This window comes from the organism of the source record quoted next, unplaced genomic scaffold, assembly GCF_019419815.1.
Source record: "Pyrus x bretschneideri cultivar Hongxiangsu unplaced genomic scaffold, Pyrus_bretschneideri_v1 Contig200, whole genome shotgun sequence".
Classification (NCBI taxonomy): domain Eukaryota; kingdom Viridiplantae; phylum Streptophyta; class Magnoliopsida; order Rosales; family Rosaceae; genus Pyrus; species Pyrus x bretschneideri.
The window spans coordinates 350,706-422,794 of NW_025999503.1; the positions used below are offsets into that span (position 1 = coordinate 350,706).

At 36.9% G+C, this 72,089-nt stretch overlaps 1 protein-coding gene, 3 long non-coding RNA genes and 2 pseudogenes across 4 annotated transcripts; 2 read left to right on the top strand and 4 right to left on the bottom strand.

Moving 5' to 3' along the window:
- Positions 1-301: 301 nt before the first annotated feature.
- On the bottom strand, positions 302-34,822 carry LOC125477214 (annotated as a pseudogene).
- On the top strand, positions 8,077-9,941 carry LOC125477188. Its single transcript, XR_007258364.1, has 2 exons — positions 8,077-8,298; positions 8,899-9,941. It is a non-coding gene; the product is annotated as an uncharacterized LOC125477188 (long non-coding RNA).
- LOC125477189 lies at positions 23,601-24,729 on the bottom strand. Its single transcript, XR_007258365.1, has 2 exons — positions 24,494-24,729; positions 23,601-23,804 (listed from the first exon to the last, which is right to left on the bottom strand). It is a non-coding gene; the product is annotated as an uncharacterized LOC125477189 (long non-coding RNA).
- A 12,431-nt stretch (positions 34,823-47,253) lies between the features above and the next one.
- On the top strand, positions 47,254-50,639 carry LOC125477215 (probable LRR receptor-like serine/threonine-protein kinase At3g47570). The gene is made up of 3 exons (XM_048584171.1): positions 47,254-48,233; positions 48,345-50,120; positions 50,263-50,639. The coding sequence occupies exons 1-3, from the start codon at positions 47,426-47,428 to the stop codon at positions 50,637-50,639; spliced, it is 2,961 nt and encodes a 986-aa protein (XP_048440128.1). The 5' UTR covers positions 47,254-47,425.
- A 901-nt stretch (positions 50,640-51,540) lies between these two features.
- On the bottom strand, positions 51,541-55,783 carry LOC125477192 (annotated as a pseudogene).
- Positions 55,784-67,692: 11,909 nt separating this feature from the next.
- Positions 67,693-69,094, bottom strand: LOC125477223. The gene is made up of 2 exons (XR_007258410.1): positions 68,774-69,094; positions 67,693-68,659 (listed from the first exon to the last, which is right to left on the bottom strand). It is a non-coding gene; the product is annotated as an uncharacterized LOC125477223 (long non-coding RNA).
- Positions 69,095-72,089: the final 2,995 nt, after the last annotated feature.

Here is a 72,089-nt window from a genome sequence, read left to right on the forward strand (position 1 = left end):
CACACAAAAACACTACTTTTAATCTTAGTCATTCATCTACCTAATTACATGGATCAAACACCACATGGCACTCATGGCCTTACATCTTTTAACTTTACACTTGGCAGATATGCTCAAGTGAATACACACATTAAAACTCATCTTATTTCTAATACTTAATCAGCTACAGACTTATAATTCAACATTTTCGTGTCTCATTTTGACTCCAAAGATCTTGGCTTTTTTCATAAGAAAAGGCAGCCTTTGCGAAGAAGCCAGGCATTAGAGAAGGAGGTGCCTCATCATCTACGGAATTAACTGCCTAGGGATGACCACTGTTTTTATGTACACCAATGTGGTACCGCAATCCAGATTTGGAGACAAGTGATGACATATCTAAGGAAATTGACTCAGGCACATCCCAGTATTTTCCCTTATGGTCAACGAACAGTTCAGGCCATGCAGCCTCAAGTGTAATATCATGGTAAGGAAGCTGCAAACACCTTAAAGGTTGAGAAAATTTAATGCATGGCTCATAATTTAAACAGGAAGATAAATAAAGGAAATAAAGGTACAGACATGAACTTTTTCACTCAAACAGCTTAGGCAGCACATGTGTAATGTTAAAGGTACTGATATTAACTTTGTCAGTACATGGCTCTTAATTTATAGACATGAAACTTTCCAATTTTATCTATGTTCCCTGCAGTGCATATGTGCAATGTTATCAAGTCATGTAACCTATAAAGAAAAGTGGTAAACAGAAGAAACTTGTAAATTAAGATTTTTGAAGCATGTTGATATATACGAACCTATATCCAAGGTATGTTCAGGAAAGAAATGAAAAAATTGTGGCCTCATTTAGTCTCTAAGATTGGATTGAAATGGACAACCCACTATATTCAAGGTATGTTGACGAAAGAAATGAAAAAATTGTGGCTTACTTGAAGGTAGGAGATGGATTATTTTCCATTCCAATCCACCAAAATGGTAAGGATCAGAAGGGATTATTTTCCATATCCCCCTTCTAATCACCTCAATATGAAAAATCATTCACCCCTATCTTTAATATACCCTCAATATAGTAGTTTGTCCATTCCATTCCAATCCTAGAGACCAAACAAGGCCCTACTTTTCAACAATTAAGAAATTAGGAAACAATACTTTAAGATTATACATGCTGACAGAATCTGGTAAAGTTCAAGTGATACATCCCTATAATTACTTATTTTTAACTTCAATTCCACCCCATAACAACAATTTCAATTGTTCTTCTCTCCAAACTTTCCCGGCAACCAAACAAACAACAAATGAATCACACCCATTTCCCATCATTTTCTCAGTAACCATACAAACCACAAACCAATCAACAGAAACATGTAAAACGAAAAAGAATATCCATTAAACAAAAAATAAAATAAATTTGAGAAAACCCAATAAGCAATAGCTAAGCAAAGAAGTTGTAGCCGTGTACTAGTTAGAGGTAGCTGGTCTGAGCAGAGGGACTGGTGAGAGAAAGAACCCAAGTCCCTGTAAGAATTGGGGTTGTAGGAAGGTATAACCCCCAGAAGAAAGAGTTGCTGAATCCTAAGGGCTCGGCTGGCTCGAGCACCGTCGAGAGGAAAGGGGTCGCCGGGAACGGCCTTGGCCGAGCCCTCAAGGGTCTGAGGCGAAGAAACGTTCAAGTCCTAGAAGGCTGAGTCCATCGCCGTCCTCAGGTTCGCCATTGTTGGCTGTCGAAAGAGTGAGGTAGCGCGAATTCTTTTTGGTTTCGGTTTTGGGGTTCAAGTGGTGGGTTTGTAACTTTGTGACGGTTTTATTTGTCTCTTCCTTTGGGTCCTTATCTGTCTTGAAATGAGTTTGAACATGGTGTATCCTCTTTATCGCATTTGTGCTAATGACATGATATTAAGTGGAGAAAAACTTATGAGTTATAATTGTTTCATTGGCTTGAGACTTTACCATGGCGATGGATCATTGTCATAGAAGTACTTTGCGAGAAAGAGATTGATGGTTGGGAAATCCGCAAAATCCACCATGGTGTGAAAGGAGAAAGTGGTGATGGAGTGCTTATATGTTATATTTCAATGAAGGAAGATGCTAGTTTAAGGGAGGTGAATAGGTTCCAATTTATAAATTTAATGTTAATATCGATTCGCAAATTTCACATTCGCATCATATGAAATATCCTACATAGTAAACAAATAAATGTACACATGGACGTAGGAAAATCCTCAGGCTCCCTCCCAAGTCAGAACAAATGAGGACGGAAAGACTTACAAAACTCATCAACTAGTAGGCAATTTTATCTCCAGGCTTTGCTACTCAAACTTTCTTCAACCTTTAAGTGGAAGTGGCACGATACTAACGCAGTCAAGTGCAACCCTGGAATCCGTTCGAAAGACAATTGGCCCTTAAATCTACAAATGAAAGGTAATGTGTCAATAACAATTGGATTTTCATCCCAGTAACCAAAACATTCACCCCAGCCACGCATGTTAATAGCCATATAAAGGAGCTCAGCTTTTCATCCTCTCATTTTAAAGTTCTACGCTGATCTAATAGTCGTACATTAAAACACATGAGCAGTAAAACGACTGTACAGATACGTTAGCAGAAAAATGACTGCAGATTTTCGAAATCAGATAGGGCATACACTATCACATCCTAGTGTCGACTCCGTCGTAACACAATATTGTCCGTTTTGGGCTCCGATCACGTCCTCATGGTTTTGTTTTTGGGAACTCACATGAGAACTTCCCAGTAGGTCACCCATAATGGGATTGCTTTCGCCCGAGCTCGCTTAACTTCGGAATTCCGATGGAACCTAAAGCCAGTGAGTTTCCAAAAGGCCTTGTGCTATATGAAGGTGCGCATGTACATATAAGGCATGTCACCCTCTCTCCATTGGTAGATGTGGGATGTTACATACGCGCTTCCACAAGTACCAATTAGCAAATGACTATGCGGATTCTGTAACATATTGTGCATAACTGCATTTAAAAATTCTCTTCCAACTTAAGGTGCACAACATTTAGACAGTTAAGGTATAAATAGAAATACCTGCTGCTGAAGGATTATATTGATCCTAGCGGAGGACACCGGATCTTTTGCACTATTAGCTGAGGAACTCTTCAAACCATAAATAACCCTTTTAGCCAAAGCTGAAGCTGAACAAATATCCAGATGAGAATCAATCCTGTTTAGATCACCGTAGAGTTCTATAAATTTCCCGTGCTGGAAAGTATTGCAGAGAGAGCCGAAAAAATCAGCACTGAATGGATTTCTCTTCTTATTGCTCCTAGAATTGTCCTCGTCTCCCTTCATATCAACTGCCACTGGGTTGTACCCATCCTGAAACCAGGCAGTGCAGCTTTCACCAAAAATGTAATGCCACCATTGACCAGAAGAAAAACTGGGAAATGGATTACAATTTCATTTTCCAAATAAAAGGGAACTATATCACTAACAATGACTAGGTTGACTACCCATTATTTTTTACAATTATAGAATTTTGTATCTGGTCTTTTCTGGTGCAAACATCAGGAAATGGTAAAGTAAAAAACTTAAGAGCGCTTCCAGCATGGAACCCCCCAGGTAATATACTATGTTATCCACCTAGTAAACAGTAACTGCCCTTAATGAACAGTAATCGCCTTTTGCATCTCCACCATTGCATTTCAATAGCCCTGGCAATAGGCAATAAAATATTATTATTACTTTTATTTATAGAATAATACAAAATAATTTTATTTGTAATTTCGGATAAGATTTTTAATCGTTCTCGATGCGCCACGTGTTATTATCTGAAAAGTTATAAAATAAAATAATATAAAATAATTTTATTTGTAATTTCAGATAAAATTTTTAATCGTTCTCGTTGCGTCACGTGTCATAAAATCCGAAAAGACAATTATTGGTGATGGATTTCCGATAAGATTTTTAATTGTACTCGTTGCGCCACGTGTCATTATCCGAAAATGCAATTATTGGTGATGGATTTCCGAAAAGATTATTAAACAATCACGTCGCACCACGTGTCATAATCTATTTACAATCTTTGAGGATAGATTTCCATCCGATTTTTAACGAATGATGACATGCCACGTGGCATTATCTACAACCTAATCCTTTCTGAATCCTCCATATAATCCACCATCCATCATCACAAATCTCATACCAATTTTCTCAAGATCTCTATCATTATTCATAGTTTCTATTTCCTTCTTCATCAAAATCTCTATCATTATTCATAGTTTCTGATTCATTTTTACAATGTCTTCTTCTTCAAGGATGATGTGGGAAATCGATTAGCAAGAGGAAGAATTGTTTAACCAATCAGAAGAAATGTTCAATCTCCAAGTGGCCCAAAATGAGAAAGAATAGGATGAGGAGCGTAAAAGGAGAGATTACAAAGCAAGAATGGGTAGAGCCTCACATTCCCGTCGAGTCATCCAAGCTATGGGTTAGATATGCTAGCCCAACCGTTCTAGAAACCTTGATAGAAGCTGTGGTGTAAGGTAGATGATAATGAAAATGTATTTATAGAAAAGTAAAAAACAAAAAAAATTTTAAAATTTCAAAATTTTTTTCGGATTTTTATTCATTTTTTACAATTTTAAATTTTTTTTTATTCAACTAATTAATCTCTGCCGTTGGATTTTTTAAAAATTGAATTCCAACGCTCCAAATTGTGCCACATGGCACAATAGTAACATTTTTGAATTTTAAAACTTTTTTTTTATATTTATAAAGGAGAATAATATCAACCATTGATCTCAAATCCAACGGTTGATATTAAATAAGATTTTTTTTATGTTTTTTACCGTTGCAAATCTGATGGTCCACATTTTCTTGCCGTTGAGATCCAATGGACCATGGGAAGTCACGTGGCTTCCCAACGGTAACAATTTGAAACTGCACCGCAGGCCCCATTTGTTGAAAACATGTCGGGTGACGCTCCCCCACACGCGGGTGCAGTGCATGCGCCTGACAGAAAAAAAATAAAAAAGGGGTTGACGCCTAGCTGACGTCAGCCTTGCGTCTGATAGCCTTTGGGCTCGCGGCTGGCAATTCGTGACAGGCCTGGTGCTTGGGCCTGTCCTGTCCCTCGGGCTCCCACACACTGGAGTCAATAGGCTGGGCCCTCGGGCCCTGTTTGCTGGCCTGTTCCCCGAGCAAAAGCCAACGCTAAAAGTGCTCTAAGAGATTGCATACTATCGGCAACAGACCTGGACTCATAAACACAAAACAAAAATATTGAATCGTTCCGTTAGAACTTTTGTCTCTAGAATTATATTTTATTACAATTATTTATGATGTTTCTTTTACTGCAGGCACATCTACAACCACGGAACAGATGAAAGGAGGTGACATACTCATTACATGTACTGGGTTTAATACTAAAGTAGAAAACTACACATACAATATAAGTGACACTAAGAGGTACCAAAACATGTATACATGTATAAAAACAGGCAAATGTATAAGCTAAATGTTATACGATATTGAACCTGAGTATTGGTATGAAACTTCCAACAAAAATGTAATGAGATAATACAAGTTATCACAAAAAATATGAATAACGTGTAAAATTACCAAAAATTCCAGATGCTAAAGAATGAGGTTTTTTAAGACGCACATCATAAGATGGCTGCCAAAATCAACCATTTTCTTTATGTATCATGATGTCTTTTCGTGTCTCATTTTGCCTCCAAATATCTTGGCTTTTTTCATAAGAAAAGGCAGCCCTTGCGCAGAATCTACGGAATTAACTGCCTGGATGTTTTTATGTACACCAATGCGGTACCGCAATCCAGATTCGGAAACAAGTGATGACATATCTAAGGAAATTGACTCAGGCAAATCCCAGTATTTTCCTTTATGGTCAACGAACAGTTCAGACCATGCAGCCCCTAGTGTAATATCATGGTAAGGAAGCTGCAAACATCTTAAGGGTTGAGAAAATTTAATACATGGCTCATAATTTAAACAGGAAGATAAATGAAGGAATAAAGGTACAGACATGCAATTTTTCACTAAAACAGCTTAGGGAGCACATGTGCAGACATGAAACTTTCCACTTTATCTATGTTCGGTGCAGTGCATATGTGCAATGTTATCAAGCCATGTAACCTATATTTAAAAGTGGTAAACATAAGAAACATGTAAATAGACATTTGAAGCAAGTTGATATATATGACCTATATCCAAGGTATGTTCAGGAAAGAAATGAAAAAATTGTGGCCTCATTTGGTCTCTAAGATTGGATTGAAATGGACAACCCACTATATTCAAGGAATGTTGACGAAAGAAATGAAAAAATTGTGGGTTACTTGAACGGAGGAGATGGATTATTTTCCATTCCAATCTGCCAAAATGGTAAGGATCAGAAGGGGTTATTTTCCATCATGTCTTATCCCCCTTCTAATCCCCTCAATACGAAAAAGCATTCACCTCTATCTTTAATATACCATGAATACAGTAGTTTAACTATTCCATTCCAATCCTAGAGATCAAACAAGGCCTTATTTTTCAACAATTAAGAAATTAGGAATAATACTTTTAAGATTATACATGCTGACTGAATCTGGTATATGTTCAAGTGATTAATAGCTCATATAGATAAATCCTTAGAATTCCATATGTATAACTTGAATTCCTATATGAAAAATTTGTCGTATAAATCCTTAGATTATACATTTAATTTTATTTAACTTTAATTACACATCGACATCTTATGAAAATATCCTAGATATATGCATTTAAATAAACAAATGGAGTGTACTAAGTCAGGATAAACACTGAGGGCGAGTTTGTTTGCCCTCGCTAACTCTCATTGGATTGGACTGGACTAAGTGTTAGTCCGGTCCCCTATTGGTTACCCACTGAGACTAACGTTAATGACACTAACCTTCACTCGTCTTGACTAACCATGGGATTAGCCGGTCATAGTGAACCCCCTCAAAAACCATGGGATTTCTAGTCCTGTTTCTAGAACTGCATACGATGTTTGCATTGCAAGTCTGCAAGCATGCTTCTGGGCAACTCTGTTTGCCCACCCATGCCCGGATCTGAAACTCAATCCCACCCACAACCTAAATCTCAAAATCCAGCCACCAAAATTTGAAAAGAAAAAGCAACACAATAACAATAACAATCTCAATAGAAAAATTCTTCCTTATTCCCAAAACTTCCTAGAAATCTCCCAGATAATTTTTCTTTTTCCCAAAAAATTTCGGAGAAGAATGGATAGAGAAGGGAGAGAGTAGCTTTGGGGATAAAAAGAGATGGAGAGATAGAGAGGGAGGAGAGAGAGTAGCTTTGGGGATAAAAAGAGATGGAGAGATAGAGAGGGAGGAGAGAGAGTAGCTTTGGAGATGATTTTGCAGGAATATGGTTTTGAAGTGTTTTGCAGAAAAAAATGGAATTGAACTTTGAAGCATTTTGAAGGAAAAAAGATGGGAGGAAAGGAAATAATGGCGATGAAACCAAAGAGGATGAAAATATTCTAGAGAGAAGTAGAACTGTAAAAGAGTGTATAGAAGGAAAAGCTTGAACTCATAATTTAATATTATTAGACATATATTAAATATTATAATATTATAATTTATTAATTATTCTATTTTTTAGTCCGACACTGCACCAAATAGTTCACTAACTTAGTCTGACTTAATCTAATCTAAACCAGTCAAACTTAGTCCCCAAAGCTAGTTCAGTCCGAGATAGTCTGGTACAACAAACACATCTTAAAAGACTTACAAAACTCATCAACTAGTTGACAATTTCATCTCTACGCTTTGCCACTCAAACTCTTTTAAACTTTTAAGTAAAAGTGGCACGGCACTAACACCAATCTAACTTCTTCTCAAATATTTGCAAAATAGAAATATTGCAGCAGCAACAGGTTTAATGTTCCCAAGCACGGTGTAAAGACGGAATTGCATATTATTGTTCAAGTTGCTCTTTGGTTTTCCATATGCACAGTAAAATTACGAAATTTCCCATGTTAACATGTGTATCTGTGTTGTGAGCTGTTGTTCATGCTTTTCTCGGTGGTTTATGGAATTCGACATCAACTGTTTTCACACAATCGAACGAATCGACTCATCCCAATCTCCTGCACCTCTTCCTTCCTGCTCCAGTTCTCCATTTTCGATAGCCTTCCTCATCTTTCAACGAGATTCTTCAATCAAACAAAACCACCGCCAACTCTGTAAATTGCTTTTCCACCTGTTCACCCAAATTCGATGTAACACGCGAGAACCGCGACGTACCACCACTCCATCGTCGCATTTTCCATAACCCTCTATACGGAAGGTAAGCAATTTATCCTACTTTAGATTTTTTAAAATTCTTTACCAAAGAAATTAATCTTCCGGTGATTTTTCTAGGGTTCCAAGGATTGAAAAAATTATGGGTTCTTGGAGGATTGGAGTGAGTGAATCTTCCCCTCCGCCTCTTCGCCTCATCTGGCAAAACATCGTCCCATTTAGCTCTGTTGCTCGCAATTAACAGAAAAATATTCGAAACCTAAAACCCTCAAACCAGCAAAGCGAATTCCCACACTTAAAATTCGAACCCAACAAATCGATTTCAAGTGCTAAGCGGCTAGGTTCTAGGTCTTCTAATTCCGACGAGCTGTTTTCGTACGAATGCCGGCAAACCGTACCGTGTCGTCGTCTTGCCTTCGTCTTTCAGTTTCGAAATTCCAATTTAACGTATGAGGGGTTTCAAATTTATTTATACAATATTTTTAGCAAACCAAGTGAGCTATCCATCGATGAAGCAGAGTGGGTAGGATTAGTTGCTTCTTTTACAAATTGAAATCACCGCCAATTTTCCCACTTTTACAAATTTATTTATACGAGAATTTATTTTATTTTATTTTTTATTTTTGTCTCCTTTTTCTCTGTTTAGCGGTCGATGAAAGCAGAGTGGGTAAGATCGGTTGCTCTGCAGCCTCACCCTCAAAACGCTACCCCATCACTTTGCTTCTCGGCGATGGCATTGGCCTCAACCTCGCCCCCTCCATCGATGGTTTCTTTTAATTCTGCTTCCGTTTTCTGAATTTTATTTCAGGTGCCTGAGAAACGGTGGGAAAATTAAAAGGAAAAGTCTTTTAATTTTCCCATATTTTCTTTGGGTTAATGTTTAACAATTTGAGCTGCTCTGTGTGTTGTATAATCGAGAAATTTTGTTGGGAAATTAGTAATTATATAACATTTGGATATTTGTATAACTGAATATGTTTACATAAACTAGAGATTGATTTTAAGTATGAAGAAGTACCTATTGGTGGAGCTGGCTTAGATTTGACTGGAGTGCCATTACCTGATGAGACCCTTTTGTCAGCTAAGCAATCGACGCAATTATTCTTCTCGAAGCAGTTGGGCGTAGGTCATGATTGTACTTCTCAATCCGTTTTATTTCTTAGTGATTATCCTTTTCAAGTGATATAATTTAGTTAATTCGATTATTGTTTTTGTTTCAAATTTTGGCTTCAATCTCCTTACTTTGATTCTAATGAATGAAGCGAATTGTTCTCAAAATTTCAAGTTTTTCATGAATATGTTGCATTTCTTTAAAGCATGATTTGATTTTTTATTGTAATTTCAACATTTTGGATCTCTGTATGCCTTTTTATTATATTATTGCTCATTGGATTGGATTGATTTGGTGTGCAGAATTTGGAATTTGTTGAGGGGGGGGCTAATGTTACCATTGATGAAGTCTGCGCTTTTGGAAGGTAAGTAGTGATATTTAATTATTGTTTATTGCATTTTGTCAAATTTTATGGGAAATTTTCTGAATTAGGTGTGTGCATGATCCGAAAAAGTCTCAGAACATTGCAATTCTTGCTTATTGCATTGTGTCCAATTTGGAAGGTAAGTTGTGATTCTGTAAGGATGTATTGAAGGACCATTTGTTTAGTTCGTTAGTGGAATTTCGTTATTTATGTATTGTGAGACGTCAATAGTTCATTGCAACCTCAAACCTAGCAATATTCTTCTCAATGAGGATATGATTGCACATGTAGGTGACTTTGGGTTGGTGAGGTTCCTACCAAAAGTTGCTGAAATACTACGAAAAATTTGGGATTTGGTGTACACAAATGAAGAGTTTGTGTCTTTGAGAACTCTAATATGGTGGAACAGTGTCCATTCAATAAAGGATACAATGTATTGTACTCAGTGTAAAAAGAAATGGACACAAACACATTATTGGGCACGAAGCCATGCCAAGTAGTGCATATATATATAATTATTGGTCTGACAATTGTATGACAAAATATAGGCACAAAAACTTTTAGTGTCTATAAATAGACAGTAGCGCACAATTTGTTTGTGCCTGTGGAACATGCGAACATCTTTTTGCTGAATTGTGATGTTTCCATTTCTACTACTTGATCCTTCTTACAGCTGAGACATTGGATTTTGTTGTGTGTTCCATCTTGATTGTATGAAAGTTTCTGATTTATTTCAAATTTTGACATTTTCATTTTCAAAATATAACCTACTGGGCACAATAACAAAAATTGGGCTAATATGGATGGGGAAAGTCATCTGATAACTTTTTCAGAACAGAGGCACAAAATTTTTTTATTTGTGCTTACCACTTTGAGCACAAAACACCATATTGTACTCTATGATCAAAGGGCACACCCATAAAGGCACATATAAATACCAAGTTACAAACCATAAGTGTTCTCACACCGGCAACTTAAGTATTTTGCAACAATGGCAGACGATCGATACTCGACAGTTGACCTACACAAAGTCTATAATGAGATTTTACTGAAGGCTTTCAGTGATGAAATGAGTAATCTTGAACCATTGATTGAGTGAGTTGAAAGAAATTCCAAAGTTGTTACTTGCACTTAAAAAAAAAAAAATCATTATGGACTACTTTAAGTGCTATTTCTTCGTATATTTAAACTCATCATTAGTGTTGGAAAATAACAGATATTGGATACACAAACTAGTGCTTGACTGATGCCAAGTCCCGCAGGACTTCTAAGTAAGCAATTTGGTAGGCTTGTAATAATTGGCAATGGAAAGCTATCTATGGGTCCGGATCTCTCCCACCAAATCCAGGGATCCAGGTTCTTGAAATTTGATCAAACAGCTAAAAACAGGAGTCCCTTTAAAAGTTATAATAACTTTAACCGTTGGATCAAATTTTAAGGGTCCGGTTCACTGAGTTTGGTGGACAGAGATCCGGAGAGGATCTCTTTCCCCATCTATGCATCCATTTTCCAACACTGAGAGACCATCAATAATTGACTGGACTAAATTATGCAGAAGAAATTTTCCAACACTAGCTAAAGTACTTGTAGGCCAGTGCTATGTACATTCCAAAAAGCAAGTTGAAGGCTGAAAACAGATGCATTTTAGCCAAACTAGTTCATCTGAAAATGATGATTTCATTTAATTTCTTGGGTTTTACATCATGATTTGATATAGCTTCTCATAGGTCAAGTATTACTGGCCTACTTTGCAAATTAATTAGTTGTGTAAGTCTTGATTACACGTTCAAAGCATGAATTCAAATCAACAATCTAATTTCACCACTACTTTAAATGGGGAATCGAACACGATTTATAACAGTGCCTCTTTGCCACCATCTATTGGCAATAAAATTTGACAATCCTTAGAAGAGAGATTTTTCCATGTACATTTGACAGTCCTTAGAAGAGAGATTTTTCCATGTACCTATAACACAAGTTAGTACATTACATGTCATAATGAAGCAGGAAGAAGGTTTTTTTTTTGAAGTATTCCTATATTTATATTATGACACGTGATGCACTGATCCATATTTTGTGTACACTAAAATATACATACGGATTAGGTTGGCGTGACCAAATATAGAGGGCTATGTTTGTGTGAAAGAGTATGCACTATTGCTCCAACTCTTGGAAACCTTTGCTGACCCTCATGTCAACTGACACATACTCCAAGTCTTTTGCCAACGTTCACTTTCAATAGTTCTGTTAGTGTTGGGCAATTCAACCATGCGTCAATGATTACGATAGTCTTAGGTGTGGATCCACCATCCAGCATGTTGTTCTGCGTGAGTCAACTTCCCTATTTATTATAGCTTTGTAATTTGGGGATTTCGTGTACCTAGATATGCTTATACTTGTACTTGACAGAAGAATACAACACAAAAATACAAACCCAAAAACTCTCATCAAGTTTTACACTTTTTAGTCGTCTGATTTTGATCCTCATTGGCCTCTTCGTAAGCAATGGTGTATTTGTTTGGACCACATTCACAAAAATGAAAACTAACGAAAAGTCTAAAAATATTTTAGTTTTAATGAAAAATGACAAATAAAGGTATAGTGAATAGTACCAGGGAAAGCTAAAAACATGGTTTTTCGTTAAAAGTGAATAGTACCGAGAGTGTTTCATTTTTGAAAAATGACTTACTACGCATCTCACATATATCATGAAGGAAATTTTGTTGCGGACAATTTTGCAACCATGGGCTTGTCTTCTCCAACTTTAACTTCGGAAAATGATAAAGTGTAACTTCTTTTTCGTTATCAATAAAATTTCTCTCGTACCGTCAAAAAAGAAAAAAAGTTTTACACTTTTATCTTGGTATCAGATTGGTCATTGTAACTCTTTCTATGCAGAATTATCAGCAATTATTATTGATGTAGAGTTTGCATATCAGCAGGGATGGCATTGTCTTTGGCTGGAAAGTGACTGTTCTAGTGTTATTTTTGCTTTCCAATCGACTGCTTTTGACCCTCCTTGGCCTCTTCGTACGCAATGGTCTATTTGTTTAGATCACATTCGAAAGATGACTTTCTACACCTCTCACATATATTTCGAAGGGAATGTTGTTGCATACAACTTTGCTAATATAGGTTCGTCTTCTCCAACTTTGGTATGGCATGATTCCCCTTTGCTGGTGGCTCGTACTGCTTTGTTTTCAGACTATGCTGGCTTTACTGGCTTCCGCTTCTCAAATGAATGTGCATCTCGACATATAGGTTTGTCTCACTTTCTTATTTTATTTTCTTAACCTGTGATCTAACTTAATTTGTTTTACAGGTTTAGACTTTTAGGTTTGGCTATGGAGGGGTTAGGTTTCAGGCCCCCCCCCCCTCTTTTTTCCTTGTATCATTATTGTTTTCGTTTCTAGAAGGGTAAAATATTATGTCCCCCTTCCCTTTCATGTGTTTTCAATCTTTTTTTTTTCTTCTTGTATTATGAAGGGTTAGGTTTACATCTATCTTGACTAGGTGGAAATTTTTTTACTATCAATAAAATTTCACTCATACAATCAAGGTTTTCTATATAAAAAAAATATTTAAAAAAAAAAAAAAAGGGTCACGGCTTGTCTCTTTTCCCGAAAAAAAAAAAAAAACCTAAACCCAAAATACTATTCATGTCATGTAGCTTCCTTGGATGTTATTGCCCTACACTTCGTTGATTGTCTTGTGTTTTGGACAATCATTAATCCTACACAGAACCAAAATTTACCCGGTGCCTCTTCGTGGTTTTTAAGTAGCACAATAATCCTAATTCTTGTCGTGCGGCTTGTTCTTGGCAATCGACATTGAAAATCTTAAGCCTAAGCCTACTGCAACCATGGGAGAGAAGACAATATTGTCTTTTTTTGATCAAGTATCTCTCTCTGTTGATCGAGATAATTCAGGAAATTCGGGAAATATCTAAATTGCTTCTAGAGATCGTGACCACATGCCGCATGATGAGTCTTTCTTTCATCCATGATTCATCCTCCAACAGAGAGTGTTGTCACTGCCAATGGAAATATTATCTCGGATCAGAGGCTGGTCCAATTGCACTCACCTCATTTCATCCTCCAACAGAGGGTGTTGTCACTGCCAATGGAAATATTATCTCGGATCAGAGGCTGGTCGAATTGCACTCACCTCATCTTTATCCTTACACAATACCTTGCTTCTTCCGGAATTATCAAATCATCTTCTATCAGTCAGTCAAATTATCGATCAATTGGGTTATATCGTACTAATGTTTCTATTTTTTTGCTTACTTCCGGATATCCAAACTAGGGTTGTAATTAGGCACGGTACTAAGAGAAAGGGGTTGTATTATGTCGACAATGTGGCTCCTAGGCTCCTAGCAGAGTAAATCAGGTACGTAGTGGGAATGGTGACAAGATTAAGAAGATTTAGTTAAGGCATCAGCGACTTGGGCATGCCTTGTTTGGCTATTTACGGAAGTTGGTTATGTTATTATTTACTAGTATTTTAGACTCTAATAGCAGTCTACGTGTCATTCTTTCCCTATACGAGTTACTGGAAGAAACAAAAAGAATTAAATTTCAGGTGGTTCAGTTGGATCTTTTTCAACCACCATGGGGTGACCCAGTGGTTGGGGATGAATTTTAGACCCGTATTCCACACGACATGTCTTGGGTTCGATTCCTAGCGCTGGTGAATCGCACGATGGTGGCTAGGGGGAGGCTGAAATGCCTATGTGAGTTTTCCCTACCCCCGGAAGAATGGACTGTCGTGGCAAAGTCACCGGCTGGTCCCCTTTTATTAAAAAAAACAGTTGGATCTTTTTCTAATGACTCATAGTGGTTAGACGCAGCTAGAGAACAGGAAGTGGCTTTGATCACTTCATTAGTACCAATCCTAAGACCAAATGCTATCTCAAAAAAGTACGTAGAAAGTTTTGAATGCTAACCTCGGGACCCTTAGCTTCATCTTACCCCTTTAGACAATACGGCTTTCGTGCGTAATACGGCTTGCTATAATCTTGCGACTCTCTTTAGTTTTTTTTTTTAATATAAATATTAAAGTCCTTTCAAATAAATTTGGAACCATGTACAATTACACCTTTTGGTCCCCCAAAGCCGCCTCTGCCGCATTGGTTGTTTGATCTCAGCCTTGCCCATACCTAAATTCCCATTACCTATTCTTTTGTGTATATCCTCAATCCATTCACAAGACGCAAGCCCGCACCCAATCTGGAACTAGAGGAGTGAGGACGAACATTATTTGTTGGCATAAACAAATGACACAATAATGCATCAAAATTAGGAATTGTCATTGTACAATACCAAAGCTAACTATTGTTTTATTGGCATACTATCGATATGAACAGGAATGAGCAATTTTTTATGTATTCGAACACGACCATATGATGTTATTATTTCACTCAACTTATAACTCATGAATTTGTTTTTTTGTTTTTTTTTTTATCAATATACATAAGAAGTAAGATATATCAACCTTGTCGTCCACCTTTATTATAACACATGGAATAATACGCCACCTAACTTGTATTTTTAGTACCCATAAAAATTTCTCAACAAGAACAACACATTCATCAAGTTAGTCGTTGTGTGATACAGTTTATAATCAAAGAGAAATTTCATACAAAACTAATATCTCTCTTTTTTCATTTGTTTTAAGTTAAAGAATGAATATAATAATTTCAAAAAAGTGAACATTCCTAATATTAGGTTCACAAAATTAGATTTATATTGAATTTATTCATAAAATTAAGAGAAAAAGATATATTTTTTTGTCAGGACATCCCTCATCGAGTACGATAGCGATTGGGGTGGCTGATCCACTACGCACAGAGCACTCTGATTATGATTATAAATTGGATGCTGCTAAAGCTGCTAGACAAACAATCAATACAGCTCAACCTTTTTACAACTCAATTTCTACTTTCGCACAAAACAAATATCATCATCATGGGGATGGGGTTTTACAACTCCATTTCTGCAGTGTTTTTGTCATCCTTTTTTTGCATGCTTTCATTCTTCGCTCTTGCCTTCCTTGTTTCGCCCTTCCGGGAAATGAGACAGATAGACTCGCTTTGCTTGAAATCAAGGCTAGCATAACTCATGACCCTTTTAAAGTCCTGACTTCATGGAATGAAACCATCCACTTTTGCTCTTGGCATGGCGTTACATGTGGTCGTCGTCATAAGAGGGTCACAAGCTTGAGCCTGCCGTCCTTGAAACTTGCAGGATCTATACCACCGCATGTTGGGAACTTCAGTTTTTTGAGAGTCATTGATCTCCGGGCAAACAGCTTAGGCCACGAAATTCCTCCAGAATTCGGCCGCCTACGCAGATTACGAAGACTGCGGTTAAACAACAATTCACTGAGTGGAGAAATTCCCACTAACTTGTCGCGTTGCTCTCAGCTCCTCACGCTCAGAGTTGGTTTCAATGTGCTGATGGGAAAGATTCCAAAGGAGCTTGGCCTCTTGTCAAAGTTAAGAGTTTTTTCCATCCACTCTAACCACTTTACAGGAGGAGTCCCTACTTCTTTTAGCAATTTATCATCTCTTGAAGTGTTCTCCGCAACATCTAATAATTTGAGTGGCACTGTCCCGGATATTTTTGGACGAATGACCAATCTTAGCTTTCTTTCTTTTGGTGAAAATAGCTTTTCGGGTATGCTTCCTCCCTCAATCTTTAATCTCTCTTCTCTCACACTCCTTTCTATGGGAGAGAATGAAATCCAAGGGAGTCTACCCTCAAACTTAGGTATGGTCTTTCCGAGTCTCCAAACATTTTCTATTTCCATTAACCAATTCAGTGGATCTATTCCTGTTTCATTATCAAATGAGTCGAATCTAATTGGATTGGCGATGGGAGGTAACCACCTGCATGGAAAGGTCCCTCCGTTGACGAATTTGCATAAGCTTGAGTGGTTAGTCCTTGCTGACAACCATCTCGGAAGTGGGGGAATTGATGACTTGACCTTTCTCTGCGATTTGACCAACGCCACCCATTTAGAAATTCTCGAAATGTTTACCAACAATTTTTGGGGCACGTTACCTCAGTGCATAGGAAACCTGTCTTCTTCTCTTCAAAGCTTCATTATAGCTCAAAATAAAATATTAGGAAGTATCCCGAATGAGATTGTAAATCTGGCTAACTTAGAGGATTTGGGGATGGACGAGAACCAAATTTCAGGTCATATTCCCCCTGGTCTGGGAAAGCTGCACAAGTTATATCAATTAACTTTTGATGGGAACTCTCTCTCTGGCAATCTTCCATCCTCTTTCAGAAATTTAAGTCAATTAAATGTGTTAGTCTTAGCAGGCAACAAACTTCAAGGCAATATCCCGCCGAGTTTAGCAGAGTGTCAGAATTTGAGGATCTTACATCTTGGTGCCAACAATTTCAGCGGTATCATATCGCAAGAAATCTTTGGTCTACTGAACTTGTATGATTTGAGTTTAGGACAAAATCAGTTTATAGGCTCCCTGCCAGAGAACATAGGAATTTTAATAAATCTAGAGTATTTAGATATCTCTGATAACATGTTATTCGGTAAAATTCCGGCTAGTCTTTTTAGTTGTATAAAATTAGAGTACCTAGACATGCATGGAAATTTCTTCAATGGGACAATTCCATCAACTTTGAGTTCACTAAGAGGTCTTTCAGAATTGTATCTTTCTCACAACAACTTGTCAGGCACCATTCCAGAATTCTTAGAAGGTTTTGTATTTTTGGAATCTTTGAATCTATCTTATAACAATTTTGAGGGCATGTTGCCGATCAAAGGAGTGTTCAAGAATGCAACGGCGGCATCAGTTGAAGGAAATAGCAAGCTTTGTGGGGGCATACCTGAGTTTCATTTGCCAAAGTGCAAACTCCAGCATGCAAAAAAGAAAGGATTGAGCTTAACCATGAAATTGGTTCTCTCCCTCGTTTGTGGGATTCTTGGAGTCATTTTTGCACTAACCTTTTTGTACCTTTATTGCTCACGGAGAGACAAAAAGGGTCAAGCTACAACTGATTCGGACAAATTTCCCCAGGTGTCTTACCAAAGTCTTCTAAAGGCAACAAATGGATTCTCCTCAACCAACTTGGTCGGTATGGGCAGTTTTGGGTCCGTTTATAAAGGACTACTTGAGCAAGGTGAAACTCCAGTTGCCATCAAGGTACTCAACCTCGTTCGTCGCGGAGCTTACAAAAGTTTTATTGCTGAGTGCGAGGTTTTCAAAAATATTAGACACCGTAATCTTGTCAAGGTACTCTCAGCATGTTCTGGTTTTGATTATCGCGGTCATGACTTCAAGGCCTTAATTTATGAGTTCATGGTTAACGGGAGCTTGGAGGAATGGCTGTATCCAATTCATACAATTGGTGAGACAAATGAGAGGCCAATGATCTTAACAATTTCTCAGAGGTTGAACATTGTTATTGATGTTGCTATGGCATTGGATTATCTCCATCATCATTGTGAGACACCAATAGTTCATTGCGACCTCAAACCCAGCAATATTCTTCTCAATGAGGACATGGTTGCACATGTAGGTGACTTCGGGTTGGTGAGGTTCCTACCAAAAGCTGCTGAAAATTCTTCGGGAAATCAATCAAGTTCTTTAGGGATAAAGGGAACTATTGGTTATGCTCCTCCAGGTAAATACACTTGGTAGTTTATTTTTTCCTAGCTGGTCTTTTAAAATTGGGAAGCATTTATTTTAAATTTTTCAAACATGAAATGAGCTTTTAGCACTTCACTAGAAAATTAGAATCTAATGTTCTGAATTGTGGAATGCAGAATATGGCATGGGACATGAAGTGTGGACACAAGGTGATGTGTACAGCTTTGGCATCCTCCTGTTGGAAATATTTACAGGAAAAAGACCGATCGATGACATCTTTCAGGGAACTTCAAACCTCTATAGCTTTGTGAAGGCAGCTCTGCCTGAGCAAGTGGAAGAGGTTTTGGATCCCGTTCTTGTTCAAGAGAGCAATCATCCTAATGCGGGGAGGGCAAGGAATCGCGTCCTAATCATAGAAAGTTTAATCTCTGTTTTAGAAATTGGTGTTGCTTGCTCAGCGGAGTTACCTAGAGAAAGATGGAACATCTGTGATGCTGTGGCACATATGTGTCGGATCAGAAACAAACTTCGAGCAAATGGTATATGTGAATAGAAGCTTATTGTTAATATGTAATAGTATTGATGTTATGCGAAAGCGTTATTGTATTTGTTGATCAATGCTTGCCAAGCAAACTTATTTGCATCGAATTATGCTTGAACAATGACATTCTAGCTTTGCCAAACATTACAGGATGAACACTCTAAAAGAATTAAAAATTAAAATTAATAAACAAAGTTGTGGAAAGTATTCATCAAATTTCAAACCTATGTTGGAGTTCCTGCTCTATGTTGAGAGGTTTATCCCTGGTTGCAAATGTTCCATAGTAGTTTATTGTTTTTTTTTTTTTTTTTCAAAAAACCTAGACAATACGAGGGAAACTTTATTAATGACAAAAAATAAATTACACCTAATCAGGGAAACATAAACCTAACTCCTCGTAATACAAGAAAAAAGAATAAAAAATACATGAAAAAGAAGGGGTACATAATCCTTACTCTTCTATAAATGAAACAATAAAGATACAAAAATATGCATTCATCAACATTTATCCGAGCATTCATCATCTACACGAATGCAGAAAAGAATTTGAGGCTGAGTTCAGTAATACTTACAGTGGGGATTGCCGAGAAGATCCCTATGTTGTTTGGAAATCCCCTTCGCTCGCTCACTCTCATATTTCATTAAAATACCGTTTCACATATAATTAAGTTTGGGGGTGGTCCCGGAGGAAAGAGATCCTTTACGGATCCCTTCCTCCTTATCCACCAAATCAGGTAATCTGTGTCATTGAAATTTGATCCAACGGTTACAAGCAGGGGCCCACTTTAAAAGTTATAATAACTTCAACCGTTTGATTAAATTTCAATGGTATAGATACCCTGATTTAGTGGATTAGAAAGAAGGGATCCGCATAGGATCCCATTCCAGTCCAGGCAACACAGAGGTGGACATTCATCAAATCCATGTCACAGATCTAGTATTTTTGCTCAATATATGTCACATGGAGGCATGCAAGCACACAGAAAATTACATGAGCATTGACGAAATTTTGGGTCCATGAATGCATGACAGAAACATTTCACAAATCCGTATGACTTTCAGAGATATTAAACCATGCTTAATTTTAACGCAGTGGAGGGATTTGATTTACCTTTCATTTTGTAGATCCGAGTTCTTGCAGCCATCTTTGCTGTGTGTACAGCAGCTCCATGTGTGAGCCATTGCTCCTTGCAGTTCCAATTCTCCTTGCAGTTCAATAAACATACATGCATGAGTCAAAGATCGCCGTGGCTGGGTTCCGTTTTTGAGAGATGGAGATGGATTCATGTTTTGACGTTCTGGATTGAAGATAGAAGCTAGGGTTTCAGTTTCATGAGAAATGAAGAGAGAGAGGAAATGAAGGGGATAGCTTACACGGCTCTGGGGTCGTGGGTAGTCAGAGAGAGAGGTTCCCAAACGGCGCTAGTTAGGACAGATGAGGAAATGGGCCTCTGGTTAATGCTCCCTGTCACGGGTTCAACTCTCCAGAGCAATGAAATTTTGCTTCTTTTCCCAATATTTTCCAGCGCCTCTGTTTCACCACGTCACTACTTCGAATCCCCGGTGTGTCAGTTTCCTTGTCTTTTCTTTTATTTCTGTTTCTGTTTCCTTTGTTATTTTATACTTTCTTTTATTTTCTATTTCTATTTTGCTAGTTTATTTTCTTTGTCTTTGTTAGCTATTTTTTAGTTTTTTCAGGTTTTAATATTGTTGTTTTCTTTCTTTATTTTTTCTACACCTTAAGAACAATGTGTGATTTAAGTTTGGGGTTGGAAAGTAAAATTTTTAGATTTTTAATTTTAAAGTATGCTAAAATTTTTCATTCTTTTTAAGTTAATATTCATAGATTATTTTAAACATTAGAATAAATGGACATGGTGGAGATAAATCCCACACTAGAGTCTTTTTCTATTTATTGTTGTTTAGGCACTAATTCATGAGTTATCCCTTCACAATTAGCACATTCACACCAACATGATTTGTGGGGGTAAGATTGAAGCACTTGCTTTTCGTCTGAGTTAATTTTTTTTTTTTTTGGTTCTTTTTTAGATTAAAGTTTAGTTATTGTTATAAATAAAGTAATAATTGTTCCACTCGAGACTTTGCTTAGTAACCGGGCCAGTCCTGCCTGATCAGCAATGATTCTCGCATCAAACAGTAGAGTCTTGGCACAAGGCAAGGTGGTTAGTTGGTTTTGTAGCATTTTTAGCTCGAGTTAGTGAGTCTTTAGGGGTGTTCTACACCTAGTGCCCTAAATCCCTTGTGGTTTGGGAATCATTGACCTAAAACACATTACATTGGTTGGATTGAAAGCTTCAGTGAACTAGCATTGCACAACCACTACTATAACTATAAAAAAAAAATTGAAAAATAGAAAAGAAGAAAAAAAAAATGTTATGTTTGAAGTTAGTAAGTATTAAATAAAAAGGACGAGTGGTAAGGGTCTCAATCGAGTCTCTTTAACCATATTGGTTCACTTTACACCAAAGGAAGTTCATGAGTTCTTTTCTAATTAATTCTAAATGGCTTAGACTCTGTGGTGGTATTGGTTCGAATTTTTTAAAAGATGTTCTAATTTTAACATTTTCTATGGATTGCAACTTGAAGGTGAAAATTGTGTTAGTTAAGTTTTGTTAAAGTTTGTTTTTTATTTGTTAGTTTTTATTTTTTGTTTTTGAGTTTTGTTTTGCTTGAGGACAAGCAAAAAGCTAAGTTTGGGGGTATTTGATGAGTCCAGATTATACCATATATTTTACTCTATTCTTAGTTATAGTTTATTGGTTATTTTGGTAGAATTTTGATACTTTGTTATTTATTTTCAATGTAGGGCATGCAACTTCCTCTTAAGCAAAAAGTGATCAAACGAATGAATTTTAGAGTGATTCTAATTGAAGGATGTTCGTGAGTCTTTCAAGATGGTTGTATCAAAATTCCAAATTTTTCTACTAAGCCGTTTGACCGTAACGAAGAAAACAAGGCCCAACGTGCAGCTTTTCCAGATTGATGTTTTTGAACGTTTTGGGTATTTTGGAGGTCAAGATGGAATATTTTGAGGAAGAATCATTCTGGGGATTTGATAGGGACGATTTAAGCTTTCAAAAGAGACCTTTTGGGAGCAAATCGGAGTTGATTTGGTTGGTTAAAAGTTTGGTTTTGTGAGAAGTCCGAATTTCAGTTCAAATAGGAAACCTTTTATTTGCTAATTTATTATTTTTATTGTGTTTCATAGTTTTATTCTAAGACATTTTCTAGATAGGCTTTTATTTTGTAGTAGTATAAATAAGGGAGCTTTAATGAAAATGGCTTGGACTAAGACTATTTTAATAAAAAACCAATCTATAGTTTTATTTAATCAAAAGCATCTCAAAATTAACCATAAGGACATGCCTCCAAATTCTACGCCGACTGAATTACAAAGTCCAAAATGTTCAAAATTAGGTTCCAAAATTACCCCAAACACAAAGAATATGCAGCCCGTTACAAACTTCAATATAATTGCAACCCTACCACCCACGTTGGCACGATCTCACCGACTGAGATTATATAACTTTTGGCGGTGAATCAATGATACGGATTTCAATTAATTTTGAACAATCATTGTTGCCCCACCATTTCCCTATCTTTTGCAAAAATTGGTTTAGTATAACACACACACACACACACTACTGCCGTCTATTGTACATAAGTTGTTTAAGCCAAAAAACAGAGGAAGTGATTTTTTTTTTTTTTTTAAGAACCAGTTAGTAACTTCATCACGACAATTTAGCATTTTGGGATAAGAAAAATTAATAAAGACATTTCAGTCTCTCCTGTCCATGACAGTTTCTGACATTTTAGAGATCTTGTACGAATTTAATAAAAAGACCCTCCTTATTAAAAAAAAAAAAATTGAACAATATATTCATAATGCTCAACAATCAATAATAGAGAATAATTGAAATCCGTATCAAGGTAAAAAGTCGTAAATTATGCATATCGTGTATGGCCTGATGCATGTCGACTGATGGGTGATTTATTATTTACAACTGGCCCCTCATTTTTGTTTTTTCGACCCTAATATATCAATTATGATTTTGACCACCGTAATTTGCAATTGGGAATTGGGGAGGCATCTATATATAAGTTATAAGTAAAGTTACGGTCATCTTTATAGGATCATCCTCGAACTCGTACAGTTAATTTTGAATTTATTACATATTGTTGTTTCTTTTGGACCTTGCCTCATAAGATTCAAAGATATACAGGGACTAAGCTGAGATTTTATATCTTTTTTTTTTTTTTTTTGCGATTATTTCATAAATAGTGAGTAATTTTCTATTAGTTCTAGAAATATAATGTATTATTTTAGTTCAATTTAAAAAATAGTGTGAGTTACTTTGGTATATTTCTAGAAATAGTATGTACTAGAAAATATGCCCGTGCACAGTGGCGTAGCTAGGATTTTCAAATAACGGAGTCATAATATCAACCAAAACGCTTCATTGGGTCATTTCGTCGAGCATCCAATAGGCACCTGCAAATTCTTGCCAACACATGCCAAAATTTTATATCAACATATGTCGACGACTACTATTACTTATACAAGCTTGTCGAGGGTGGATGTAAGATATTGTGGAGTAATGTTGAAGACTTTCAATGCTTTTCAACTAAATGATTTCATACAAGAAGAGAGAAAATGAAGACAAATATGATAGAAGAAAATAGAAGAAGTGGGACGAGGAGGTCGTAATTTAGTTTGCCTTAGTTGTTTGTTGGGGTCAAATACAATATACAAGCAAATATACATAGAGTTTTTAAAGTTATTGGGGTCAATGACAACCAATGACCCCATGCTGGCTCCGCTACTACCCGCGTGTTGCTGTAGGACTGTAATGCACCAGCCTTGACTACATGAATAAGACACATTTAACCTGAAAAAAAAAAATCAACATAATCATGAACGAATAAAAAGAATAGATCTAGGAAATTATAAAAAGCATTATAATCGTGGATCCAGGAAATTATAAAAATCCACCCAGCCAAGAGACAATATAATAGTTGTGGGAAGGTGAGTATGCAACTAAGAATCTAAGATATACTTGATTTGCAATTCCATTATAATTTCACACAAAAAAAGATCAAATTTTGATTGAAACATCAAACAAAACAATCTCATCTATTACAAATTGGACCAACTAAATAAAGAATCTATCAATATGATTCTCAACCTAACTATAAAAAAGAGCTTTATAACAACGCAATCAACATTTTTTGAACTCAACTAAAAAGAAACTGATTGCATGTTATAAATTCCATGGGTAATTTGATTTTGCAGATTAAAGAGTCCAAGAATATTGAAAATTACTAAACCCCATCATAACAAACCCATACCCATACCTCCCTTTCGTTCCCTTCAACCCTTGCAGAAAATCCTCCCATCTCTCTCACCCTTGTCCCATTTGTCTATCTTTGCAAATCGCAGAAAACAAACCCTAAACCAAATCCCTGAAATCCCTCGCCTAAATCCTCCCACATCTCTCTTGGACACCCCCGATCTTTGACTCTGCATGTAAACTTTATGTGGTTATATAATTAAAACACAAATAAGGAGTTGACTGACCTGATCGTGAAGCAATAGCCATTGAATACCAAGCAGAGATGATGTAGGATGCGGCAACACCAAAGTCTTCTACAAAGCACCTAGCCGGATACAACTACTTTATGGGAAGCGTTTGTTGTGTATCTAGGGTTTGCAGGGACCTTAGTATTTATATTGGCTAAGGCATTAAGGTTCCATCCATAAAAGAATCCCAAATCCCACTTTTTTAGCCTATCAGTTAGTTATCATAATCACATAAAATCAAAGACTCCATCAATCTTACTTGTATTGCAAGACACCTAATATAAGATTGATATATTTAGGAAATCAAATCACAACATCTACATTAATCTCCAATATTACATTCCTATTATATGTTGTAGACCATTTAAGGGTGATTTACATCGGAATAAATCCAACATTTCTCCCACTGGTCTACACATATGATATTTATGTTTATACTTGAAATTGGAGATTAATGTCACTTTAATGGCCATGTAGTTGTGATAACATCCTATACTTGATACAAGTTTCTGTCAAATAAGTCTTTCAACATGGAACTAACAAGGTTGTAAGGTTGACACAACCCAAAACCTTCATAATCACACATGCTAAAATCCTCATACTCATGAAACACTGTCAAATTATGATTGCAGAGATGAACTTTAATTACTTGAATGTGTCTCAACTTTTATCATCTCAAGTCCTCTTTAATGCAAACTTCTACTGCAGTTGCAAACAAAACTTCATAAAACATAATTAATTCAACACCTACGAGCAAGATGAATTAATATGTTTTTGACACTGGTTCATATACCATATCAATTACTTTCGTGAGAAAATTTTCAACACTTATGAGCAAGATGAAAAAACCCACACAACTAATACAACATATAAATCATGTCATGCCATTTTAAGTCGAACCAAAATAATTAATCATTCATTTATGACTTAAAATGCAATTTGCTTTATTGGATATCAAATATATCGTTATCTGATAATTTACCAACACATAAACATGTGACTACATGAATCCAACCAGAGATTAAACTGAATAAAAGGATTCAATCAACCATACATGCCTTATAGGTCATCTGGAAATGTAAGGCATTAATTACATGAAACTCAAGCTCCCACTGATTTGCAACATCGTCACTTAATTTGCAAATCACAACTTAAATCATACTTTTGAAATATGCTTGTGGGAACACCCTTACTTAGTCAGTGAATGCATATCACTACAAATTGTCTTTCTTTAACCTTTCCTTAACACCTTAAATAGCATAATCTCAATGAAAGGTAAAACTAAGACATTCACCGCTGTTTATACAAAACCATGCATGCCACAACCATCTTATTTGCATTAATAATTCCATATTTGTGCTAAGTCCCCATGAGCCTCAAAATTCTTTCCAAGTACTCATTCTACAACTTAAACATATTATATTGTCATTCGAGTCATATCATAATTCTAATTTCATCAACCAAAACACATATTCATGGAAGATAGAATAACATTTTTTGCAAGTTCACTTAATGCTCAAAACTTTAGAACAACTCCCGCGCAAAGAGTCAAGTGCAACCCTAGAATCCGCTCTAAAGACAATTGGCCCATAAATCTACAAAGGAAAGGTAATGTGTCAATAACAATTGGATTTTCATCCCAGTAACCAAAACATTCACCCCAGCCATGCATGTTAATAGCCATATATAGGAGCTCAGCTTTTCATCCTCTCATTTTAAAGTTCTACGCTGATCTAAAAGTCGTACATTAAGACGATGAGCAGTAAAACGACTGTACAGATACATCAGCAGAAAAATGACTGCAGATTATTGAAATCAGACAGGGCACACACACTTCCACAAGTACCAATTAGCAAATGACTATGCAAGTTTTGTAACATATTGTGAATTTGTAACATATTGTGCATAACTGCATTTAAAAATTCTCTTCCAACTTAAGGTGCACAACATTTAAAAAGTTAAGGTATAAATGGAAATACCTGCTGCTGAAAGATTAGATTGATCCTAGGGGAGGACGTCAGATCTTTTGCACTATTAGCAGACGAACTCTTGAAACCATTAATAACCCTTTTAGCGAAAGCTGCAGTTGAACAAATATCCCGACGACAATCAATCCTGATTAGATCACTGTAGAGCTCTCTAAATTCCCGTGCTGGAAAGTATAGCAGAGAGCCAAAAAAATCAGCACTGAATGGACTTCTCTTCTTATTGCTCCTAGAATTTTCCTCGTCTCCCTTCATATCAACTACCACTGGGTTGTACCCATCCTGAAACTAGGCAGTGCAGCTTCCACCAAAAATGTAATGCCACCATTGACCAGAAGAAAAAGTGAGAAATGGCATTACAATTTCATTTTGCAAATAAAAAAAACTATATCGCTAACAATGACTAGGTTGACTACCCATTAATTTTGATAATTATAGAATTCCATATCTGGTCTTCTCTGGTGCAAACATCAAGAAATGGCAAAAGTAAAAACCTTAAGAGATTGTATACTGCCGGCAACGAACCTGGACTCATAAACACAAAACAAAAATATTGAATTGTTCTGTTAGAACTGTTAAGATTTGAGTAAGCTTCCATTAATCTAATCATTTGGATTTCGAAAGAAGCAAGAAGAATGAAGAGAGAAGAAAACACTAGAGAGAGAAGCAGAGAGAATATTTCATAACAGCTTCATTCTTTCGTTTAGAATGGTGCTCCACTTTCATATATTCTTTCATTCCTTACATCAGTCATCATCACCATTCAATACATAAACCATTGTGATTATGACACATGGCAATTACAAGGCATGTGAGCCATTAGAATGAAAACTGATCTAAGACCTACATTTGGCTAATGAGCTCAAACTATCTCAATAGAAAACAGTTTCACAAAATGACAAATAGAAAAACTACTATGTACACCATTTACTAACAAGTAATTAGTAAGCAATTTACTTTTCAACACTCCCTTCTAAATTGCTAACTGATTTCACACCAAGTAGGCTACTCAGGTAGTTGAATCTGTCTTTGGGAAAAGCCTTTGTAAAGATGTCTACAGTCTGTTCTTCACTCTTGCAGTAAATCAAATCAATTACTCATTCTTGAATTGCATCTCTAATGAAGTGAAACTTTCTGCCAATGTGTTTGGTTGTCTGATGAAACACAGGGTTCTTAGACATAGCTATAGCAGAGGTGTTATCACAGAATAAGGGAGTTGCAGTGGCTTGCTCATCTCCAAAGTCCTTGAGTACAAACCTAAGCCAAATGGCCTGTGTAGTTGCTTTAGCCGCGCTGACATACTCAGCTTCTGCAGTTGAAAGTGCCACACTGCTGTTTAACCAAGGCCCATGAAAATGCCCCAGTTCAAAATAAAAAAGCATACCCTGAGGTGCTTTTCATGTCTTCCTTAGATCCACTACAGTCACTATCACAGTAGCCAATCAATAGAGCAGACTTTCCAACCACATATTCAATCCCAAAGTCAATTGTCCCCTGGATATACCTTAGAACCCCTTTAGCAACTCCACAGTGCTTCTTGGAAGGTTTATGCATGAATTGTGCAAGTAAACTAGCAGAGAACATAATATCTGGTCTGGTTGCTGTCAAATACAGCAGACTCCTAATAATTTTCCTGTATAAACTCTCATCTGTAGGTTCACTATCATCATCACTTCTCAATTTGTCAGTTGCAACCAATGGAGTGCTCACTGGCTTGTAGTTTTTGAGCCAAATTTATCCAAGAGTGTTAAAGCATATTTTTTCGGATGTATAAATATACTCCCTTCAGTTTGAGTTACTCCCATTCCAAGAAAATGATAAAGTAAACCCAAATCTGACATCTCATACTTGCTCATCATTTCAGTCTTGAATTCTTGCATCATTTCATCACTGCTGCCTGTATATACTATGTCATCTACATAGATTGACACGATTAGAGCCCCAAAACTTTTTTTGTTTCTCATATAAAGAGTTGCTTCACTTGAACTTCTGTGAAACCCACAATGAATCAAATATGTGTCAATTTCACCATACTAGGGTGCCTGTTTTAGACCATTGAGGGCTTTTCTCAACCTATACACCTTGTCTTCAGCCCCTTTAATCACAAAACCATTAGGTTGATCCACATATACCTCGTCCTCGAGAACACCATTCAGAAAGGCTGATTTAACATCCAATTGCCACAATTTCCAACCTTTCTGTGCAGCTAGAGTAATGAGGGTCTTAATAGTATCTAACCTTGCCCCTGGAGCAAAGGTTTCATTGAAATCAATACCTGGTTTCTGTGTGTAACCCTTGGCTACAAGCCTTGCCTTGTGCTTTTGAATGGAGCCATCAAGGTTCAGCTTTGTTTTCTATATCCACTTCACTCCCACAACAGATTTGCTACTTGGTCTGTCTTCCCAAGTGGAATTCTTTTCAATCATCAACATCTCCTCTGTCATAGCCTTTTTCCAAGCTTCATCTTTGACTGCCTCACTGAAATCTTTAGGTTTAATAATGCACATCTGACCTTGAGCATAAACATCACTCAAATTCTTCCATTTCTGTGGAGTATGATTATAGGTCTATGAGATTGAAACTAGAGAACCAAGTGAACCAGATTCCTGAGATGCTTGCAGGTCTCTAGTTGTTTGTGATCTCAGAGGAGATTGCATAGACTGATGTGAGTCATTTGACTCTAAGTCAAGTTTAGATATCCTTGAGCTTCCTTCATCATTCCAAAGAATAGAGACTTGCACTACCTCATTAGATTCCCATTCCCACATTGCTTTCTCATCAAATATCACACTCCTTGATAATTCAACTTTCTGAGTTCTCAAGTTGAAAACCCTATATCCTTTTTCACAGTTGCCATATCCAACAAATACTCCATTCTCACTAGTTTCTTCCAATTTGTGTCTTTTCTGTGAAGGAATGTGAACGTAACATAGAGAACCAAATATCTTCAAATGTTTGACACCTGGTTTCCTCCCACTAAATGCCTCAAATGGAGTTATGTTGTTCAAAGCACTTGTTAGACACCAATTTTGCAAATACATAGCCGTGTTCACAGCTTCAGCCCAAAACTTCAAGGGAATCTTCTTTTCAAACATCATTGTCCTAGCCATTTCAACCACAGTACGGTTCTCTCTGCAACACCGTTTGTCGTGGAGAGTAGGCAAGAGTTAATTGCCTTTCTAACCCCATATCTTCACAAAACTTAAAGAACTCTAGGGATGTGTATTATCCACCCCTATCACTCCTGAGTTTCTTAATTTGATAACCACTCTATAACTCAACCATGCATTTGAACCGTTTGAAGATGTTGAAGACTTGTGACTTGTGCTGCAGAACGAACACCCAACACATTCTAGTGTGATCATCAATAAAGGTAAGGAAGAATCTGTTCCCTCCAAGAGTAGTGATCTGCATTGGACCACAGATATCAGAGTGAATCAGCTCTAGAGGTTGTGATGCTCTCCTAGCCTTTTCCTTATCGAATGGTTCTCTGTGACCCTTCCCTGTAGCACATCCAGGGCAAACATGCTCAGTGACTTGTAATTTAGGTAAACCCTGCACCATTTCCTTCTCTTGCAGGAGCATCAATATGATGTAGTTTAGATGTCCATATCTTCTATGCCACAACCAAGATGACTCTTCAACAGTTGCTCTATTAGCCATAAGAGGATTAACATATTCTAGACTTAAGGGAAAACATCTGTTTCCTTTCATTTGAACACTTGCAATCAAATCTTCCATCTGTCTTTCTCCATATATATCAACCATGTAATCACCAAACATAAACCAATATCCATGTTCTACCATCTGCCCTACACTCAATAAACTCTCATCCAATCCAAGTACAATCATAACCTCTTTAATATATCTAGCAAACTGGATCACAGTCCTTGATGAAATGACCAAATCGATTGCAACCATGACACTTTGGCTTTCCTTTAAACCAACACTCACCATAATGTAGCTTATCACAATGTTAGCATTTTCCCTTAGCCTGATCAGGTTTTCCCCCTTGATCATATTTTCCACCTTGATTGACAAAGTTCTGAGGTTTAGGGTCCCATTTCTTTCCCTTCGATTTCTAGTTCTTCTTTGGTTTAGAGTTACCTAAAGAGGCATTTGACTGAGTTCCCTTTGGATTCACACTCATACTACTGAAAGCTCTCTCAGTGGTACTCTTAGCATACCTATCAAGGAGCTATGCAAATCCTCTCAAAGAAGCAATAACCTCTTGCACCTCAATAGTTTCAATATCCTTAGTTTGATTGATCACATAGCAAACTGGATCAAATTCTTTGGTCAAGCTTATAAGCAATTTCTGAAACAAATGCTCTCTGGCTAAATCTTCCCCATACCCTTTCATTTGATTCACCAACTCGAGAAGATGAGTGAGATACACATACAAGGTTTCATCATCCTTCATCCTCGTGAACTTGAAATCACGGCGTAGACCCTGTAGTTTGATGGATCTCACTGGTTTATCACCATGAAATTCCTGGTGTAAAATATCCCAAGTGCCCATTGAGGTCTCCTCATTCGAGATTCTGGGAAAAATATCCTCCGAAACTGCTCCTTGAATGATACCCAATGCCTTAGCATCCTTCATTAGCTTATCACTCAGCGAAGCTTTCTCTGAATCTGATGAGCCTTCCTCTTCGACCTTCTTCCCCTTCGATTCTGGAATTTCAAAACCCTTTTCAACCAAATCCCAGATTCCATGCGATTTGAAAATGGTTCTCATTCGGATCTTCCAAAATTCATAGTTGCCACCATTGAATATTGGAGCCCGAAGATCACCACCACTTGACCCAGCCATTTGAGACCTGAATCAATGAACTGAGTTAGAAATTTCACGTTGGATTTTCGAGCACAACCCTCACATATTCGACGCCCCGATTCCAGATAGAAACTAGGCTTAAGATACCATGTTAAGATTAGAGTAAGCTTCCATTAATCTGATCATTTGGATTTCGAAGGGAGCAAGAAGAATGGAGAGAGAAGAAAAAACTAGAGAGAGAAGCAGGGAGAATATTTCATAACAGCATCATTCTTTCATTTAGAATGGTGCTCCACTTTCATATATTCTTTCATTCCTTACATCAGTCATCATTACCATTCAATACATAAGCCATTGTGATTATGACACATGGCAATTACAAGGCATGTGAGCCAATAGAATGAAAACTGATCTAAGACCTACACTTGGCATATGAACTCAAGCTATCTCAACAGAAAACAGTTTCACAAAATGACAAATAGAAAAACTACTAAGTAAACTATTTACTAACAAGTAATTAGTAAGCAATTTACTTTTCAACAAGAACTTTTGTCTCTAGAATTATATTTTATTATTATTATTTAAGATGTTTCTTTTATTGCAGGCACATCTACAACCACGGAACAGATGAAAGGAGGTGACAAACTCATTACATGTACTGGGTTTAATACTAAAGTAGAAAACTACACATACAATATAAGTGAACCTAAGAGGTACCAAAACACGTATACATGTATAAAAACAGGCAAATGTATAAGCTAAAAGTTTTAAAATATTGCACCTGAGTATTGGTATGAAACTTCCAACAAAAATGTAATGAGATAATACAAGTTATCACAGAAAAAATGAGTAACGTGTAAAATTACCAAAAATTCCACATACTGAAGAATGAGGTTCTTTAAGACACATCATAAGATCGCTGCCAAAACCAACCCCTTTCTTTCTGTATCATGATGTCTTTTCGTGTCTCATTTTGCCTCCAAAGATCTTGGCCTTTTTCATAAGAAAAGGCTGCACAGAATCCAGGCATTAGATAAGTAGGTGCCTCACCATCTATGGAATTAACAGCCTGGGGATGACCACTATTCTTATGTACACCAATGCGGTACCGCAATCCAGATTCGGAAACAAGTGAAGACATATCTAAGGAAATTGACTCAGGCACATCCCAGTATTTTCCTTTATGGTCAACGAATAGTTCAGGCCATGCAGCCTCAAGTGTAATATAAGGAAGCGGCAAACATCTTAAAGGTTAGTAAAATTTCATACATGGCTCATAATTTAAACAGGAAGATAAATGAAGGAAATAAAGGTACAGGCATGAACTTTTTCACTAAAACAGCTTATGCAGTGCACATGTGCAATGTTAAAGGTACATAAATTAATCTTTTCAATACATGGTTCTTAATTTACAGACATGAAACTTTCCACTTTTATCTATGCTCAGTGCAGTGCATAACACTCATTTGGTCTCTAAGATTGGATTAAAATGGACAACTGACTATATTCAAGGTATGTTGACGAAAGAAATGAAAAAAATTGTGGGTTACTTGAAGGTAGGAGATGGATTATTTTCCATTCCAATCAGCCAAAATGGTAAGGATCAGAAAGGATTATTTTCCATCATGTCTAATCCCCACAAAATGAAAAATCATTCACCACTATCTTTAAGAAATTAGGAATAATACCTTAAGATTATACATGCTGACTGAATCTGGTATATGTTCAAGTGATTAATAGCTCATATAGATACATCCCTACAATTACATATGTTTAACTTTAATTCCTATATGAGAAATTTGTCATATGAAAGATAAAAAATCGCAGTAGGATGATACTACAACCTGGCATGAACAAACCCCAGGAAGAACTTAAACCTAACAAATCCAATAACCATAAATCATTCAAACTAGCTTCATGAACCCGGCAAACAAAAGATAACAGGAATTCTGACTGTTTAAACAATTTGATTAAAGGTCAAAACGAGGAAAGCAAATGCATGCTTTGTGAAAGAGCACCAATTTGTTGTGGCGTCCTTTCCCCATGCCCTTCTGCGCTCAACTTTATGGATGATGACGGAGACAAAAGAAGCTGTGTACATAATTCAAACGAATAAAGTGACTTGTCCAAGACATGCATTGCCACATCTTTGAATGTAGGGACCTCCATCTCACCATTAGTTAATTCAGCTTTAACAGAAGATAAAAGTTTCTTCCGGCAGAACTGCCCAATTAATCCAAGCCACCTATTTTCGCGCAGATCATGTAACAAGGGAATTAGTATGTCTGACAACTAAGAGTGCTAAACGGATTTGGTTAATGTGAGATGACTTTGGTCTAAGCATAGTAACTCTTAAATCACTCCTTTAACAGAAAACATGCTTAAGGAATTAGGACATTAAACTCAACACATTTGGATCGGTAATTACAAAAATTCAATGCATTTACACAGTACATTCATTAGCTAGGATACTGTTCAAATTTCAAAACATGGCAACAAACCTTTTCACCTAAGAAATCCCATAAAAAAAATTTGGATAATCCCAATCAGTGCTCTGATAAACATGATAAAGCTTTGATGCTCTCAAAAAACATAAGAACCCCCTTGCAAATTTTTAAAATAACAAGGCAACAAAAAATTCATGCTTTATGTGCTGTACCACTAGAACTAGGCAAACAAGCTTTGTTTGGCTGTCAAGCTTTCCACTCAAGCTCTCTTTCTCACATCAAGTAATTCACCAATAACCCAAAGTTTATGCAATATACGAATTTGGCAATTAGTAACATAAAAATTGTTTACAGAAAATACGAATTTGGAGAAACAAAAAATGTTCATTTCTCAGCAAACAGGAGACAAATTATCTTTGCTAACCTTTTTCCTTTAACCAATTCCCTATAACAACAATTCCAATTGCTCCTCTCTCCAAACTTTCCCAGCAACAAAACAAACAACAAACGAATCACACCCATTACTCATCATTTTCTCAGTAACCATACAAACTACAAACTGATCCACGGAAACACATAAAACGAAAAAGAATATCAATTAAACGAAAGTATAACACAAATTTGAGAAAATCCAATAGGCAATAGCTAAGCAAAGAAGTTGTAGCAGTGTACCAGTTAGAGGTAGCTGGTCTGAGCAAGAGGGACTGGAGAGAAAAAGAACCCAAGTCCCTGTTAGTAGTGGGGGAGTCGGAAGGTATAACACCCAAAGGGAACCCATTTCCCAGAAGAGAGAGTTGCTGAATCCTGAGGGCTCGGCTGGCTCGGGCACCGTCGAGAGGAAATGGGTAGCCGGGAACGGCCTTGGCGGAGTCCTCAAGGGTCTGAGGCGAAGAAACGTTCAAGTCCCAGAAGACTAAGTCCATTGACGTCCTCAGTTTCGCCATTGTTGGCTGTCGAAATAGCGAGGGAGTGCGAACTCTTTTTGGTTTTGGTTTTGGTTTTGGGGTTTAAGTGGTGGGTTTTTGATGGTTTTATTTGTCTCTTCGTTTGAGTCCTTATCTGTCTTGAAATGAGTTTCAAGACATGAGTTTCAAGAAGACACCCCAAGAGATAGGGATGACAATTCTAATTGTTTAACTTGATAATCATAGATAATCGTCTGAATAGATTGGATTTGGATATAAAAATTCGGGTGTATTTTGGATATGGGAAAAAAATATGAATATTATTCGGTTATGATTTTGGACATGGTTATAAGGGTCAAAATCCGTATCAGTACCCGAATCCGAACCGAATAATATATAATATAATTATTCATAATATTAAAATATTAAAATATATATACACACACATATGTATATTCATTATTTGCCAAATCCCTTACTTTGAGTGTAATACAAAAATTGCATTATGTGAGTTGCATTTTGTGGGAATGTTCATAAGTTTTGATATAAATCAAAATCTATGAGAATTTAATTGTACTTATGGGAGTTATCAAAAGATCAACCAACATTATTAATGTTTAACTTTAACTTTTATGCTCCACAAGATCCATTCATTAAATTATTTTATACATCAAATATTTAATGACGAAATTAATATTTAATAAATTATCATGCGTCAATTAAACAAATATATTTTTTGTATTGACAAAAATGGATATAACCGTTAACCGATGGCTATGGTTATGGATAAAACCCGATGGTTAATTTGCGGTTATGGATATGGTTAATTTTCATGGTTATGGGATTGGATATAGCACTTTCATCCCCAAACCGAACCGTTGCTATCCCTACCAAGAGATCTCTTTTTGAAACAAGTTCTAAGGTATGGGTGTATCCTCACTATCGCGTTTCGTGCTAATGACATAATATTGCATAGAAAAACTTATACAGTTATAATTGTTTCATTGGCTTGAGACTTCACCATGGCAACGTATTATTGTCATAAAAGTCCTTTGCGAGAAAGTGATTAGTGGTTGAGAAATCCACAAAATCCACCATGGTGTGAATGGAAAGGGTGGTGATGAAGAGCTCATATGTTATGTTTCAATGATGGATGGTACTAGTTTAAGGGAGGTGAATAGGTTCCAATTTATAAATCTAATGCCAATTTGGATTAGCAAATTAATTTTCACATCCACATCACATGAAGGTATCTTACATGTATGCATTTAAATAAACTCTGAAAATGTACATAGCAGACGTAGGAAAATCCCTAGGCTCCCAAGTCAGGGTAAACACTAAGGGTGCGTTTGTTGCACCAGATTAACTCAGACTGGACTACCTTTAGGGACTAAGCTGGATTGACTTAGACTAGACTAAGCTGGATCGATTTAGTGAAGCATTTGGTAGAGTGCCGGACTAAAAAAAAGGAATAGTTAACAACTATAACTTTATATCATTAAATACACATTTAATAATATTTTGTTATTAACTCAATAATATTTTATTTTTTATTCAAGCTTTTTCTTTGTGTTTGTGCCTGGGACGCTCTTCTCTATCTAGACTTTCTCTTTGGGAGTTCATTCTTTTCTTCCTCGTTAGTGTCGTCCCCCAGCACTCATTTTTTCCTGCAAAACAATATCCTTCAAGGTGATTTTTCCTGCAAAATCGTCCCTAAAGCTACTCTCTCCTCCGTCTCTCCATGTTTCTTTGTACCAAAGCTACTCTCTCCCTTTCTCAATCCATTTCTCAGGAATTTTCTGGGAAAATGTTTTTTTTTTTGGGAATTTTTTGGGAATTATTGGGAATAAGGAAGAATTTTGTATGGGGATTGTTGTTGTTTTTGTTTTGAATTTTTTTTTTCAAATTTTGGTGTTGAGATTTAGGCAGTGGATGGGCTGGGTTTCAGATCTGGGAAAGAGAGAAGTAGATAGATGGGCAAGGGAGAAAGAAGCAGATAAATAGATAAATACAAATTCTTTACAATGCTAATATAAATAGATAAAACAAATTCTAGCCTCACATCTGACACAATCCCATCCTGCCTACCCTTTGAATTGTTTAGTTCAAAAACCTGCATAACAATAAAGGGATGAGCTTCAACAACTCAGTAAGGACATAACCTTGTCATGGTAAATTGACAATCTTAAATTAAGTGTCATGGTATAATCCCCTAAGTTGCATATTTTGTTCGAAGATAGTTCGAAATTTGTTTATGTATTGACATTTGAGGATAGGTCCTTTATGTTGTGGAAGACACTTTTTTCCTTCGACCGGAGTGAAATTCCCGGCAAGGTTTTATCAAGGCCTAGTATGCACACTATTCTCAATTTGTTTGTATTTTGAATTTGCTTGCAATGAATTATCGTACTTCTGTCAAAAAAAAAATAAAGTATGCATTCATTATTAACAACAATGTAGATTGCAATGCAGAATCTTCGTCTATACCCGTTAATCCGTATAAGTAAACACCCAGACCTCGTACATCCCATTTTGTACTTATACCACTTGGTCTCGAGTGACTAATTGTACGAACTAAATCATCCCAATTTCCCGTTTTGTTAGTCGTCTTGCCAAAACCCTTCGTCGCCAATCCAGAATTACCCTAAAAGAAACTGTGCACTCTAGGCTTGCCTAAGACTTGGTACCTACGGCTCAACTAGACAAAAGATCCTTTTCAACTACCCTTATTTCAAATTCCTTTACACCTCATTTGGATACGGTAAAATAAAATAGAATTTCACTTAAACTAGGGAATTTAGGATGGGAAAGCAGTTTTCCCTCGTTTGGGAACCTTGCAGCGTGAGAAACGCCAATTTCTACGGGAAAAAAGGTGGAAATTGGGGACGAAGATTTCTGAGTTTAATTTCCTCCTAAAGAGGTGTAATTTCACAATTCCAACAACGGTTGGAATCCCGAATTCAGTCTGCATAATTTGAAGAGTGAGGAATATTTTGATAATGTTCAATCTCGATCCTGGATCTACTTAATGATTCCTTATGCATATAGTTAGATATCTTGTATTCTGAGGTACCTCTTGCACTAAAACGTAGTGGGAGAAAACAGAAATGAAAAAGGACAAGTATACATATAGACATTAGATATATGAATATGTTTGAATAGAGAAGCATTATGCTGGCCTTTGGAATGTTTATGCTTGGGGATCAATAGTAATACATTTTTTGTGCGAAAATGCATGTAATAGGAAATCAAAAAAGGGTATACTCATTATAGAATTGTGAATTTTGTTGATAGTTTAATGTTTGGTGTGCTTATTATGTTTTTTTTTTCTCCGATTGAATTGTCTATTTGGTATGTAATTAACCTTACCTGGGAAAGGTGGAGGGTTTTTGGTGATGGTGGTGGCTTTTTTTTTTTGGGTTTTTTGGGGGGGGGGGGGGGGTTCTTCCCCTGAACTTTTTACTTCACTTCAATGGAAAATACTATTATCCCATAAATATTTGTTGCATATCTCAATATATCTTTGTTCATACATTCAAATAGGTATGTAAAATACTCATATTGTAGACATGCTAACGAGGGTAAAGCAACAGCGTGCTATAAATGAAGAGGAAAATAGGTAAAAAAGGAAAATTATTGTCAGTACAATTATATATGTTATTGTCATGGTCATGCATTGGCATAGTACGAGTGTTCTTCTCAAAGAACCTTCAAATGATTGGGATCAAGAAAGGCAATCTTTCCTTGGTCGATTCCTCGATGGAAAGGATTCAACATGCATTGAACAATTATGAGTTAGCAAGAGTGCATTTAAGCAATTATGTGAAATTTTACAAGGGATTGGTGGATTAGTTCGCACGAGAAATGTGTCCATTGAAGAATCTGTTGCAATATTTTTTAATATACTTGCCCACAACTTGAAGGTTAGAGTCATCGGTTTTCATTATTATCGTTCCAAGGAAACAATTAGTCAGCAATTTCACAATGTGTTGCATGCAATGATGAAAATAAGTCAAGAATATGTGAAATATCAGCCAAGTGTTATTGGCAATTCTGAAAGAGACAAGTGGCGGTGGTTTGAGGTAATCAATCAACAACTATACCAAAAAAATATGTCTTCGTTTGATATCTTCATTAGCTTTTTAGACTTATCTCTTTTCTTTTTTTTTCATTTGTATGACATTTTTATTTAGAATTGTCTTGGAGCACTTGATGGAACCCTCATACCAGTATCGATAATGGATGAGGAAAGACCAAGATATCAAGATAGAAAGGGTGATATATCCACTAATATGTTAGGAATTTGTGGTCCAAATTCAAGATTTTTTATGTGTTACCTGGATGGCAAGGCTCTTCTGATGCTCGTGTTTTGCGTGATGCCTTATATAGGATTATTCCAATAAATTATAACTAAGAATAGGGTGAAATATATGGCATAATATGGACTCATCATTCGACATTGAATTATTCCACAAATGACTTGGAATTCTATGCCATTGTTCAAGCATTGCAGTATTGGAGGCACTATCTGATGTACAAAGAGTTTGTTATGTTCTCCGATCATGACTCTTTAAAGCATATAAACAATCAAGAAAAATTACCAACAAGGCATGCTAAGTGGCCAGCATATTTGCAAGAATTTACATTTGTCTTAAAGCACAAAGCCGGTGTGCAAAATCAGGTTGCATGTGCTTTATGTCGGAGGAAATATTTACTTGCCTCGATGAGAATTCAAGTATTGGGGTTTGACTCTTTGAAGGATTTATTGAAAACTGATCCTTTCTTCTCTACATTTGTTAAAGATGTTAAGCATGGAACTATAACATAATATGTGTTGCATGATGGGTTTCTCTTTAAAGGGAACCAACTTTGCATACCAGAGTCTAGTTTAAGATTGAGGATCATACAAGAGTTTTATAATGAAGGCCACATTGGAAGGGACAAGACCTTGAGCTTATTTCTTTCTCTTATTTCTGGCCTACCATGCGCAAATATGTATATCGTTTTGTAGAACGATGTCGAATCTGTCAAGTTTCTAAAGGCAAAGCGGCAAACACTGGATTATACATGCCATTACCCATTCCATCACAACCATGGGTAGATAAAAGCATGGATTTTGTTTCAGATTTGCCTCATACTTAGTGCGGTATAGACTCAATTTTTGTTGTGATGGATCGATTTTCCAAGATGGCTCACTTTATTGTCTGCAAGAAGACAACGGATGCTTCAAAAGTTGTTGAGTTATTCTTTCATGATGTATATCAAATTCATGGGTTACCAAGATCGATTATTTCTGATCAGAACACCAAATTTCTGAGTATTTTTTTTAGGAGCTTGCAGAAATTAGCTAATACCCAATTGAATTTTAGCAACGCCTCATCCTCAACTTGATGGGCAAACTGAAGTTGTGAATCGCTAATTAGGGGACCTTTTGCTTTGCCTAGTTGGTTAGCATCTGAAGTCATTAGACCACAAGTTATGTATTGTGGAGTTTGCCTACTATTGTTTCGTCAATTGTAGCACCAGAATGTGTCCTTTATACATTGTCTTTGGCTTAATTCCACTAGCACCAGTTGATCTTGCTCCTGTACCAAACGCGAAAAGAATTAGTGGCAAAGATGAAAGTTTCGTTGATAATGTCAAGCAGATCGATAGCATGACGCACAAGCACCTTCAAGAAACAAGTCAAAAATACAAAGCTCATGCAGATTCCGAAAGGTGAATGGTGGAGTTTGATGTGGGAGCATTTGTTTGGGCAGTTTTGACGAATGATCGTTTTTCAGCTGGAGATTCCAATAAACTGTTTGCAAGGAAGATTGGGCCATATGAAATTCTTGAAAAGATTAACCTCAATGCTTATCACCTGAAGTTGCCTAGCCATATTCGTACTTCTAATGTGTTCAATGTGAAACCTCTCATTCCATTCAAAGTGGACAACGAAGATACTAGAGATGCAAATTCGAAGGCGAATTTTCTCCAACCCAGAGAGGATGATGCAGATATGATGGCTAGTTCATTTATGGATCGTTGGGATAAATTGAATGCTTAACATTATTAAGTACTACTTAATAAACTCAATCACATCTTAGGGCCTTTTTTTGGCTGATCATAACAACCATGACGTTTTTATTGCTGATAATAGCCTTTCTTTATGTAATTTTCAATTTTCAATGCTATTAAGTTTATTGCCCTTTTAAATTCTGAATGTAAGTTACAAGTTGGTGATAAAACCTACTTCTTGCTGGAAAGTGGGGATGTTAGACCTTTTTTGAATGAATGAAATATGCAGAGAGATTTCTTTCTTAGTTTGTGCCTTTTTGTTTGTGAGATTGTTCAGCTTTGTTCTTTTGGTTGTCTATGTTGTAGGTTGGTACTAGAGACGGGGTTTTGGGGTTTTTTAGGACTCTCCTTGCACTAGGAAATAATGGACTCTGAATATCAATTTTTCTTTTCATTTTATTTTGTTTTTAGTCGTTGCACCTTGCATCAGTTTGATATTTTGAAAAAATGTTTCTAATTTGAAATCCAAACTGCTAAAACTATTTAGATGGCAATTTCCAACTCTAGTTTGTGTTGGATTTATCCAATATAAATCAACCTTTAAGTGGTCTACTACATGTAATAGGAATGTAATATTGGAGAATAATGTTCATTGTGATTTGATGTCTTAAAGATATCAATCCTATATAAGGTGTCTTATATTGGAAATAGGATTGATGGAATCCTTAATTGAATATGATTATGATACTTGACTTGGAGGCTAAGAAAGTAAGTTTAGGTTTCCTTTATGGATGGAAACCCTAACTTTTAGCCTATATAAAAACACCGGTCCCTATAAGCCTTAGAACACACAACATAATGCTTCCCGTGGAGTAGTTGTATTATGCTAGGAGTTTGTAGAAGACATTGGTGTCGCTGTGCCCTTTCTCCTTCCTTACTCGAGTACCATGGTTACAACTGGAATCAGATTTGTCACTCATACGTTTGTGTTTTAATTGTATAACCTTATAAAGCTAACAGTTTGACCATCGCAAAGTCTAGTAGCACACACTTTTCCAACTTAACTTGTAAGCTAAGCAAGAAAATAGAATCAAAACAATGTAGTCGCTATCTTTCAACACTTATTTCAAGTTGGTAGGCTAGTAATCTATATATAAAGCCAACACAAAAAGTGAATAGTGTTTTTGGTATTTCTAATAATATAGCTCGATAATAATTCATTTCTTTTAAAGCATACCTCGACCGTTCAAGACTCATGTGGGTGTCTAATATAATTGAAGTGCAATAGTATTTTCCTGGAATGTTACATTATCAGAAGACACCCAAAAAAAAACATTTCATGTGAATCCTGACCGAAATGAAAACGCAGCTTTGTACAATAGCCATTTTTGTCTCCACCTTAGGATGCAACTTTCCAAATCATTACGATGCCATAGTACAACTTTACAAATTATTGCAATATGCAACTTTTCCAGATGTGGTCGACTTTTGTAAGCTAGCTGCAGGCCAGCCACGAAAAGGGCCTTTCATTCGGAATCAAATCTATTTTGGATTTTTATGTTTGGAACTTTCAGATCGAGAAATTGGAACCGTTGAAGAGAATCATTTAAATCATTGAGTTCTTGTGAAATGGATCAGTAATAATTGATGAATGCCAGCTATATCTCTTCCTTTGTTATTTTATACTTTCTTTCATTGTTTCTTTTTTCTATTTCTATTCCCTAGTTTATTTTCTTTGTCTTTGTTAGCTATTTTTCGGTTTTTAAGGTTTTAATATTTTTGTTTTCTTTCTTTATTTTTTCCGCATCTTGAGAACAATGTGTGATTTAAGTTTGAGGTGGGAAAGTAAAATATTTAGATTTTTAATTTTTAAGTATACTAAATTTTTTCATTCTTTTTAAGTTTGTATTCATATATTATTTTAAACGTTAGAACAAATGAACATGGTGGAGATGAACCCCACGGTAGAGTATTTTCTATTTATTGTTGTTTAGGCACTAATTCATGAGTTATCCTTTGACAATTAGCACATTCACACCAACATGATTTTTGGGGGTGAGATTGAAGCACTTGCTTTCATTTGAGTTCCTTTTTTTTTTTTTTTGTTCTAAAAAAAAGAAAGTAAAGTTTAGTTATTGTTATAAATAAAGTAATAATTGTTCTAACAGGACTTTGCTAACTATAACTAAGAATATGGTGAAATATATGGCATCATATGGACTCATCATTCAACATTGAATTATTCCACAAACAACTTGGAATTCTATGCCATTGTGCAAGCATTGCAGTATTGGAGGCACTATCTGATCTACAAAGAGTTTGTTATGTTCTCCGATCATGACTCTTTAAAGCATATAAACAATCAGGAAAAATTGCCAACGAGGCATGCTAAGTGGGCAGCATAGTTGCAAGAATTTACATTCGTCTTAAAGCACAAAGCCGGTGTGCAAAATCAGGTTGCAGGTGCTTTGAGTCGGAGGAAGTGTTTACTTGGCTCGATGAGAATTCAAGTATTGGGGTTTGACTTTTTGAAGGATTTATTGAAAACTAATCCTTTCTTCTCTACATTTGTTAAAGATGTTAAGCATGGAACTATAACATAATATGTGTTGCATGATGGGTTTCTTTTTAAGGGGAACCAACTTTGCATAACAGAGTCTAGTTTAAGATTGAGGATCATACAAGAGTTACATAATGAAGGCCACGTTGGAAGGGACAAGACCCTGAGCTTATTTCTTTCTCTTATTTCTGGCTTACCATGCGCAAATATGTATATCGTTTTGTAGAACGATGTCGAATTTTTGTTTCAGGTTAGCCTTGTACTCAGTGCGGTGTAGTCTCAATTTTTGTTGTGATGGATCGATTTTCCAAGATGGCTCACTTTATTGTCTGCAAGAAGACAATGGATGCTTCGAAAGTTGCTGAGTTATTCTTTCATGATGTATATCAAATTCATGAGTTACCAAGATCGATTGTTTCTGATCGGAACACGAAATTTCTGAGTCATTTTTTGAGGAGCCTGCGGAAATTAGCTAATACACAATTGAATTTTAGCAACGCCTCATCCTCAACCTGATGGGCAAACTGAAGTTGTGAATCGCTAATTAGGGGACCTTTTGCGTTGCTTAGTTGGTTAGCATCTAAAGTCATTGGACCATAAGTTATGTATTGTGGAGTTCGCCTACTATTGTTCTGTCAATTGCAGCACCGGAATGTATCATTTCTACACTGTCTTTGGCTTAATTCCACTAGCACCAGTTGATCTTGCTCCTGTACCAAACGCGAAAAGAATTAGTGGCAAAGATGAAAGTTTCATTGATAATGTCAAGCAGATCGATAGCATGACGCACAAGCACCTTCAAGAAACAAGTCAGAAATACAAAGCTCATGCAGATTCCAAAAGGCGAATGGTGGAGTTTGATGTGGGAGAATTTGTTTGGGCAGTTTTGACGAATGATCGTTTTTCAGCTGGAGATTCCAATAAACTGTTTGCAAGGAAGATTGGGCCATATGAAATTCTTGAAAAGATTAACCTCAATGCTTATCACCTAAAGTTGCCTAGCCATATTCATACTTCTAATGTGTTCAATGTGAAACATCTCATTCCATTCAAAGTGGACAACGAAGATACTAGAGAGGCAAATTCGAAGGCGAATTTTCTCCAACCCAGAGAGGATGATGCATATATGATGGCTAGTTCATTTATGGATCGTTGGGATAAATTGAATGCTTAACATTATTAAGTACTACTTAATAAACTCAATAACAGCTTAGGGCATTTTTTTGGCTGATCATAACAGCCATGACGTTTTTATTGCTGATAATAGTCTTTCTTTATGTAATTTTCAATTTTCAATGCTATTAAGTTTATTGCCCTTTTAAATTTTGAATGTAAGTTACAAGTTGGTGATAAAACCTACTTCTTGCTGGAAGGTGGGGATGTTAGACCTTTTTTGAATGAATGAAATATGCAAAGAGATTTCTTTCTTAGTTTGTGCCTTTTTGTTTGTGAGATTGTTCAACTTTGTTCTTCTGGTTGTCTATGTTGTAGGTTGGTACTAGAGATGGGGTTTTGGGGTTTTGGGGTTTTCAGGACTCTCCTTGCACTAGGAAATAATTAACTCTGCATATCAATTTTTCTTTTCATTTTATTTTGTTTTTAGTCGTTGCACCTTGCATCAGTTTGATATTTTGAAAAAATATTTCTAATTTGAAATCCAAACTGCTAAAACTATTTAGATGGCAATTTCCAACTCTAATTTGTGTTGGATTTATCCAATATAAATCAACCTTTAAGTGGTCTACTACATGTAATAGGAATGTAATATTGGAGAATAATGTTGATTGTGATTTGATCTCTTAAAGATATCAATCCTATATAAGGTGTCTTATATTGGAAATAGGATTGATGGAATCCTTAATTGAATATGATTATGATACTTGACTTGGAGGCTAAGAAAGTAAGTTTAGGTTTCCTTTATGGATGGAAACCCTAACTTTTAGCCTATATAAAAACACCGGTCCCTATAAGCCTTAGAACACACAACATAATGCTTCCCGTGGAGTAGTTGTATTATGCTAGGAGTTTGTAGAAGACATTGGTGTCGCTGTGCCCTTTCTCCTTCCTTACTCGAGTACCATGGTTACAACTGGAATCAGATTTGTCACTCATACGTTTGTGTTTTAATTGTATAACCTTATAAAGCTAACAGTTTGACCATCGCAAAGTCTAGTAGCACACACTTTTTCCAACTTAACTTGTAAGCTAAGCAAGAAAATAGAATCAAAACAATGTAGTCGCTATCTTTCAACACTTATTTCAAGTTGGTAGGCTAGTAATCTATATATAAAGCCAACACAAAAAGTGAATAGTGTTTTTGGTATTTCTAATAATATAGCTCGATAATAATTCATTTCTTTTAAAGCATACCTTGACCGTTCAAGACTTATGTGGGTGTCTAATATAATTGAAGTGCAACAGTATTTTTTTGAAATGTTACATTATCAAAAGACACCCAAAAAAAAACATTTCATGTGAATGCTGACCAAAATGAAAACGCAGCTTTGTACAATAGCCATTTTTGTCTCCACCTTAAGATGCAACTTTCCAAATCATTACGATCAAATCATTACGATGCCATAGTACAACTTTACAAATTATTGCAATGTGCAACTTTTCCAAATGTGGTCGACTTTTGTAGGCTAGCTGGAGGCCAGCCACGAAAAGGGCCTTTCATTCAGAATCAGATCTATTTTCGATTTTTATGTTTGGAACTTTAGGATCGAGAAATTGGAACCGTTGAAGAGAATCATTTAAATCATTGAGTAATAATTGATGAATGCCAGCTATATCTACCAGTCTACCACGGCACTGTCCAATGCTAGAGATGCACAAAAGCTGATCCCCTTAACGTTGGATTTCATTTAAGAAATCTTACAAACATATAAAAGTACTACTAAATTATACACTAATGGTATCAAGTGACCGTAATTATGACTTAAAACCTTTATCTTCTCTTATAACGTAGAGTGGGGGAGCTTTTTTTATTTATTTTTTCTTTTCTCTACTGGCGTGGTAAAGTTTGCATTACTTGTTTTTTGGATAATGTTAGTAAAATAAAATTTGTAAATAAAATTTTGTAAACTAAATGATATGAAAGTTGATAATTAAATTATGACTTAAGCTTTGATAAACGCGATGATTCTTACTAATGACACATTATTTAGTTTGTAAATTTTATCTACAAATTTAATCTTCTTAACATTACCCGTAATCTTTTGTGTATATCCTCAATCCTATCACGAGACGCAAACACGACCAATCCGGAAGGAGAGGAGTCGGAAGACCTACACTATTTGTTGGCATAAATAAATGACACAACACTACACCAAAATTAGCAATTGTCATTGTACAAAACCAAAGATAAATATATATATATATATATTTTTTTTTTTTAATTTTTTTTTTTTTGCATACTATCGATGAACAAGAATGAGCAATGTTTGATGTATCCGGACATGATTATGGTTATTATTTTACTTAAATATAAAACGTAAATTTGTTATTTTATTAATATACCCAAAAAGTGACATACGTCAACATTGTCGCCTAACTTTATTATAATACGTAGAATAATACATCATATAACTTGTATTTTTGATATCCATAAAATTTTCTCAGCAAGAACACATTCATCAAGCAAGTCACCATGTCCTATAAATATAAAAATAAAAAATCAAGCAAGTCACTGTGTCATATTGTTTATAATCAAAGAGAAAATTTCACACAAAACCAATATCTCTCTTATTTTTCTTCATTTGTTTTAAGTTAAAGAATGAATGTCATTTTACAATCTAGAGACATTCCTCTTCACTTGAAGTGAGAAGTCTTATATTCAATTTTCACCAAAGGTGAATTTAAAACCACATTATTAATAGCACATTGTCAGGCTTAGCCCACTCTCCACCCCTTAGTGTAGATAATATCGTTCGTTAAAAAAAAAATTAAAGAAAAATGAATACAGTAATTTTCAAAATAGTGAAATATTCCTAATATTAGTTCACAGAATTAGATGTAAATTGAATTTATTCATAAAATTAAGTTAAAAAGTAAAGAGAGATATTGTTTTTGTCAGGTCAATGCAAACCATCCCTCATCGACTACGATGTCGGTGGCTGTAGATCCACTGCATGGGTACAGAGCACTCTGGTTATGATTATAAATTGGATTCTGCTAAAGCTGCTAGATAAACCATCAGTCCTGCTATACTCTTTTATAAATTGAGTTTTAACTTCCGCACAAAACAAATATCATCATGATGGGGATGGGGTTTTACAACTCCATTTCTGCAGTGTTTTTGTCATCCTTTTTAATGCATGCTTTCATTCTTCACTCTTGCCTTCCTTGTTTCGCCCTTCCGGGAAATGAGACAGATAGACTCGCTTTGCTTGAAATCAAGGCTAGCATAACTCATGACCCTTTTCAAGTCCTGACTTCATGGAATGAAACCATCCACTTTTGCTCTTGGCATGGCGTTACATGTGGTCGTCGTCATAAGAGGGTCACAAGCTTGAGCCTGTGGTCCTTGAAACTTGGAGGATCTATATCGCCGCATGTTGGGAACTTGAGTTTTTTGAGAGTCATTGATCTCCAAAACAACAGCTTAGGCCATGAAATTCCTCCAGAATTCAGCCGCCTGCACAGATTGCAACACCTATGGTTAAACAACAATTCACTGAGTGGAGAAATTCCTACCAACTTGTCGCGTTGCTCTCAGCTCCTCAGGCTCGCTGTTGGTTTCAATGTGCTGATGGGAAAAATTCCGAATGAGCTTGGCCTCCTGTCAAAGTTAAGATATTTTCGCATACACTTTAACCACTTTACAGGGGGAGTCCCTCCTTCTTTTAGAAACTTATCATCTCTTGAACAGTTCTCCGCATCTTCTAATAATTTGAGTGGCACTGTCCCTGATATTTTTGGCCGAATGACCAATCTTAGCTTTCTTGCTTTCGATGTAAATAGGTTTTCGGGTATGCTTCCTCCGTCAATCTTTAATCTCTCTTCTCTCACAGTCCTTTCTATGACAATAAATGAAATCCAAGGGACGCTGCCCTCAAACTTAGGTATGGTCATTCCGAGGCTCCAACTATTTTCCATTAACGAAAACCAATTCAGTGGACCTATTCCTGTTTCATTATCTAATGCCTCAAATCTAATTAGATTGGGGATGGCAGGTAACCACCTGCATGGAAAGGTCCCTCCTTTGACAAATTTGCATAAGCTTAAGCGGTTAACCCTTGGTGACAACCATCTCGGAAGTGGGGGAATTGATGACTTGACCTTTCTCTGCGATTTGAGCAATGACACCCATTTAGAATATCTCAATATGCGTACCAACAATTTTGGGGGCACGTTACCTCAATGCATAGGAAACCTGTCTTCTTCTCTTCAAATCTTCTATATAGGTCAAAATAAAATATTAGGAAGTATCCCGAATGAGATTGCAAATCTGGCTAACTTACAGGTTTTGTTCATGTCTGAGAACCAATTATCAGGTCACATTCCCCCTGGTGTAGGAAAGCTGCACAAGTTATATCTATTAAATTTGAGTGTGAACTCTCTTTGTGGCAATCTTCCATCCTCTTTCGGAAATTTAAGTCAACTAAATGAGTTATCCTTAGACGGCAACAAACTTCAAGGCAACATCCTGCCGTGTTTAATTAAGTGTCAGAATTTGAGGATCTTATCTCTTGATGCCAACATTTTTAGCGGTATCATATCGCAAGAAATCGTTGGTCTGTTGAACTTGTATGTATTGAGTTTACCTCAAAATCATTTTACAGGCTCCCTGCCAGAGAACATAGGAACTTTAATAAATCTAGAGTATTTAGATATCTCTGATAACATGTTATTCGGTAAAATTCCCACAAGTCTTGTTAGTTGTATAAAATTAGAGTACCTATACATGGATGGAAATTTCTTTAATGGGACGATTCCATCAACTTTGAGTTCACTAAGAGGTCTTATAGAATTGTCTCTCTCTCACAACAACTTGTCAGGCACAATTCCAGAATTCTTAGAACGTTTTGTATTTTTGGAATCTCTGAATCTATCTTATAACAATTTTGAGGGCATGTTGCCGATCAAAGGAGCGTTCAAGAATGCAACGGCGACATCAGTTGAAGGAAATAGCAAGCTTTGTGGGGGCATACCTGAGTTTCATTTGCCAAAGTGCAAACTCCAGCATGCAAAAAAGAAAGGATTGAGCTTAACCATGAAATTGGTTCTCTCCCTCGTTTGTGGGATTCTTGGAGTCATTTTTGCACTAACCTTTTTGTACCTTTATTGCTCACGGAGGGACAAAAAGGGTCAACCTGCAAGTGATTCGGACAAATTTCCCCAGGTGTCTTACCAAAGTCTTCTAAAGGCAACAAATGGATTCTCCTCAACCAACTTGGTCGGTATGGGTAGTTTTGGGTCCGTTTATAAAGGACTACTTGAGCAACGTGAAACTCCAGTTGCCATCAAGGTACTCAACCTCGTTCGTCGCGGAGCTTACAAAAGTTTTATTGCTGAGTGCGAGGCTTTCAGAAATATTAGACACCGTAATCTTGTCAAGGTACTCTCAGCATGTTCTGGTTTTGATTATCGCGGTCACGACTTCAAGGCCTTAATTTATGAGTTCATGGTTAACGGGAGCTTGGAGGAATGGCTGTATCCAATTCATACAATTGGTGAGACAAATGAGAGGCCAAGAAGCTTAACAATTTCTCAGAGGTTGAATATTGTTATTGATGTTGCTATGGCATTGGATTATCTCCATCATCATTGTGAGACGCCAATAGTTCATTGCGACCTCAAACCCAGCAATATTCTTCTCAATGAGGACATGGTTGCACATGTAGGTGACTTCGGGTTGGTGAGGTTCCTACCAAAAGCTGCTGAAAATTCTTCGGGAAATCAATCAAGCTCTTTAGGGATCAAGGGAACTATTGGTTATGCTCCTCCAGGTAAATACACTTGGTGGTTTATTTTTCCCTAGCTAGTATTTTAAAATTGTGCAGTATTTATTTTAAAATTTTCAAACATGAAATGAGCTTTTAGCATTTCACTAGAAAATTAGAATCTAATGTTCTGAATTGTGGAATGCAGAATATGGCATGGGACATGAAGTGTGGACACAAGGTGATGTGTACAGCTTTGGCATCCTCCTGTTGGAAATATTTACAGGAAAAAGACCGACCGATGACATGTTTCAGGGAACTTCAAACCTTTATAGCTTTGTGAAGGCAGCTCTGCCTGAGCAAGTGGAAGAGGTTTTGGATCCCGTTCTTGTTCAAGAGAGCAATCATCCTAATGAGGGGAGGGCAAGGAATCGCATCCTAATCATAGAAAGTTTAATCTCTGTTTTAGAAATTGGTGTTGCTTGCTCAGCGGAGTTGCCTAGAGAAAGATTGAACATCTATGATGCTGTGGCACATATGTGTCGGATCAGAAACAAACTTCGAGCAAATGGTATATGTGAATAGAAGCTTATTGTTAATAATGTGGTATAGCATGTAATAGTATTGATGTTATGTGAAAGCGTTCTCGTATTTGTTAGATAAAAAATGCAGTGCAAATGGCTAGTTGATCAATGTTAGCCAAACAAACTTATTTGCATCGAATTATGCTTGAAGAATGACGTTCTAGCTTTGCCAAACATTACAAGACGAACACTCTGAAAGAATTAAAATTAAAAATTAAAATACAAAGTTGTGGAAAGTATTCATCAAATTTCAAACCTATGTTGGATTTCCTGCTCTATGTTGAGAGGTTTATCCCTGGTTGAAAATGGGAAGCGTTATATAGTAGCTTATTGCTTTTTTTATTTTATTTTTTCAGAAAACCTTGACGGTACGAGGAGAATTTTATTAATAACATAAAATAAGTTACATAAATTAGAGGACATAAACCTAACTTCTCGTAACACGTGAAAAAGAAATAAAAAATACATGAAAAAGAAGAGGGACATAAACCTTACTCTTCTATAAACGAAACAATAAAGATACAAAAATATGCATTCATCAGTCATCCATTCATCAACATTTATCTTAGCATTCATCAACATTTATCTTTCGCTCGCTCACTCTCATATTTCATTAAAATATTGTTGGTCCAAGCAACACAGAGGTGGACATTCATCAAAGCCATGTCACAGATCCAGTGTCATGCACAGTTTTTGTTAAAATTGCCATAGTCAATTTTTGTTAAAGTTTTTAGTTTGTTAGTTTTTATTATTTTGTTTTTAAGTTTTGTTTTGCTAGAGGACAGGCAAAAAGTTTTTAGTTTGTTAGTTTTTATTTTTTATTTTTGAGTTTTGTTTTGCTAGAGGACAGGCAAAAAGCTAAGTTTGGGAGTATTTGATGAGTACATATTATACCATATATTTTACCCTATTCTTAGTTATAGTTTATTGGTTATTTTGGTAGAATTTTGATACTTTGTTATGTATTTTCAATGCAAGGCATTCGACTTCCTCTTGAGTAAAAAGTGATCAAACGGATGAATTTTAGAGATTTCAATTGAAGGATGGTCGTGAGTCTTTCAAGATGATTGTACCAAAATTTCAGATTTTTCTACCAAGTCGTTTAACCGCGGCGAAGAAAAGAAGGCACAGCGCGTAGCTTTCCCAGATTGACGTTTTTGAACATTGTGGGTATTTTGGAGGTGAAGATGGAATATTTTGAGGAAGATTTGTTTTGAGGATTTGATGGGGACGATGCAGGTTTTGTAACACATTGTGCATAACTGCATTTAAAATATCTCTTACAACTTAAGGTGTGAAACATTTAAAAAGTTAAGGAATAAATAGAAATACCTGCTGCAGAAAGATTAGATTGATCCTAGGGGAGGACATCGGATCTTTTGCACTATTAGCTGAGGAACTCTTCAAACCATTATCACCCTTTTAGCCAAACCTGACGCTGAACAAATATCCAGGCGAGCATCAATCCAGGTCAGATCACCGTAGAGCTCTCCAAGTTTTACGTGCTGGAAAGTATAGCAGAGAGAGCCGAAAAAATCAATACTGAATGGACTTCTCTTCTTACTGCTCGAAGAATTGCCCTCGTCTCCCCTCATATCAACTGCCACTGGGTTGTACCCATCCTGAAACCAGGCAGTGCAGCCTCCACCTAAAATGTAATGCCACCATTGACCAGAAGAAGTGAGAATGGCATTACAAATTAATTTTGCAAGCGAAAGGGAACTATATCACTAACAATGATTAATTTTGACAATTAAAGAATTTCGTATCTGGCCTTCCCTGGGGCAAACATCAGGAAATAGTTAAAGTAAAAACCTAAAGATACTGCATACTGTCGGCAACGGATCTGGACTCGTAAACACAAAAAAAATATTGAATTGCTCTGTTAGAATTTGTCTCTAGAATTATTTTTATTACTATTATTTTCTTTTACTGCAGTCACACCTACCACCACGGAACACCATGAAAGGAGGTGACATACTCCTTAAGTCTACTGGCTTTTAATATACTAAAGTAGAAAACTACACACATACAATATAAATGAAACTAAGAGGTACCAAAACATGTATACATGTATAAAAACATGCAAATGTATAAACTAAAAAATTATAATATACACCTGAGTATTGGTATGAAACTTCCAAAAAACTGTAACGAGATAATACAAGTTATCACAGAAAATATGAGTAACGTGTTAAATTACCAAAAACTCCATATAATGCAGCATGAGGTTCTTTAAGACGCAAATCATAAGATGGCCGCCAAAACAAACCCTTTTCTTTCTGTATCATGATGTCTTTTCGTGTCTCATTTTGACTCCAAAGATCTTGGCTTTTTTCATAAGAAAAGGCAGCCTTTGCGCAGAATCCAGGCATTAGAGAAGGAGGTGCCTCATCATCTATGGAATTAACTGCCTGGGGATGACCACTGTTTTTATGTACACCAATGTGGTACCGCAATCCAGATTTGGAGACAAGTGATGACATATCTAAGGAAATTGACTCAGGCACATCCCAGTATTTTCCCTTATGGTCAACGAACAGTTCAGGCCATGCAGCCTCAAGTGTAATATCATGGTAAGGAAGCTGCAAACACCTTAAAGGTTGAGAAAATTTAATGCATGGCTCATAATTTAAACAGGAAGATAAATAAAGGAAATAAAGGTACAGACATGAACTTTTTCACTCAAACAGCTTAGGCAGCACATGTGCAATGTTAAAGGTACTGATATTAACTTTGTCAGTACATGGCTCTTAATTTATAGACTTGAAACTTTCCAATTTTATCTATGTTCCCTGCAGTGCATTTGTGCAATGTTATCAAGTCATGTAACCTATAAAGAAAAGTGGTAAACAGAAGACACTTGTAAATTAAGATTTTTGAAGCATGTTGATATATACGAACCTATATACAAGGTATGTTCAGGAAAGAAATGAAAAAATTGTGGCCTCATTTGGTCTCTAAGATTGGTTTGAAATGGACAACCCACTATATTCAAGGTATGTTGACAAAAGAAATGAAAAAATTGTGGCTTACTTGAAGGTAGGAGATGGATTATTTTCCATTCCAATCCACCAAAATGGTAAGGATCAGAAGGGATTATTTTCCATATTCCCCTTCTAATCACCTCAATATGAAAAATCATTCACCCCTATCTTTAATATACCCTCAATATAGCAGTTTGTCCATTCCGTTCCAATCCTAGAGACCAAACAAGGCCCTACTTTTCAACAATTAATAAATTAGGAAACAATACTTTAAGATTATACATGCTGACAGAATCTGGTAAAGTTCAAGTGATACATCCCTATAATTACTTATTTTTAACTTCAATTCCTATAAGAGAAATTTGTCATATGAAAGAAAGAAAAAAATCGCAGTTGGATGATGCTACAACCTGGCATGAACAAACCCAAAAAAGAACTTTAAACCTAACAACTCCAATCAGTAAACAAATTATCCACCTAGCCATAGTAATTGTGCAAAAAAATGAAGAAATTGACACCCATAAATCCCTCAAACTAGCTTCAAAAACCCGGCAAACAAGGGACAAAAGGAATTCTGACTGTTTAAACATTTGATTAAAGGTCAAAACAAGAAAGTAAATGTGTGCCTTATGAAAGAGCATCAATTTGTTGCGGCGTCCTTTTTTCTCACCATGTCCTTCTGTGCTCAACTTTATGGATTAGGACGGAGACGAAAGAAGCTGTGTGCATAATCCAAACGAATAAAGTGACTTGTCCAAGACACGCTTCACCACATCTCATCATTGGTAACTTCAGCTTTAATACAAGAAAAGAGTTTCTTCGGGCGGAACTGCCCAATTAATCCAAGCCACCTATTTTCACGCAGATCATGTAACAAGGGAATTAGTATGTCGGACAACTAAGAATGCTAATGTGAGATGACTTTGGTCTAAGCATAGGGATAATCCCAACCAGTGCTCTGATAAACCTGATAAAGCTTTGATGCTCTCGAAAAACATAAGAACTCGCTTGCAAATCAGTAAAATAACAAGGCAACAAAAAATTCATGCTTTATGTGCTATACCACTAGAACTAGGCAAACAAGCTTTGTTCGGCTGTCAAGCTTTCCACTCAATCTCTCTTTCTCACATCAAGTAATTCACCAATAACCCAAAGTTTATACAATATACCAACATCTTCCTAAATATCAAACAAAGAACAAACCAAACCTAGAAGCAGAGGCTCCTTAGCAATTAGTAACATAAAAATTGTTTACAAAAATACGAATTTGGAGAACAAAAAAAAGGTTCATTTCTCAGGAAACAGGAGACAAATTATCTTTCCTAACCTTTTTCCTTTACCCAATTCAACCCCATAACAACAATTTCAATTGTTCTTCTCTCCAAACTTTCCCGGCAACCAAACAAACAACAAATGAATCACTCCCATTTCCCATCATTTTCTCAGTAACCATACAAACCACAAACCAATCAACAGAAACACGTAAAACGAAAAAGAATATCCATTAAACGAAAAATAAAATAAATTTGAGAAAACCCAATAGGCAATAGCTAAGCAAAGAAGTTGTAGCCGTGTACCAGTTAGAGGTAGCTGGTCTGAGCAGAGGGACTGGCGAGAGAAAGAACCCAAGTCCTGTAAGAATTGGGGTTGTAGGAAGGTATAACACCCAGAAGAAAGAGTTGCTGAATCCTAAGGGCTCGGCTGGCTCGAGCACCGTCGAGAGGAAAGGGGTCGCCGGGAACGGCCTTGGCCGAGCCCTCAAGGGTCTGAGGCGAAGAAACGTTCAAGTCCCAGAAGGCTGAGTCCATCGCCGTCCTCAGGTTCGCCATTGTTGGCTGTCGAAAGAGTGAGGGAGCGCGAATTCTTTTTGGTTTCGGTTTTGGGGTTCAAGTGGTGGGTTTGTGAAGGTTTTATTTCTCTTCCTTTGGGTCCTCGTCTGTCTTGAAATGAGTTTGAACATGGTGTATCCTCTTTATCGCATTTGTGCTAATGACATGATATTAAGTGGAGAAAAACTTATGAGTTATAATTGTTTCATTGGCTTGAGACTTTACCATGGCGATGTATCATTGTCATAGAAGTACTTTGCAAGAAAGAGATTGATGGTTGGGAAATCCGCAAAATCCACCATGGTGTGAAAGGAGATAGTGGTGATAACCTACACTATAACCCACCAGTAGGATTGTATCTAGTGATGTGTTCTTGCTTTTATGTTGATGTGTTGATGTTGCAAGATTGTACACTAAGCAAGTCGGCAATTAAAAACAGAAGTATTGAAATATTAGCAGATCCAACTGCAAACAACATTCTAACCCTTAAATCTACATAGGTGGAAATAAGAAGGGTCCACTGAGATTTTGAATTGGATCTACATTTGACCGGCCCCGCTCGGTGAAGTCGAGTCAATACGCTATGTTATATTTCAATGAAGGAAGATGCTAGTTTAAGGGAGGTGAATAGGTTCCAATTTATAAATTTAATGTTAATATCGATTCTCAAATTTCACATTCGCATCATATGAAATATCCTACATAATAAACAAATAAATGTACACATGGACATAGGAAAATCCTCGGGCTCCCTCCCAAGTCAGGACAAATGAGGACGGAAAGACTTACAAAACTCATCAACTAGTAGGCAATTTTATCTCCAGGCTTTGCTACTCAAACTCTCTTCAACCTTCAAGTGGAAGTGGCACGATACTAACACAGTCAAGTGCAATCCTGGAATCCGTTCGAAAGACAATTGGCCCTTAAATCTACAAAGGAAACGTAATGTGTCAATAACAATTGGATTTTCATCCCAGTAACCAAAACATTCACCCCAGCCACGCATGTTAGTAGCCATATAAAGGAGCTCAGCTTTTCATCCTCTCATTTTAAAGTTCTACGCTGATCTAATAGTCGTACATTAAAACACATGAGTAGTAAAACGACTGTACAGATACGTCAACGGAAAAATGACTGCAGATTATCGAAATCAGACAGGGCATACACTATCACATCCCAGTGTCAACTCCGCCATAACACGATATTGTCCGTTTTGGGCTCCGATCACGCCCTCATGGTTTTGTTTTTGGGAACTCAAACTAGAATTTCCCAGTATGTCACCCATACTGGGATTGCTCTCGCCCGAGCTCGCTTAACTTCGGAGTTCCAATGGAACCCGAAACCAGTGAGTTTCCAAAAGGCCTTGTGCTATATGAAGGTGCACATGTACATATAAGGCACGTCACCCTCTCTCCGTTGGTCGATGTGGGATGTTACATACGCGCTTCCACAAATACCAATTAGCAAATGACTATGTGGACTTTGTAACATATTGTGCATAACTACATTTAAAAATTCTCTTCCAACTTAAGGTGCACAACATTTAGACAGTTAAGGTATAAATAGAAATACCTGCTGCTGAAAGATTATATTGATCCTCGGGGAGGACACCAGATCTTGTGCATTATTAGCAGAGGAACTCTTCAAACCATAAATAACCCTTTTAGCCAAAGCTGAAGCTGAACAAATATCGAGACTATAATCAATCCTGGTTAGATCACCGTAGAGCTCTATAAGTTTCCTGTGCTGGAAAGCATAGCAGAGAGAGCCGAAAAAATCAGTACTGAATGGATTTCTCTTCTTATTGCTCCTAGAATTGTCCTCGTCTCCCTTCATATCAATCGCAACTGGGTTGTACCCATCCTGAAACCAGGCAGTGCAGCTTCCACCAAAAATGTAATGCCACCATTGACCAGAAGAAAAAGTGGGAAATGGCATTACAATTTCATTTTGCAAATAAAAGGGAACTATATCACTAACAATGAATAGGTTGACTACCCATTATTTTTTACAATTATAGAATTCTGTATTTGGTCTTCTCTGGTGCAAACATCAGGAAATGGTAAAGTAAAAAACTTAAGAGCACTTCCAGCATGGGAACCCCCAGGTAATATACTATGCTATTCACCCAGTGAACAGTAACTGCCCTTAATGAACAGTAATCGCCTTTTGCATCTCCGCCGTTGCACTTCAATAGCTCTGACAAGGCAATAAAATATTATTATTATTTTTATATAAAATAATACAAAATAATTTTATTTCTAATTTCGGATAAGATTTTTAATCGTTCTCGTTGTACCACGTGTTATTATCCAAAAAGTTATAAAATAATATGTTTGTACCATACTTGACCAATCCCAAAACTACTATGCACTCGTCAACAGTATACCGTCAAGGACCCACAAGATTTTTCCTCCAACTAGGAGGCCAATCACAACGTAACACATGTCGGTATCAGAGGCCAATCATAGCGCAACACGTGTCGATATCAGAGGCCAATCACAACACGACACGTGTCAATGTCAGAACAAAGCTAGAAACTCTCTTCTATAAAAGGAGATCATTCTCCCACAATAACCTCTAATGTCATTTGTACTAAACTATTCACTACAACTTACTAAAAGAGAGCTTGAACCTATGTATTTGTGTAAACCCTTCACAATTAATGAGAACTCCTCTACTCGGTGGACGTAGCCAATCTGGGTGAACCACGTACATCTTGTGTTGTTTGTTTCCGTATCTCTATTCATTTACATACTTATCCACACTAATGACCAGAGCAACCTAGCGAAGGTCACAAACTTGACACTTTATGTTGTACCAAAGTCCTCGCCGATTTTGTGCATCAACATGTGGCACCATCTGTGGGAATCGCACTTATTCCTACTTTCTCCAGCTTTGTCAAGCTGGTTTCCACCATTCGTACACTTTCTTTCGACCAAACACCCTTCTCCAACATGGGGAGTGAAGGGAGCCACAGCACGCAAAACGACATCCCTTTCGCACTTAGTGCGAAGCAACGAAAAAAGTTTGCTCTTCAGGCTAAAGTCGATGAGCTAGAGGCTCAGAACAACAAGATAGCGATAAAGAATGAGATCCTCCAGGAGCAGTATGAGAAGCTCTTCGAGATGCTCCATGAAGCTAGGCATACTCAAACACACAAACTCATCGTCCCTGAGGAAGTCAACCACCACCAGGGTGCCCCCCAACACGAGGGATCACCTGCCTTCAACATGGATATCCTTAATGGGGAGCGAGTTGATCAAGGTGTTGATCAACATGAAACCTCTCTCGACCTAGCTGCTTCGACCCAAAGCAGGAGAAGTGGAGGAATGCACCTTCTTGCAGAAGGAGTAGAATGATCCCGTTTATTGTGACTGTCGGGACTTCCTGAGGCAACGTCGAGAGAACCCCATCCACATAAGCTCGAAGGTCAATGACCCAAGGGTTTCTGAAAGATTCAGTCATCTCCTATGCCCTAAGCCAACTACCAATCTAGGTAATGAGCGACATGTCCTAGAGGAATATGAAGGTACGGGGGACTCGGGGGCGTTTCGACAGGCTCGCTCTGGAAGTCAGTACGGTGAGTCCAAGGAAAAATCTTATGCCCTTGATCAAGCTTTCCTACTTCCAAGAGGAGATGGAGACTTATGGAAGAATGATCCAGCAGTACCTGACTCCACTCAGGACCCCTTTGTCCTACAACTCCTTGAGGAAGTAAACAAGTTGAAGGCCGAACGTCAGGTAGAAATACCTGACTGGAACCAACCTAGGCATGGCCCGCTTACAAGGAGGATCCTCGACACCCCCTCCAAGCAAAGACAAAGCAGAAGCATGGTTTACAGCTCTACACTGGAAGGGAGAACCCGATTGAACACTTTAACCTCTTTAAGTCCACCATGGCATATCGGATGCACACCGACGAAGAATGATGTCTTCTCTTCCCCTCTATCTTCTCTGGCAGAGATCTGAATTGGTATTGCCGTCTTCCATCTAAGACAGTAGACTCATTTGAGGAACTGAGGAAACTGTTTATCTCTCAATACATCTTCCAGACAGATTACTTGCATTCCACAGATGACTTGTACACTATTCGCCAGAAGCCGGACGAGCCACTACGAAAGTATGCCGGCCGCTTCAGCCATAAGTATTCTCGCTGCGCTGAGGTAGATGACAAGACCGCCTTCAAAGCCTTCACGGCAGGCCTACGTGATTGTTTCTTCAAGTACATGATCAATGCCAACACTTGGAAGACTTACTCTGGGGTGATGGCACAGGCTTACAACCACGCCTCCGCCGAAGCAGGGACATACCAAGGGAACCCCCATATGGTTAACCCTTATCAACAAGTGGGAAGTGGAAGTCAAGTTCTACCAAGTGAGGAGATCTTGGCCATTCAGACACCCATTGCATCCTCTCCTGCCTTATTTAGCTACTCGCTAAGTCACCAAACGTATTTGTCTCTTGGTAAGAGGAAGAATTTTTACTCTCAGCAAGCCTATACAACAAGAGGGATAAAAGTTCGTATCAAGACAACCAGGGGTGAACGTACCGTTGACTATTATGACTATGGGGCCAAGCCTCACTTTTTCAAAGTGGAGGACTGGGTACTGAAGGAAATGCTATTATAAGAAGGCATACACATTACAAATGTTTTGACTCTCAACCACTTGAGATCTTTTGTCACACAAGCCATTCGGCAAATATTTAAAGAAGAGGGAATTCAGACAACTTCTTTTAAGTCTTTTGCATTCCTAGCATTAGAACACTTGGTCTACGCTGACCTCCCATTTACTCCAACTCAGAGCTTCAACATGCGTACTTTGACACAAAGTATGTGATACTAAGTGTTATAACCAACATGGTTCATCTATCGAAAGCATGGATTCATGCTTAGCAAAACATTCATAAGCATCACTCATGTCAATCAACATAAACATCATACATTCCAACACATCCATAAAAACTGTGCTTCGAAAGGGTTCAACATACTTTGTGTCATTCGACACTTGCTACAATGTGCCTCGACACCTCGCCCTTATTCTCACCAACCAAGTGATGAAATGTGAAGAAAGAACTCATCTTCATGCCACCAACGAGGTGATGAAATGTACAACCTGTACTCTCCTTCATGCCACCAACCAGGCGATAAAATGTACAACCTGTACTCTAATATCATTTGGCAACTTGCCACTCATGCCACCAACCAGGTGAAGAAGAAACTTATTTTCATGCCACCAAACAAGTGATGAAATGTACAACTCGTACTCTCCTTCATGCCACCAACCAGGTGATGAAATGTACAACCCGTACTCTAATATCATTTGACAACTTGCCACTCATGACACCAACCAAGTGAAGAAAGAACTCATCTTCGTGCCACCAACCAGGTGATGAAATGTACAACCCGTACTCTAACATCATTTGGCAACTTGCCACTCATGCCACCAACCAGGTGAAGAAGGAACTCATTTTCGTGCCACCAACCAGGTGATAAAATGTGATGAAAGGTGATAAAGGAACTCACATTCGTACCACTAATCAAGTGATGAAAACAACTCACCATTCATTCCACCAACCAAAAGACGAATGGTACAACTTGTACATGTGAACTCCTAGTATTCATAAATAATCAAAAACCCTCAAGCTTTACAACTCAACTAGGGGAGCACTTATGCCTAACAAGAGTTATAGTCACCAACAAAGTCTTATTACAAGCCAACAAAGTCTTCAGCCCTTTTACATCTGCTTCAAACATTTCTCCTCTGTAATAATGCAAACACTACAGCTCATAGAAAGCTTCACACATTCTTGATCAAGATTGTTCGAAGCAAATTCAATTTATATGGTTCATCCAAATCTTTGACTACTACAAGGTGTGGCTTGCATCACAATCTATTGCTCAACAGTGTGGAAGCAAAATTTGTATATGTTGTCTCTCCCACATTTTCAAATTTCTAACTTTCCATCCCCCCCCCCCCCCCCCCCAAAAAAAAGAAAAAAAAAAGAGGAAATTGGGAAATTCAACAACTTCAACAAATTGAGGGTAACTACAATTCTCAAAAGCTTCACACACTCTTGATCAAGATAGTGTGAAGCAAAATCAATTCATGGTGCCCAACAAAGCTTTAACCTCAAAGCTTCACCTACAAAGCTTCACCACAAGAGCTTTAACAAATGGAGGGCAACAACAAATGTCAAAAGCCTCACACACTCTTGATCAAGATAGTGTGAAGCAAAATCAAATTATGGTGCCCAACAAAGCTTCACCCACAAAGTTTCAACACAAAAGCTTCAACAAATGGAGGGCAACAACAAATGTCAAAAGCATCACACACTCTTGATCAAGATAGTGTGAAGCAAAATCAATTTATGGAACGCAACAACTTCATCAATGGAAGACAACAACAATTCTCAAAAGCTTCACACACTCTTGATCAAGATAGTGTGAAGCAAAATCAATTTATGGTGCCAACAAAAGCTTTAACAAGTGAAGGGCAACAATAAATGTCAAAAACCTCACACACTCAATTTATAGTGCCAACAAAAGCTTCAACAAATGAAAGACAACAACAAATGTCAAAAGCCTCACGCACTCTTGATCAAGATAGTGTGAAGCAAAACCAATTTATGGTGACTAACGCAAAAGCTTCACCTACAAAGCTTCAACATCAAACAAAGCTTCAACAACAAAGCTTCATCAATGGAGAGCAACTACAATTCTCAAAAGCTTCACACACTCTTGATCAAGATAGTGTGAAGCAAAATCAATTTATGGTGCCCAACAAAGCTTCAACACAAAAGCTTCACCTATAAAGTTTCAACACAAGAGCTTCACCTACAAAGCTTCAATACAAAAGCATCACTTATAAAACTTCAATACAAAAGCTTCACCTACAAAGCTTCAATACAAAAGTTTCATCTAACAAGGTTCAACTCTCAACACCAAAGTTTCAACACAAAAGCTTCAACACCAAAGCTTCAACTACAAAGGTTCAACTCGCAACTACAAAGCTTTAACACAAAAGCTTCAACACCAAAACTTCACCTACAAAGGTTCAACTCTCAACTACAAAACTTTAACAAACAAAGCTTTAACAACAAAGCTTCAACACAAGGCTTCAACACCAAAACTTCACCTACAAAGGTTCAACTCTCAACTACAAAGCTTCAACAACAAAGCTTTAACATCAAACAAAGTTTCATCAATGGAGAGCAACTACAATTCTCAAAAGCTTCACACAATCTTGATCAAGATAGTGTGAAGCAAAATCAATTTATGGTGCCTAACAAAGCTTCAACACAAAAGCTTCACCTACAAAGCTTCAATACAAGAGCTTCACCTACAAGGCTTCAATACAAAAGCTTCACCTACAAAGCTTCAATACAAAAATTTCACCTACAAAGCTTCAACACAAAAGCTTCAACACCAAACTTTCAACACAAAAGCTTCAACACCAAAACTTCTACATCAAAGCTTCACCCAAAAAAAAAAAAAAAATCGAAAATTCAAAAAAAAAAAAAGAAAAATACAAAAAAAAAAAAGGAAAGAAAGAAATGAGCCTAGGCCTCCATTTCTTTGGGCCTTACAACTTTCATACCAAATATATATGAAGGAGGAGTTTTGGGCAACCACTTAGAAAGGAAAATGGTGAAGTTTTGTTTGGAAAATTGCCTACTAGCAAGACACCTCCCTCGACCGGAGACTTGGGGGACTCCTACCATATACCACTACATCTTGGTACTCAGAAATTTCGCGACTACTCAGTGCCTTGGATTTTTCAAGTCCCCAACCGAGAAGTTTTCCTCACTCAAGAAATTAAGGAAGCACTACTTCAACCTACAAGATCCACCCACGAAGTTTCAACATGCAAACTTCAACAAAATAAAAAACCCAAGCTTGGCATCATTGCTCTAATTGAAGAGATCGAGAAGCCTCAACAGCCTTTTGCTAACACCGTTGTCGAAGAACAAAGCTTCGCCATACCACATCTACTACTTTGTCAAACAGCAAAAGTATCCCATATCATCAGGTTCGAACATACTCCAGGGTTGACGGACTTGTTTTGACCCTCAAATTCTGGAGTCGGCTCGCTCCTTTGGAGGAAACCAGAAAACCCTCCAGCCTAGTTCAAGAATACACCTGTGGAAAGTCAAGTACAACAAAGCACATGCCGATTCGTCCGTCTTCTCCAAAAACAAGAGTACCTCATATCATCCCTTCTTCCCGTTTCTTCTCTTTATCTTTGTTGCTGAATGAGAGACAGGGAAAATGAGTACAATCAGCCGGAACCCAAGATCAACCTACCGATCTGAGACTGATTGCTTGGAACCCTGATTGCTTACCTTGTTTGTCACCTCCTTCGGCAGATCTCCTCGCTTAGAGACTTGGGGGGACTCCTACTATATGGTTTGTATCGCACTTGACCAAACCCGAAACTACAAGTAAGCTTCAAATGAAAATGATACATTACCTTGTGCGTCAACGCCAACTAAAGATACCACTCTTGGATGAAGGAAAAGTACTTCTAAGAGAAGATGCCACATCTACTTATAGGACAGAGAAGTCAAGTGAAGGCGACACCATACTTTGGTACTTGGAAGTTTCATGATTACTCAATGGCTTCGATCTTGCAAGTCCCCAATTGAGGAGCTTCCCTCACTCGGGAAGTTAGGGGAGCACTGTTTTGTACTATACTTGACCAATCCCAAAACTACTAAGCACCGGTCAACAATATCTCTATCATTATTCATAGTTTCTGGTTCATTTTTACAATGTCTTTTTCTTCAAGGATAATGTGGGAAATCGATCAGTAAGAGGAAGAATTGTTTAACCAATCAGAAGGAATATTCAATCTCCAGGTGGCCCAAAATGAGAAAGAATAGGATGAGGAGCGTAAAAGGAGATATGACAAAGCAAGAATGGGCAGAGCCTCACATTCCCATGGAGTCATCCAAGCTGTGGGTCAGATATGCTAGCCCAGCCATTCTGTAAACCTTGATAGAAGCTGTGGTGTAAGGTTGATGATAATGAAAAGGTATTTATAGAAAAGTTAAAAACAAAAAAAAAAATTTTAAATTTTTTTCGGATTTTTATTCATTTTTTACAATTGTTTAAAATTTTTTATTCAACTAATTAATCTCTGCTGTTGGATTTTTAAAAAATTGAATTCCAACACTCCAGATTGTGCCATGTGGCACAACGGTAACATTTCTGAATTTTAAAACCTTTTTTTTTTATATTTATAAAGGAGAATAATATCAACCATTGATCTCAGATCCAACGGTTGATATTAAATAAGATTTTTTTATGTTTTTTACCATTGCAAATCTGACGGTCCACATTTTCTTGTTGTTGAGATCCAACAAACCATGGGAAGCCACGTGGCTTCCCAACGGTAACAATTTGAAACTGCACCGCAGGCCCCATCCGTTGAAAACATGTCAGGTGACATGCCCCCACACGCAGGTACAGTGCACGTGCCTGATAGAAAAAAATAAAAAAAGGGTTTGACGCCTGGCTGACGTCAGCCTTGCATCAGATAGCCTTCGGGCTAGCGGGCTGGCAATTCGTGAGAGGCCTGGTGCTCGGGCCCTGCGCTATCCCTCGGGCTCCCACACACTGGAGTCAATAGGCCGAGCTTTCGTGCCCTGTTTGCTGGCCTGTTCCCCAGCAAAAGCCAACGCTGAAAGTGCTCTAAGAGATTGCATACTGTCGGCAACAAACCTGGACTCATAAACACAAAACAAAAATATTGAATCGTTCCTTTAGAACTTTAGTCTCTAGAATTATATTTTATTTCTATTATTTATGATGTTTCTTCTACTGCAGGCACATCTACGACCACGGAACAGATGAAAGGAGGTGACATACTCATTACATGTACTGGGTTTAATACTAAAGTAGAAAACTACACATACAATATAAGTGACACTAAGAGGTACCAAAACATGTATACATGTATAAAAAAAGGCAAATGTATAAGCTAAAAGTTATACAATATTGCACCTAAGTATTGGTATGAAACTTCCAACAAAAATGTAATGAGATAATACAAGTTATCACAAAAATTATAAATAACGTGTAAAATTACCAAAAATTTTAGATACTGAAGAATGGGGTTTTTTAAGACGCACATCATAAGATGGCCGCCAAAACCAACCCTTTTCTTTATGTATCATGATGTCTTTTCGTGTCTCATTTTGCCTTGGCTTTTTCCATAAGAAAAGACAGCCTTTGCGCAGAATCTACGGAATTAACTGCCTGTATGTTTTTATGTACACCAATGCGGTGCCGCAATCCAGATTCGGAAACAAGTGATGACATATCTAAGGAAATTGACACAGGCAAATCCCAGTATTTTCCTTGGTCAACGAACAGTTCAGGCCATGCAGCCCCAAGTGTAATATCATGGTAAGGAAGCCGCAAACATCTTAAAGGTTGAGAAAATTTAATACATGGCTCATAATTTAAACAGGAAGATAAATGAAGGAAATAAAGGTACAGACATGCAATTTTTCACTAAAACAGCTTAGGGAGCACGTGTGCAGACATGAAACTTTCTACTTTTATCTATGTTCGGTGCAGTGCATATGTGCAATGTTATCAAGCCATGTAACCTATATTTAAAAGTGGTAAACATAAGAAAGTTGTAAATTAAGACATTTGAAGCATGTTGATATATATGACCTATATCCAAGGTATGTTCAGGAAAGAAATGAAAAAATTGTGGCCTCATTTGGTCTTTAAGATTGGATTGAAATGGACAACCCACTATATTCAAGGAATGTTGACGAAAGAAATGAAAAATTTGTGGGTTACTTGAAGGTAGGAGATGGATTTGATGGATTATTTTCCATTCCAATTTGCCAAAATGGTAAGGATCAGAACGGGTTATTTTCCATCATGTCTTATCCCCCTTCTAATCCCCTCAATATGAAAAAGCATTCACCTCTATCTTTAATATACCATGAATACAATAGTTTAACCATTCCATTCCAATCCTAGAGACCAAACAAGGCCTTATTTTTCAACAATTAAGAAATTAGGAATAATACTTTTTAAGATTATACATGCTGACTGAATCTGGTATATGTTCAAGTGATTAATAGCTCATATAGATAAATCCTTAGAATTACATATATATAACTTTAATTCCTATATGAGAAATTTGTCGTATAAATCCTTAGATTATACATTTAATTTTATTTAACTTTAATTACATATTGACATCTTATGAAAATATCCTAGATATATGCATTTAAATAAACAAATGGAGTGTACTAAGTCAGGATAAACACTGAGAGCGCGTTTGTTTGCCCTCGCTAACTCTCATTGGATTGGACTGGACTAAGTGTTAGTCCGGTCCCCTATTTGTTACCCACTGAGACTAACGTTAATGACACTAACCTTCACTCATCTTGACTAACCATGGGATTAGCCTGTCATAGTGAAACCCCTCAAAAACCATGGGATTGCTAGTCCCGTTTCCAGAACTGCATACGATGTTTGCATTGCAAGTCTGCAAGCATGCTTCTGGGCAACTCTGTTTGCCCACCCATGCCCGGATCTGAAACTCAATCCCACCCACAACCTAAATCTCAAAATCCAGCCACCAAAATTCGAAAAGAAAAAGCAACACAATAACAATAACACTCTCAATAGAAAAAATCTTCCTTATTCCCGAAACTTCCTAAAGCTTAATGGGAATTACACATCTCCATTGGACCAAAGGATCATAGACCCAACACCAAACACCTCATCGTGGCCAAACCAAACTAAACTTTCATTCAATTAAGTCTCAAACACTTTAATTAAGTTAAAAAAGAACAGTCCAATTCTACCCAAACTATATACACAAACCGAGAAAAGCAGAACAAACAGTGGTGCAAAGGTGTATAATGACACTAAATCTTCAAATGAAATTAAAAAAAAAAATTACCCAAACCAATATAAAAGCCAAAGTCATCCCGAGCAACTGTAAAATAACAATTAAAAAACGAAACCCATATAAGTTCACAACAAATTAAAACGTCTAGATCAACATTAACATTAAATTAGCTACAAACCTAGATAAACCAATACTAAATTAGACTAAACTAATAACAAATAAGCTTCAAATCAAATTCCAAATCAAAAATTTGGATAAAACCAACAACAAAACCACACCTTGTTCCTGTTCTGTCTCCCCCCTCTTGCTTTTCTCTTCTGCCTACTCCCCATATTAAGCCTTTTTTGCCTCATTTTTTCTCTTTTGGCTGCTCACTTAACCCCCTTTTTTTTTCTCTTCACTTTCCTCAATTTCCAGTCTCCCCCTTTCTTCCACATCTATCTTTTTTTCCTCATTTTTTTCATCACTACTCTCGACGCTAATTCTCCACTCTTTTCTATCTCTTAATTATTTCACTCAATAAAAAACATGGGATCACATTTTCTCAAGCAACCCAAACGCACTGACCAACCCAAAATCAGAAAAACATCCAAACTAAAACTTACAATCACCATTGTCAAGCAGCAAACGATAAATTAGAAATATAAAACAAAGAAAAAAAAAAAAAAAAAAAAAACAGAAACACGCTAAAACATGCCATCGGCGAACACCATACCTTGAAAAGAGTAGACGCACGCAGCTATTCGAGACCGATCCCACTGAAACACAATTTGTGCGCTTCGACAAAAAGGGGAGAATTCCAAACCTCAACCAATTGGCCCCTCGTCTGAAAATCGAGAGCACAAACAAAATCCCAAAATAAACCAAAAGCAGGGTTTCCTTGATGGGTATTTTGCGAGAGGGAAAACGGAAGATTTGAGGGTGGGAGAAATGAAGAGAAAGATGGGTTCGTGGTGAGTGAAGGGGTGAAAGGAAATCCCTGGAAATCAGCCTACCCCATACTTCTCCCTTACTCTTTCTCCCTAAACCCATATCTCCCTGCCGAAAATCCTCTCCCCTACCCCCATACTCCCCCGTCTCCGCAACGGACAGAACTGTCCCTTCTCCAGTACGCGTCCAGCATGTTTGAAGCTTGTCGACCGTCACGACTTGGTTTGTAGGCTCCAAGGAGAGAGATACGGGGAGCGGAGAGAAAGGAAGAGCCGAGGAAGATGAAAGACTGGATTTTCCAGTAGAGAAGGAGAGAGAGGAAGAATGAGAGATGAGTACAAACTTGAACTCTATAGCTTCGTTCACCAGAATCACTTCGCATTCCTGAAATTAGGCAAATTCCCAACAATAATAATAAAAAAACCTCTTAGATTTCACTTTCACTTAATCATAGGCATCCACTCATCCGTAACAAATGGAGAAATAAGCAAAAATCACCTAGAGACAACACAGAGTCCACTGTTGCTGCCTCGGCAGCATCTTGAACAGGAAGAATACCAATTAACCCTTTCTCTCCCCCTGCTATAACTCATGCTCCACCAATCAAAGAAGGTGATCCACCGTGAAAAACATGGTTAACCACCATGTACGACATGAACCAAAGAAACCCACTACTGACGCTATATATAAGAGCAAGTCCACCGTTGTGGACTGCTCGGAGGACAGTGGACCAAACAGGGCTCCATAGCCCGGCTGCAAGCTTCCAGCGTTGGGAGCCCGAGGGACTGGGCAGGCCCGAGCAACAGGTCCGTGAGGAATCGCCAGCCTGCGAGCGGACCTGACGCAAGGCTGGCGTCAGGCTGGCGTCAGTCCCTTTTTTAAAAAAAATTCTGTCAAATGCGTGCGCCTCACCCGCGCATGGGGGCGCGTCAGCAGACAAGTTTCAGACGACAGGGGCCCGCGGTGCATTCGATCTGAACGACTCTTTAACTTGGACCGTTCGATCTCAACGGTAATAAAAATTAAAAAAACGTATTTAATATCAACTGTTAGATCTGAGATCAACGGTCAATATTAAATAGGCTTTATGAATAAATAAATAAAAGAAAAAATAGTTTTAAAATTAAGAAAAGTTACCATTGTGACACGTGGCACAATCTGGAGTGTTGGAATTCAAACTTTTTTTATATCCAACGGCAGAAATTAATTAGTTGAACAAAAATAAATAAAAAATTGTAAAAAAATCCGAAAAAAATCTGAAAATTTTTTTTAAAAAATTGTTTTTACTTTTCTATAAATACCTTCTCTTATCATCTACCTTACACCACAATTTCATATTTTCTCAACTACTTTCAATCACATTCCTTTTTTTCTCTCAAAGTTTCGATCCATTTTTTTTCAACAAAATGACTACTGATGCAGGTACGAATTGGTCGCTTCTTAAAGATGTTGCGTTGTGTACTAGCTGGGATGAAGTTACTCATAGTTGGCTTACGGGTAATGAGATGCAGTTGCGAGAAATGTGGAGTCTTATTCATACCAATTATCTTGAGAAAATTGGTGGGAAAAGAACTAAAGAATCGATGTCCAATCGTTGGAAATTACTTAGCCAATCATTTAGTACGTGGAGAGACGCCTTGGCACAAGCTAGTGCTAATATTCGAAGTGGGAAAAATTACTCGGATCAGGTAACAATATATTATTTATTTGTTTGTACTATACCCAAGAGTTTCGTACCTCGTCGTTGCCTGCTCTATCAATGTTTCTGGAACGGCTGGGCCTGCAAATCTGAGCCACAACTTGGATGACTAGATGAGAATGTGAGGCTCTGCCCATTCTTGCTTTGTCATCTCTCCTTCTATGCTCCTCATCCTCATCCCTCTCATTTTTTTCCACCTGGAGATTGAACATTCCTTCTGATTCGTTAAGCAATTCTTCCTCTTCCTGATCGAGTTCCCACATCATCCTTGAGGAAGAAGAAGACATTGGAAGAAAGAAGCAGAAACTATGAATAATGATAGAGATTTTTGTGAAGAAGGAAGTAGAAACTATGAATAATGATAGAGATCTTGAGAAAATTGGTGTGAGATTTGTGAGGATGGATCGTGGATTATATGGAGGATTCAGAAAGGATTAGGTTGTAGATAATGTCACATGGCATGCCGTCATTCGTTAAAAATCTAATGGAAATCTACCCTCAAAGATTATAAACAGATTATGACACGTGGCCCGACGTGATTGGTTAATAATCTTATCAGAAATCCATCACCAATAATTGTATTTTCAGATAATGACACGTAGCGCAATGAGAACGATTAAAAATCTTATCCGAAATTACAAATAAATTTATTTTGTATTATTTAATAATACTTCGGATAATGACATGTGGCGCAACGAGAACGATTAAAAATCTTATCCGAAATTACAATTAAAATTATTTTGTATTATTTTATAAATAAAAAAAATACTAATATTTTATTGCCTATTGCCAGGGCTATTGAAGTGCAATGGTGGAGATGCAAAAGGTGATTACTATTCATTAGGGCAGTTACTGTTTACCAGGTGGATAACATAGTGTATTGCCTAGGAGGAGGTTTCACACGCTGGAGTTGCTCTAATCATCGAAAGAAAACCTTTTACGTCCAGCACAAAACAAACTACAGTCGAAATTTCAACAAACCAAAATAATATGTAGATAAATAAATAAATAAAGGAAAAAAATGGTCGAAATTTCTTTGATGTCCAGCATTGGAACCATCCGAGATTGTGTAGCAACAATTCAACAAACACCGTCAGAGAATGGTGATAAACATAATAGTTATACGCACATATAGGCCTGTCAATTTCTGATACGACCCGATAACCCGACACGACACGACACGACACGAAATTAACAGGTGTTTGGGTCGACACGATAACGAATCGGGTCGTTATCGGGTAACCCGATAAGCACCTGTTAAGATAATGGGTTGGTTCGGGTATACACGTGGGTAACACGATACACGATAAGCAGAATATTATTTTTATAATTTTATAACCCTAAAAAAATACTATAATAATTATATACATTAATTTTACAATTTTATACCCCTAAAAATTATAATAAATATATATATATATATATATTAAATTAACTATAAAATTTATAATAATTATAATAATTATATATACTATAATAATTATACCCCCAAAATATTAAGTCTATCTATAATAATTATATATATATATATATATTAAATTTTATAAAAACTATAATAATTATTAATTAATAATTTAATATGCATGATTTTGCATCCATTGAAATTTGATGTGATTTCTTTCCATTCAAATTTCAATAATCAATTTCTTGCCGTTGCCAACTTGCCGCCCTTTTTGAAAAAAAAAATGGAGGGAAAATGAAAATGTTAAGAAAAGTTGAAAATGAAACAAAAAAGTGAGGGAATTAGGGAAAGATGTTGGAGGGAAAAGTGAGAATGATAAGAAAAAGTTGAAAATGAAACAAAAAAGAGAGAGAAAAATGAAAATTAATAGAAGTGGTGAGAATTTTTTTTTTTTTTAAGTTATTAACTTTTTATCACACACATGACTGTCATGACATATCTCACTATTTTTATAATGACACACGTGACACGTGATGTATGTATAATTCTGTGTACCAGTCAATTATAATTTATACGTACAAAATAAATAGATTTAAATCTACTTAATAAATATATATATACACACACACACACACACGGAACTTGATTGATGGCATACAAATTCTCCAAAACTAATTTCAATGATCCAAACCGTCAAAATTGTTTGTATATGC

What these genes read in the sequence shown, in the direction of transcription:
- LOC125477215 (XM_048584171.1), top strand. Translation starts at nt 47,426, where the DNA reads ATGATGGGGATGGGGTTTTACAACTCCATTTCTGCAGTGTTTTTGTCA. An exon ending in GACGCTGCCCTCAAACTTAG is followed by an intron (nt 48,234 to 48,344) that starts GTATGGTCATTC and finishes TGGGGATGGCAG; the next exon opens with GTAACCACCTGCATGGAAAG. An exon ending in TATTGGTTATGCTCCTCCAG is followed by an intron (nt 50,121 to 50,262) that starts GTAAATACACTT and finishes TGTGGAATGCAG; the next exon opens with AATATGGCATGGGACATGAA.